The sequence below is a fragment of the Callithrix jacchus genome, chromosome 2, assembly GCF_049354715.1.
Source record: "Callithrix jacchus isolate 240 chromosome 2, calJac240_pri, whole genome shotgun sequence".
NCBI classification, from domain to species: Eukaryota; Metazoa; Chordata; class Mammalia; order Primates; family Cebidae; genus Callithrix; species Callithrix jacchus.
The window spans coordinates 202,360,816-202,431,484 of NC_133503.1; the positions used below are offsets into that span (position 1 = coordinate 202,360,816).

General features: G+C 49.7%; 2 protein-coding genes across 3 annotated transcripts; one reads left to right on the forward strand and one right to left on the reverse strand.

Annotated features, from left to right (window-relative positions):
* Positions 1-21,976: 21,976 nt before the first annotated feature.
* IRX1 (iroquois homeobox 1) lies at positions 21,977-27,506 on the reverse strand. Of its 2 annotated transcripts, none has more exons than XM_035291798.3 (4): positions 26,968-27,506; positions 23,113-24,148; positions 22,701-22,762; positions 21,977-22,395 (listed from the first exon to the last, which is right to left on the reverse strand). In XM_035291798.3, the coding sequence occupies exons 1-4, from the start codon at positions 27,241-27,243 to the stop codon at positions 22,051-22,053; spliced, it is 1,719 nt and encodes a 572-aa protein (XP_035147689.1). In that variant the 5' UTR covers positions 27,244-27,506; the 3' UTR covers positions 21,977-22,050. The 2 variants fall into 2 exon arrangements, with proteins under 2 accessions (XP_035147689.1, XP_035147690.1); XM_035291799.3 differs by having other exon boundaries at positions 22,690-22,762.
* Positions 27,399-33,434, forward strand: LOC144581662 (uncharacterized). Its single transcript, XM_078365998.1, has 5 exons — positions 27,399-27,535; positions 27,648-27,805; positions 27,963-28,233; positions 28,295-30,614; positions 31,440-33,434. Exons 1-4 carry the CDS (start codon positions 27,399-27,401, stop codon positions 29,082-29,084), a joined length of 1,356 nt encoding a protein of 451 aa, XP_078222124.1. The 3' UTR covers positions 29,085-30,614; positions 31,440-33,434.
* The last annotated feature ends 37,235 nt before the right edge of the window (positions 33,435-70,669 follow it).

A 70,669-nucleotide genomic window follows, 5' to 3' on the forward strand; every position in this document is an offset into this window, starting at 1 on the left:
TACATTGGTTATCAAATTATAACATCAAAGATTGAAATTAAAATGTGGGTGAGTGATCGCTGGACATGAATATGACACTTCATGAGGAAAAATGGAGTCCTGGGGTATTCACAAAAGAAGGGGAAAGCAGTGGCAAAGGATGCCCATTGGAGCGGCCGGAGCCCTCGGCTCTGCCTTTCAACCCTCCAGCCTCAGGCACTGGAGCAACGTCAGGATGTGCTCATCAGCAAAACAGAGTTCACTCCCAGGCCTCTGCTGGTGCACGGCTCCAGTACTGAAATCCATCTGACCCCACTCCTCCTCCTGTGCCTGGAGGAAAATGGCACTCAGCCCTGGCATCGCACGTCCCCTCTTCATGACACTTTCTGAAGAAAAGCAAGAGGTCCTCTGTGTCATTCTGCAGGTAGGAAGACAGAGGCCCAGAGACACTGTGAGCTGCAGAAGACGCTCTTGTGTGACTGCTGGGCCTGGGGCTGGAGCCCCGGCCTTTCTCCACACACAGTCATGAAGGAAGGAGCATGCCCAGGTGGGGATACCCAGCTTCTCCACTCTGGCTCTGCTGACACTGGGGCTGGATAATTCTCTGCTGCAGAAGGGGAGGGTGTCCCATGCATTCCAGGATGCAAAGCAGTGTCCCTGCACTCTCTACCCACAAAACGGCAGCAGCGCTCACTGTCAGCACCCATCCATGTCTGCAGAGAAATGTCCTCAGGGCAGGGAGAAAACCACTAGGCTAATGAATAGAGCAGAGGGGAAAGCAACTTGTCACCACATGCATGCAAAGAAACTCATGGTCAATATCAACTGAAGAGGCCCACGTCAAATCCAAACTATTGTTTGCTGGGGAACTACTGAGGCTCCTCCAGAAATGGCCCCTGAGATTCAGGCTGCGCAGTTTAGACCCGACACAAACTGTTGTCAAGCTGTCTCCCCTTCCCTTACTCTGTCACCTGGAAGCCACCACCCCAGCTTAAGCTCTTGTCCCACAAGGCCACGTGCCCTGGCTGCCTGCTCTCCCACCGTGAGCTTCCCGCCACTCTCAGTGTGAACCCCTTGAAGCCAGAGGCACCCTTGCTCTCCTCACAGCCTGGGATAAAGCGGGAATTGATCCTGCTTCTATGAGCCGCACAGCATCGAGCCAGTGCTTTCTCTGAACTGATTCTAAAGCACATCGGCTCTTGTGAACTCCTCGGTGGTCAACGAGACAAAACTTTGGTTGAGAAGAAAATGTGAGAGAAGGAGCTAAGCCCAGAGAGCCTTGAAAAGGAAGGAAGGCTGGGAAATGGAAAGGAAGCTTTTTCCTTCCAGCACAGTCAGCTGTTCAGGCCTGTGCTTTGGAAAACCTGCCATGTGGCCTGCAGCAGGCGGGCTGTGGTGGTCTTGGTGCAGCGTGGGGCCTCCCTGGCAGGCCCAGGTTAGTTTCACAGACAGCTGGTGGTTAGCAGAGGCCACAGGGTGTGCTGGGTGAAGGGCTGCTCTCTCTCCTCTTTCTCATCTGGACGGAGCTGCGGGTTCGTGCCATGGAGAAATGGCCTCCAAGGCTTAAATTCCTTCATCTGCTGACACTTCCTCTGACTTTCAGAAAACTGATGGTTGGTGGGATCATCTTGCCCTCTTGGATGGCAGTGAATAGATAGGTACAAGTGATTACATGTGAGCTTCGTTATCTCCTTTGCTTCTCTGGCTCAGAGACAGGTGAACACCACGCAGCTTCACCACGTGAATCACGGTATGGCTGCCACCGGGGCTGGGCAGCTCTCTGAAAGGCCAGGTCCCTTCAGGACTGGGAGAGGGTTCTGGAAGCTGCCTCCAGCCTAGTTCTTTTTGGCCTTTTCTCAAGTTCCTCTTCAGTCCCTATCCAGAAAACAGCATGTCAGGACACATTCATTTCGACTTGGTGGCACTTTGTTTGATTCACTTCGCAGCTGCAAGGAAAGCTGGAGCTTTCTCATGATTCATTCCAAGGCTCGTAGCAAGAGGATGAAACAGCTGAGGATCCCCTGGAATCTGGGGGCCTTTGATTCTCCACAACCTAAACTTCCTTATGGGAGATGACCCTGAGGCTTGGATCTCCCTGCAGCCACTCCAGGCTGACGCCGGATGTGGGTGACTGAAGGACTGTGCTGCCCTCTGGGTCATGGGCTGCTCCCCCAAGTTTGTTCCCCTCATTTTACTTTAGCTCCCAGTGCCCACTGTCACAAGGGTGCTTGTCCTCCATGCTAGAGAGACAACAGCCTAGGAGATATGAATTTGGCTTAACGTGGAACATTCCTTCTCTGACTGAGACACTTCTCAACTCGGGAGTGTGCTGATACCTGGAAGCCTCACCGTGAAGCCCCAAGGACACTCCTGAGACTGAGAAGCCCTTCATCCCTGGAAGCCACCCAGAGCTGCTGAGTGGCTGTCACCTGAAGTGATGGGCTGGTGTGCTCCCGGCCTGCAGAATGAGGGGACATCTGGGAGACAGAGGCACAGAAAAGACGCATTCTTGGAAGTCCCCACGGGAACTCTGGAGGAAATGTTGGAAATACTGGGTTTTATACTGCGGTTTAGTTCTTGTCCCTGATGAGAGAGAAGTTGGTATCTGGGAGGCTTAGAGGTCTAGAGTTTGGGTTCTTTCAGTATTCCCGGGTGAGAGGGATTTGGTTTGTCACTGACATGTGCTTCCTTGTCATAAACCACAGTTTTCATCATGAGTTTATACATTCTTAAACTTCATCCTTATGGTCAAAGGGTGTATGTTAAACAGTCAAAAAAACTTGGCGTGGTAGAACCATGTGCCTGCCTGCAAAGAAAACTACTTGAGTTTGGTGATGTGATTTTCCTGTCACTTCCATTTATGGGAAAGACCAACCATCTATCTGAGTTAGGAAATGTCTTATTTTCTATTTGCTAGGGTGCATAATTAAAAATAAACTCCTGAGTCTTTAATATTTATTCATGTTCTGTTATGGGAACACACATCTTGGACAGATCACGAAAGATGAGACAGAAATAAATAGCTGTACTCATTCTGTAGTGACCTGAATTTATCATCAGATGTAAAAATCATGACATGCAATGTTGGTAGAGGGATAAAAGTCGGACCGCATGCTGAAAGGTATTAGCGGCAGATGTGATCGTCGGAGGGACCATGGCATTTCCTCTGAATGGGAGGATATGTTCCTCCGACTTGAATGTCAGCAGGATGAGCAATGAAAGTGTGCTTTGCTCACTAGCCTTCGCATGCTCTCCATACCGGCAGCTACCGTTCACTGGTATCTTTAAAATCAAACACTATCCTGTCCCCTGGACAGACACGGCCTCAGTGCTGCTTTTGAGCTGGGCTATACAGTCGGCCGTTCATAAATACCCATAAAAATAAGCGCCACGGACACATGCTTTGCCTTTTGACTTAATGCAACCCTACACCTACCCACACAAACATGCCCACACATACACATACAGCCCTGGCTTTCTCCGTGGCTTGCTCGGGTGCTCAGCCCAAGGACGTGTTCTCTTAGCACCGACACCCCTCACATAGCTCTACCCCCTAGACACCCATTAATTGACTGCAAATACAACTTTATTGCAAAATGACTGCAGCTTTATTAAGCATCTGGATTTACAGGCAATAACATAATCGATATAACATTAATATAGCACATAATTAAATAAGATTCCTACCAGGTCCTGCCTGGATCCTGAAATATAGAGAAGTTAATTGTTTTCATGGATGGCATTAACTAGAGGGATGTGAAACCACACTTGGAGGAACACAGTCCACAGTTGTTCTTTTTTTTCAGTCAAGCATTCCATCTGATACAAATAGGAAATGATCCCACAAATGCACAGGCATGCAGTATCACAGTAATCCCTCAAGACCCCCTTTCTCCCAGCCGGTGGGCGACAGTGTCACTCAGTTGACTGATACTCTCATGAGGACCTGAGGGGTGAAAGGCAAGCGCAAATTGTATTTTATTTGTTTCCCCACCAGCAGAAACAGGGAAACCCACGGCAGGCTCTTGGAAAGTGACCACAGGATGCACCATGTCTGCTGGAAAATGGAGGAGCTCAGCCCTCCTGGAATGAAGTCAGCCAGCACTGTCCCTAAAGGGGTGTGTGCAGATTTCAAATTCAGGGAAATCCCTGTAGAATGTTCTTGCAAAGGGTCCAGAAAGCAAAATTCTGGGAGAAGGAGGGCTGTTCCCTGGGAGAAGGAAGGCTGTTCCCTGGGAGAAGGAAGCCTGTTCCCTGGGAGAAGGAAGGCTGTTCCCTGGGAGAAGGAAGGCTGTTCCCTGGGAGAAGGAAGGCTGTTCACTGGGAGAAGGAAGCCTGTTCCCTGGGAGAAGGAAGGCTGTTCCCTGGGAGAAGGAAGGCTGTTCCCTGGGAGAAGGAAGGCTGCTCACTGGGAGAAGGAAGGCTGTTCCCTGGGAGAAGGAAGGCTGTTCCCTGGGAGAAGGAAGGCTGTTCACTGGGAGAAGGAAGCCTGTTCCCTGGGAGAAGGAAGGCTGTTCCCTGGGAGAAGGAAGGCTGTTCCCTGGGAGAAGGAAGGCTGTTCCCTGGGAGAAGGAAGGCTGTTCCCTGGGAGAAGGAAGCCTGTTCCCTGGGAGAAGGAAGGCTGTTCCCTGGGAGAAGGAAGGCTGTTCCCTGGGAGAAGGAAGGTTGTTCAATGGGAGAAGGAAGCCTGTTCCCTGGGAGAAGGAAGGCTGTTCCCTGGGAGAAGGAAGGCTGTTCCCTGGGAGAAGGAAGGCTGTTCCCTGGGAGAAGGAAGGCTGTTCCCTGGGAGAAGGAAGGCTGTTCCCTGGGAGAAGGAAGGCTGTTCACTGGGAGAAGGAAGCCTGTTCCCTGGGAGAAGGAAGGCTGTTCCCTGGGAGAAGGAAGGCTGTTCCCTGGGAGAAGGAATCCTGTTCCCTGGGAGAAGGAAGGCTGTTCCCTGGGAGAAGGAAGGCTGTTCACTGGGAGAAGGAAGGCTGTTCACTGGGAGAAGGAAGGCTGTTCACTGGGAGAAGGAAGGCTGTTCCCTGGGAGAAGGAAGGCTGTTCACTGGGAGAAGGAAGGCTGTTCACTGGGAGAAGGAAGGCTGTTCACTGGGAGAAGGAAGGCTGTTCCCTGGGAGAAGGAAGGCTGTTCCCTGGGAGAAGGAATCCTGTTTCCTGGGAGAAGGAAGGCTGTTCCCTGGGAGAAGGAAGGCTGTTCCCTGGGAGAAGGAAGGCTGTTCCCTGGGAGAAGGAATCCTGTTCCCTGGGAGAAGGAAGGCTGTTCCCTGGGAGAAGGAAGGCTGTTCCCTGGGAGAAGGAAGGCTGTTCCCTGGGAGAAGGAAGGCTGTTCCCTGGGAGAAGGAAGGCTGTTCCCTGGGAGAAGGAAGGCTGTTCCCTGGGAGAAGGAATCCTGTTTCCTGGGAGAAGGAAGGCTGTTCCCTGGGAGAAGGAAGGCTGTTCCCTGGGAGAAGGAAGGCTGTTCCCTGGGAGAAGGAAGGCTGTTCACTGGGAGAAGGAAGGCTGTTCCCTGGGAGAAGGAAGGCTGTTCCCTGGGAGAAGGAAGGCTGTTCACTGGGAGAAGGAAGGCTGTTCACTGGGAGAAGGAAGCCTGTTCCCTGGGAGAAGGAAGGCTGTTCCCTGGGAGAAGGAAGGCTGTTCACTGGGAGAAGGAAGGCTGTTCCCTGGGAGAAGGAAGGCTGTTCACTGGGAGAAGGAAGGCTGTTCACTGGGAGAAGGAAGGCTGTTCACTGGGAGAAGAAAGGCTGTTCAATGGGAGAAGGAAGGCTGTTCCCTGGGAGAAGGAAGGCTGTTCCCTGGGAGAAGGAAGGCTGTTCCCTGGGAGAAGGAAGGCTGTTCCCTGGGAGAAGGAAGGCTGTTCCCTGGGAGAAGGAAGGCTGTTCACTGGGAGAAGGAAGCCTGTTCCCTGGGAGAAGGAAGGCTGTTCACTGGGAGAAGGAAGGTTGTTCACTGGGAGAAGGAAGGCTGTTCCCTGGGAGAAGGAAGGCTGTTCCCTGGGAGAAGGAAGGCTGTTCACTGGGAGAAGGAAGGCTGTTCACTGGGAGAAGGAAAGCTGTTCACTAGGAACATTGCACATGTCTGTGACACATGGAGGGTTTGAAAGGCAAGCATTGTACACAGTGAAGAGTCTGCGTCATCAACACCACACAGTCCAACCCCCTACTGCACTTTGCCCCACAGAGCTTCCTACCTGTGCCCTCCGTAATTTCAGAAACTTAAACACTAGAGGCTTACCTGTCCCATTCCCCTTCATTACCACCTACCACTGCCAACATTAAGTTTTCAATTTAAATAAACAACTAATGTTGATGTAGCTCTTGAACATAAGGGTGTACAAAACCATCCTCAAGCCATTTGGCGTCGTATGCAATTCAATGAGATGAGGAAAAGGTGTCACCATTAGCAACTCTTTACAGACGTGCCATTTTGTATATGGCACTGGTCGGGGAACCTGCAGAAAGGCCTCCACCCTTAAGCAGGTCCCAGTCTCTGAAAGAAAGCAGAACAGCCAGGCACAGGGCTCACGTTGCAAAGAGAACCCTTCAGATGCACTCAGGTATGGGGCCCAGTAGTGATACAGATGCAAAGCCATTGCTATTCATCAAATAAGTTTCAACAGGTCCTTGTCAGATCCCTCTGGTGAGAAAGTCCCGGGGTCCAGATGATGCAGGAAGACAAAGCTGTTCTTTGCAAAGGGTCCGAAGACGGAGTTGTCAGGATCTGGAGGGATGTGAGGTTAGACAGCATCATGACTACACCCCGGGTCAGGCCAGGAGACACGGGGAGGCTCCGAGGAGGAGGAGACACCATGCAGCCACTCTGGCCCAGTCTCAACATCAGTGAGGACCACCTGCTGGGGCATGCGTGTGTTCTTAGGGATGGAGTCAAGGAATGGAGGCTGAGCCCGGGAAAAGGGAGGCAGGTGGATCTGTGGAATCTGGCATGAGCCTGCCAAGCCCCAGAGATCTGAAGGCCAGTGCTGAAGCCCCTCCTGCTCACATCTCCCCAACACCCTCTGCCCGCCCTCACTGGCCACCTTTCTCAGGTGGCCTGAAGACCTTTGGAATGTGCCGACATGGAGTGACCTCCTCACACATGCTATCTTGTGTGCACGCTGGCCCCAAGTGCCCTTACTAGCATATTCCTTTTTCTCTCCACTCGCAGACAGATCTGTGGGTACTTAGCAACTTCCCTCAACCTGGTGGGATTCATTTTCCTACTAGCAAATGAGCTGTGCGCACCCACAGGGTCCGTGAGGTTGTAACAGTGAGACACAGAAATTCAGGATAGGAGCGCTTCCCGGAGTCAACACGTGAGGTTCACAGGCTTCCATCATCTGCGCTGGTGTCTAATTGAATGAAATTAGCCACGCTCATCTTTGTGTCTCCCCTGCCCTTCCCACACCACCTCCAACACACACATGCCACACACGTGCACAAACATTATGTGCACATGTCACTTACCACTCAGAACCACTGCAAGATCCCTCACATCACAGACAAAACCTGACCACGCGACGGTGGATGCCACATCCACGGTCATTGCACCGTAAGTCTCCAGAGCGATCTGGGGCAGCCTCCTTCTTCTCCACGCCAGGCTTTCTGCACCTCGCTGCCCCCACAGAGCCTTGTCACCAGGAGGGCACTCTGAGATGCCCTTCCTGGGGCGTGGGGAGCTATGGAAACTTCGCGGTAGAGACACAGAGATAGATACAAACAGGTGAAGGACACTGGCTCCTCTGCTGTTTGCCTCCCTACTGCTGAGTGCCATTTCTCCCCAAACCCTGACTCACCTTTGCTTTTCTTCTGCAAGGTCCCCCAAAGGCCGCTGGGTCGTGTGTGTAAATCAGGCTGGAGCTGGACACCTGTTCCTCTAGGTTTGCATTAGAGCATCCAGGACAGAGTTGGTGGCATCCCAGGCCGGGTCCTCAGGTTGGAGGACACACTACAGAGTTACGGTAAAGACACTAGGGAGTGAAAAGGCTCCAAAGTTACCTCGGCAAACAGAAACACACACACAGACACGCAAGCAAATTCAACACTGAAGACCTAGCTGATGCAAAAAGGCTGCTTCCAGCACACATTCCCAGCCGCTGAGAATCAGCAGAAGCCAGAAGCCGTCAGGAAGTCCAGATCACGCCCGAGGAAAAATGCTCTCCACAATAGCGCAGCAAAGACTTTCCATCTTCTGCAATGACTCCTCCTGGGCATCTCTGGAAACTCCTAACACAGTCCGTGTCTGGACGTCTCCTGTTAGAACACTCTTCCTTAGATGAGCTGATTTTCTCCTCGACTTCTATCCATAGCAGTCCTGCTTCCAGCTCTTAGTAACAAGAGGAAGATCTGCTAGCTCCACGTGAGAAACCCTAAAGCAGCCAACAGTGTCATCTTCGCCTTCTCTTTCCCGTGCCGAGGAGACGCTTTCCCAAAGCATCAGCAGAAAATACTCGGTCCCTCTCCTGATTAGAGAGAAGTCACAGAAGCAAAAGGAAAAAAAAGGGGGGAAACGTGAACATGAGACCCAGAATTAGAGCAAATCAAGATGGTCCTCAAATACGACAGGAAATCCCAGTCATAAAGAACTTGGAAAAATGTAATGAACATGTGAGACTGGCCTGTGCACACGCTGTAGGGATTTCCTATGTGTTTGCCTCTCAGCCGTTGAGAGAGCAGGAATCAAAGGTGTGAATGTGAGGCCGCAGGTGCATCTGCCTGTAGAGGACAGCGCAGGCCGGCGTGGCAGCTCATGCCTGCCATCCCAGCACGTTGGAAGGCCAAGGCGGGAGAGTTGCTTGAGTCAAGGAGTTTGAGACAAGCCTGGCAACAAAAGGAAACCCCATGTCTGTAAGAAAAAAATGAAAAATTAACTGGGCATGGTGGTGTGCACCTGTGGTCTCAGCTACTCGGGAAGCTGAAGCCGGAAGATTGGGGCAGCAATGAGCTGAGATTGTGCCACTGCACTGCAGCCTAGCGGACAGTGAGTCCCTTTCAAGGAAAGAAGGAAGAAAAGAAAAGAAAAGAAAAGAAAAGAAAAGAAAGAAAGAAAGAAAGAAAGAAAGAAAGAAAGAAAGAAAGAAAGAAGAAAGAAGGAAAGAAAGAAAGAAAGAAAGAGAGAGAGAAGGAAAGAAGGAAAGAAAGAAAGAGAAAGAGAGAGAGAGAGAAAGGAAGGAAGGAAGGGAAACAAAGAAAGGGAAAGGGAAAGGAAAGGAAAACAAAAGCAAAGAAAAGAAAAAGTAAGAGCAGCTGTGTGGTCATTGGGAGTTGACCTTTATTTCTAAAGATTCATCACTAGCCACTGAAAACTCCGTTAAATAGAGTGTTTGTGTCTCCAGGGACGTCACAACAATAGATTTCTCTCTCTCTCTCTCTCTCTCTCTCTCTCTCTCTCAGAGGAGGAAGGAAGTTAGCATTCATGGACAGCCTAAAATTTGCTCAGCATCTTACTTGAGAGGAATTATAAATGTCATATGATTTTAAATGTGCGTTGCTAGAAAAGGTTAAAAATTAGTTCTCCAATTTCACAGATAAAGAAACCAAGGGGAAGGGAGGACTGAGGCCCTGGACTGCCCGTGCTCTGGGCAAAGCCTGGGCTGTTTTCTGGAGGCTCATGAGCCCTGAGCCCTGTAGGCAGAGCATCCTGTGAGGCCCACTCCACATTCAGTCCTCAAAGTCAAATGCCTCCCATTCACCTGCCCATGGAGGCAGGAGGTGGCTCAGCCCTCTGTGGGGGCACACAGAGCCCTGGCTGCTCTCCAGTGTGGGACTGTCCCCTGAAGGGCTCACTGTGACATTCGGGTGAACTGAGAAATGTGCACACTGGCAGCCCTCAGCGTGCCACGGCGCTGCGGGTCTCCTCTTCCATCCCATACACACCGGGCGGGGGCTGGCAACACAGGACTGGCCAGGATCTTTCCTGTCAGTGGAAGCAGACCTGGAGAAGCAGGAACACGGAGCCCACTGCAAGTTCCGAGAACCATGGCCACCTGTCTTACGTGGAACCCAGCTGTCCGTGGCAATGGAGAACAGGGGCTTTCTTCCTACAAGAAGAAGGTTGCTAAGGACGTGTGGGCCTGTTTTATTCTGGTGTGAAAAGACATCACTAAGAAAAGAAAGAGTACTGCCTATTGACTGGAGAAAATGACAACCCAATTTTCAAAGGAAACTGCTGGGGACTCAGCCCCGTCCCCAGGGGTTAGTGAAGCAGTGGCAGGGCCTGGGGCTACAGAGGGCCACGGTGGGGGCGGGGCAGGGGGCACTACCTCACTGGAAAAACGCTGTCCACAATACCATGGCAGTTGTCTTCCATCTTCTCGAATGACTCTTCCTTGGGTTATTTCCCATGGCAGGGGAGCTCCCGCAGCCCCTCAAGGCTCAGAAAGACAGCCACACTGTCATGCATCAGGCAGGGCTGGCAGGAGCCCCAGGTCCTCCCAGGCCAGTAGTGGAGTGGGGTGGGGTGGTGTTACGTTCAGAGGTGTTAGACCTCGAGCTTCCATGGTGACTTCGGTGCTCCAGTCCCACCAGCCCAAAAATTACGTGAATAAAAACTCCAGCCTCAACAGATCCATTACTCCATGTTCACTACAAAGAACGCCTGGCACCCCACAATTGCTCCCTTGAGGTTCAGAAATTTTGATCATCCTAAGTCATGACTAAGATCCATTCTCCTCCATCTGCGGGCATACGTGTGTTGGTTGACACTCGGGGGAAGCCATTTCAAAGTCATTTCTTTAGGGCTGGGAGAGAGGCTTTAGCTTTCTAAAATATGAACTGCTTTTACATAACACATGCCCAGCACTGATTTCTGACTCATAGAAATTAAAATGTCATCAGTAAAACTCATCCATCAGAGGAAATTCCAGAGAACTTCCCTGTATCTGAGCCCTTTGGGAGGTGGAAAGTAGGGGGTGAGAACAAGGGCTCACTCTCATTCCCAGCTAAGAGTCACAAGCTGTGACCTGCACTGATGATCTCCGGACTCTCCCTCCAGCATCGACACCTTCCCGCCGTGGATAAGCCACTTCAACTTCGGGACTCCACAGCACTTGGCAGCCAAGAGGCTGCAGTTGGTATGCAAGGCCAGGGACGAGGACTTTGAGCAACTCTGGGAAGATACACCCTTCTGCTGCCAAAAGGGAAAAGAGATTGCAGAATGATTGTTTGAGCCTCAGAGGAATTCCTCCACATCAAAAGCTGTCCAGAATGAACAGTTGACTCGGGTAATTATAAATATATCCGAAACATATGCAATGAATTTAGCTCCTTAAAATTATGCATGGGTGTACCCAACTGCACAGCGTTTGAACACCTCAAACTTTCTAAAAATACTTGGGGTTCAAAGTAAGCTTCTAAGAAAATCAAAACCATATGTTTCTATTTCATTTAAACTTACCTTATCAAAATGTTTGCTTTTAACAGATATTTGAATGCCCAAAAAGTTTGGAAGGAATTTCTTTTTCTTTTCCTTTCTTTCTTTCTTTTTTTTTTGAGACGAGTCTTGGTCTTTCACCCAGGCTAGAATACCAAGTGGTGTGATCTTGGCTTTCTGCAACCTACACAGAAACATGGCATCTTATAAAATAATATTTAAATAAAGGCATGAGTTACAACATGGAAAGTCAGAAAACCATGCAGAGAGTTTAGATATTTTGCGGACAGCCCTGGCCCACATCTATGTATTTCTTTACAATCCTCTTGAGTTGATTAGAAGAGATTTCTGTTGTTATTTGTTGTTGAGATGGAGTCTCCTTCTGTCACCCAGACTGGAGTGCAGTGGGGCGATCTCGGCTCACTGCAACCTCCATCTCCCAAGTTCAAGGGATTCTCTGGCATCAACTTCCCAAGCAGCTGAGATTACTGGCATGCACCACCATGCCCTGCTACTTTTTGTATTTTTAGTAGAGATGGCATTTCACCTTGTTGCCCAGGCTGATCTCAAACTCCTGAGCTCCAGTGATCTGCCCACCTCAGCCTCCCAAAGTGCTGGGCTTACAGGCGTGAGCCATGGCACCCAACCACCTTAATAAAGTTAGAAAAAACTTCCTTCTTGGAAGTAAGGAGTATTTTCCAAGAGAGTGAACAGTCTATGTAGATTAGGCTGGTTTCAAACTTGGCTAAGACATTTTTCCTATCTTTATTTTTATGTGTGGGTGGCAGAGGGAGGAGCGTGAGGAGGAAAGCGAATGTCTTGGGTTTAGTGACGTTTTGCTTTTGTTCCCTGGAAAGTTCTCCTGGGTTTGGTGTTCCTTGTCCTTACTTGGAGGCCACCTGGGGTCGGACCTCAGGTCTCATGACAACACTGTCGTACTCGACAAGATTTTCTTCTTCCTCGGTACTTCTTTATTTTTATTACTGCAATGATCATTCCTTTCACTGAGGACTTTCTATCAAGCATCCACAGCCTCGTTCACCAAATGCAAGGCTCTCACTCATGCTGTCCATTTCACTGTATTGTGGGCAACTGCCATCTACTTTTGGAATTAGCGACTGCGTGAATAGTAAAAAGGAAAATGTGCATGAGCAAAGGTTAGTTATATCACAGATAATCAGCAACCCTCCATGACAGGGGAGACCCTCAGAGTGGACTGTGCCTAGAATAGAGAGCCCGCAGTGCTAAGGCTGCAGCTGGCTGACAGATAAATCAGCCACAAATTTCAGTCCAGTCCTAAGCTGGGGATCAGGTAACATTTCACTCTCCCCTTTTTAACTGCTGGGAACTGACGAATGGCACTGATGGCCGGGGACACAGTGGGACATCGTTGAAGCTCTGCTGTCGCCTGGGGTTCTGCATGGCCAGACTGTGTTCATGGTGACCAGACCCCGCCCCTAGGAGCTGGCCGGGGAGCACTGCAGAGAGCTCTCAGAGGTCCCTTCGGTCTGTCGAGCAGAAATAATGCTCACCATTAAAGATTAATTTGTTTGGCTCTGCAATGAGTTAAAACCTTCCCATCCCAATTCAAGTGTCAATAAACCAGTGCAGATGACACTGGACCCTTTTAGTGACTGCTTCTCTGGCAGAAAGTCATTTAAGGCAGCTTAGGGCAGAAGCAAAGTCTACGCCTTCAGCTTCGGAGTGATTGTAAGACTCTGATCTAAAATGCCCACTACTGGGCCCGCTCCATTCCTGCTGGAACAGGAACTCGGGTGGGGGTGGCTGAGGAACATGCATTTTTAACAAGCTTCTCTAACTGTCTCCTCCAGAGGGTCAGCGGTGTCTGGGAGCAGGATACAGAGTAAATCACGCAAGAGGGAGAAACCTGGGTCTAAGCAGTTCCAGGCCTCCTCCCCCACACCCCCACCCTGAGAGCTCTCTCTCTTTCTCTCTCTCCCCACACACACATACACACACACGGACAACTCTCGAACCCACCATGCTGGAGGACGCTCCATTTGAATGCCATGTGGGAGTGCCCACTGGGGCGTCCCCTGGCTTCTCACAAGGTGTCCTCACGCGTCTCCTCCGGGAGCCCTCCCCTATCTGTAGGCTCTGGCAGCTCACATTTACTGGTGATGAGAAAATCCATAATACGGCCAGTTACGGAATTGTAATGGGGACCCCCAGAACTCCTCCATCAGTACATGTCTGTGCACCCTTGTTACCGGCACAAAAATGCCAATGTGTCTTTAGGAGCACTTAAAATCAGGGAAAAATAAAATAAAATAAAGCAATATGGTTTTGAGTATACTAAACCTATTTCCTTTCCTGCACAATTCCATAGGCTTCATTATCATTATCGTCACACTCATCTTTAGTTTTGTTTTCTTTTTTTCACAAACAAGATGCTATCTGAAGTTAAATTTACAAACACCACCCCAGCCCTCTGCTGAGCAAGGAAAGCAGACCGCTGGCCACAAGAGACTTCAAAAGAGAAGGACGAGGAGAGCGATGCCTCTGAAATTCCTCAGAAAAAGAACAAAGGAATATAGGAGCAAAATGTCCACCCTGGGGATGTGATCCTTCCATACAGAATCACCAGCAGCGAGCCGTCCAGCACTGGGAAGAGGACACAGAAGCCACACATTCTAATTCAGGGACTAAGATTAAAAAAAAAAAAATCCTTTAAGTGTTCCAAGTTGGAGGAGCATCCCACAACCTAGTCAGAATTCAGGAGCTGGTCGAGGGGCATGGCAAAAGGGCAGAGACGGAAGCAAGCCTTTGGTATGTACTTACGTCTCAGCCTGGGGAGCAAAGTGGGGGCTCCAGGCTCTGCACGGTGGGGAACACATGACACACACATGAAAATCTTGAAGCGTCCACACCTCAAAGCATCCACAAGGCCAGCCGCCTAGCATCCACCCGTGTTCCCGCTGGGGTGGCCGAGAGGGAAGCCTGAGACCGGTGCTTGTCTGCTGAAGCTTGCAGGGGTCTCAACGGCGGGGGTGGGTGCCGGAGGAATCAGCCACTCTGCTGGGATGTACTTACCGTGAGCAATCTTTCAGCCAGAAACCAAGGGAGACTCCAGCCCTGTGCTTTCCACGGAGAGGTTTCCTTTACAGGCAATACATAAACCCATGGGTTTATGAACAAATACGAGCTGTGTGAAAAAGAAAAGCAAGGCAAAAAGTCTTCCGGAAACTGGAAGCTGCCCTGTACATCCGCCTTTGAAACCCCGTGTTTTCAATTATGCCTGCTGAAGCTGCATGGATGCTAATGTGTTTGCATTGCTGGCTTTCATTTTATTTTTTACAACTCGCTGCAGGACAGCAAAGTCAAAAATATACTATTCTGATCAACAGGACACATCTGTGGTGACTCCACACAGAAGCAATTAATTTCCTGGTGGCATTTTTACACTGGGGGCCTAATGCAGGCCCCCATTATACAAACAAAAACTCCAGACAGCTCCCGCTGCCTGATAAAAAATAAATCAGATTGCAGAGGGCTGTGTGGCCTAGGACTGCTACAGGCTATGACTTGTAATGAGGCATCCCAACACTAATTATGAAGCTTATTAAAGGGAATCGTCGAACTTGTACTAAAGTGCCCGCTGTAATCGCACGAAAGGCGGCAGGCCTCGGAAAAGCAGCCTGCAGTCACCTTGCTCAGCAGAGTGGGCGGAGCAGGCAGAGCCAGGGCGCGGATCAAATCACACCAACAGTCTAACTGTGTCTGGCAAATTGGTCAAGATAAATTGGATAGAGGGCAGGTGAGAATCACAGCAGCTTGGTGATGATTCACACATCAAAATATCCCCGACTCATGAACATCTGGCAGGGAAGGGTCCGGGGCACCGTCAGGGGCGCACATCACCAACGCGATCTTCTTCTTATTAAGCTTATTTTGAATCTTCTCTAAGGTTGCAAAAGCGATATTTCAATGTACTCTTTCAGAAGGGAAGGGAAAAAAAGATTAATAAAGATGTTAGGAAGCTGAACTGCTGTGAGATTTGTTTAATTATTCCCCACAGGACTGCCCCCGCAATCTGCTGACATTTAGCCCCGACCTTGCAAATCCTCAGTAAATATTAATATATCAACTCAAACAGGGACCGTTGTTTTATTGGTTCACGGAGCTCGGAGAGATTCGCCACAGCAGTGAAAAATAATGTGCAGAACTGAAGAAGACCGGCTTCTTTGATTTCACCTTCTGCTGCACACATGAGCTGGGAGCATCAACAAAATGGAAATGCTGTTACTTTGCACAGCTGTAGAGTGACACTTCAGATGCCTTCGCTTCCCTTTGTACAGGCTGCTGGGATAATCCCAAAACCACAGTGGCAAGAGATTAGAAAGGAGGCAGAAGCAGAGACAGAGAGAGGAGAAATCACACTTTATTATCTGGAAGAGTGGAAATTTTAATAATGCGCAAGACCCGCCCTCCAATCTGATCAGCTTTGCCAGAATAGTGGGCCCCGGATGGGAGTCAGGAAGGGAAACGCCGCCCTGGCAGCCCGGGTTCCAGCCCCTCCTTCCACATCAACCCTAGCTGCCCTCCCTGATCCAGGGCCACACAACCCCACATGCAAATCTGAGAACAGAAATGGCCTGCTTTGGTTGAGAGTTTGCTAAAAGAAATAAAGAGAGAAAAAATACTGGTTGGTTTTTAATGTTGCCACGTGTTTGTGTGGGAGGAGGAGAGGGTGGTGGTGGTGGAGGGATTTTTGGAGGGCTGGTTTGTTTGTTTGTTTTTTGGTACCTCAAACTTAGATGTCTCTTATTGATGTATCTTCCCATAAACACTCTGAAATTCCCAATGGTTGTATGCTTGCTGTGGACCAGGGACGCCTCCAAATTCTTGGGTGTAAGACAAGGGACTTCGAGTCCACATTTGGCTTTCAGATGTACTGTGCCGCAGAGTTTAATGCGTGATTAATTTTATTCAAAAAAATGTTAATCACTTCATTGTGAGATATTTTTAACATTCACTGCAGAGAGCACCTTTTTAAATTTCTCTTGTCCACCATCTCACAGATGTATTTAATATTTGCAGTCATTGCTGCATCTCTGGCAATTAAGCATACGTTTAAAATTCAGTAACAAGCAAAGCTACAGCAGCGACAAATAGCAAACAGAAGACAGAGAAACACACATACGCACACAGGGACGCGCACACCAGCTCGGGATGAAAGTGACCAGCTCGGGGTCCTGCAGGCTGTCACCAGCTATCAGGGCGTCTGCGGCCTCCGTGACCGTCCAGACAGATCACAAATAGGCGCGCAGAAACCGAGCTGGCTTCCTCCCTCATCGAAAGGGCTGTTTCCAAGTGGAATCAGAATTTAAAATGAAAGCCCTTCAGTTTGGACGATGTCGCTGGCCTTGGCGTCATTCCCACCACTGCGTTCTGCCTGAGCGTGGGGTGCGGCTCAGCGCCTCGGGTGCGGCGGGAGGAGAGTGGCCTGAGCTGAGTGCCCGGGCTTTCCCCGCCCACACCCACCTCTGCCATTGTGTCCCCGCACCCAGCCACGGCGCTCAGGACTCAGGATAAACGGATTAGGGGATCAGAGACACCCGCTGCATCTTCAGAAGCCAAAGGGCAGGCGCGGAGAGGGCGGGCACCCTGGTGCCCCGCCCTATGGGGAGAAGGGGCACTGACTGCTAGGCCTCTGCCCCCATCGCCTGACCCCCCCTCACTACCCGGAAAGGGCCAGGGCCTGCTTTTCCTCGCGGAGGGGCGCTGAGTCCCGGCGGGGAGCTGGGCCAGCAGGAGCTGACTCTGGAGTGTGCCCTCCTCCCAAGCACTCCACAGCCTGGGATCCTGCAGCGAGGCCGACCCTCCTGGGGGTGCCTGCTGCCTGGCTTGCCACCCAGTGCGCAGCTCCCTCCCGAGTTCAAGGCCACCTTTGGCCTCTCCTTTAGAGCAATAGGTGGCTCCTGAAGCCTCCTCAGTCCAAGGCCATGTAGTGACTTCTGGGGGACTAAGGAAGACTCCTTCTCCATGAGAAACATGAAAGATTCTGTTGTGCCACTCCATTGGTATATTGATATATATTAACACATTTTCTTCGACCCAAAAGGTACCGTTTTGTTGTTGTTGTTGTTTTCTTTTGTTTTGGGGGGAAAAATCATTTTCCTGGGCCACTGAAAGTATCCGGGGTGCCCAGGGCCTGCAGTGCTGAAGTCAGCGGGCGGGACTGCCTTGGCATCTGGCCCCCAGGAGCTCACCCTAACCGGTCTGTTTTCAGGCTTCTCGTTCTGGGGCCTGGGAAGGGGGTCTGTGTCCAGCCACCAGTCGCAGGTCACAAAACGCGGCTTGCAGTCCCAGTGGGCCTTGGCAGGCCTCTCAGCTCAGAAGCCCTCACTGGAGCCGCTGGCTTGGTGGGGAGGCTGGTGAAGACCTGGGAAGCTCTGCCTCTCCGGTAGCCACCCCTATTGCTCTGGGGATTTCCATGCACAGAGGTGGGCAGCCAGGGTGAAGAAAGGTCGGGCGGGCAAGGCGGTCAGGGACCCTGAATTGGGAAAGCTCCTTCCACACATCTACACATTCCCCACACACTCTGGCTCAAGGTACCCTTAAATATGGGTGGGCTTCTTAGTTCCCCCAGAATGTGCCCCCTCCACTGTTGACTCTGCCCTGTCTGCTGTTCCCCAACCTGGACTTACTGCCCAAGACCACCCCACATTCCCTCCCACTTGGTGCCACATGCAGGCTTGGTGGCCAGCGAGATGGCAGGAACCTCCGTGGGGACAGACAAGTCTCCAGGCACTGGGAACATGCCCAGTGTCCAGCTCCCCAGAGCCTCCCTTTCCCGAGGTCTCAGAGCCTGGCTGACTCCTATGGTGCGTTGGGTCCTGTGGCGTGGCTGCCTTGCAGAGGCAGTGGCAGTGGCCACTGACACAGGAGGCTCCTCTGGCCTTGCAAGTTCTCTCTCCCAGGGTCCCGGAAGCCTCGCCCCTCCGTGGGGCCGGTGCTCCCCTCAGCCTTCCCAGCCTTTGGGGCGACCTTCCCAAGGCTCTGCTACCTTCCCTTTTTCTCCTCTGACCTCCACCTTGCAGTCCCCACCAACAAATGGGGCCCTGTGGTTTTGAGAAGTGAGTTCAGTGGCCCACTCTCCCCAAGCTGAATTCCACAAACCCCATCTCTTCTTGCCTTCCCCAACCCCCCCCTTCCAGATCCTGCCTCCATGAAAGGACAGATGTACTGACATCTGGGCTGGGGGTTAGGATGGTTAAGGATAGTGTCTGGGAGAGGATGGAATTAGGATCCTCCTCTCAGGGAAGAGTCCAAATGCAGAGAGGACAGGGCCTGCCTGAATCCTCCACCTGTGGAGGCCCAAGGCTAGTGCCTGTCCCGGGTACCCCGGGTTCTGTGGCCCACCTTGTCCCCTCTCTGTTCTGCCTCCCTCCCTCTCTTCAGCTTCCTTGTTCTCCGGCAGAGTCCCATCTACAAGGACGACTGGAACTTTATAGGGCATGATTCATCAGTCGTGCACCCCTCAGAGTCGAGGCGCTATTACATTAATCAGTGTCAGACCACTAAAACCGAGATATGAATATGAATTCTCCATATTGCAGGCGAGATAAATGTGCTGGTGAATATAATTGATCGGACAGTGGGCAGGACGGTGGGAGCAGGAGATTTCAGAGACTCCAGGTCAACCTTTGGGCTGGGGCTGCCTGGGCTGTAACACAGAAAGCAGAGGCCCTGGACCAGATTTTTGTCTTGTTCCGCCCACCACCACCTCCAGAAAAAGCCCAATATAACCAGTAATCCTCTGTTGGGGACACAGGGAACCTTTCTACAGGAAACCTGTTTCTAATGAAGAGGGGGGAGACCTATGTCTAGAAATGAGTGCTGTGGACAATCTCCCTTTAGTCTGTTCAGGGACCAGCCTCCTCCCTGCTGGCCACAGAGCAGCTGCCACCTCTGAAATCACCCTGGCACTGCTGAGGTAGGGAGCCCTTTCCGCAGGCAGAAATCTCCTCCAGACCTAATGGCTTTGCTTTTAGAAGCAAAGGAGGTTTGTGGATTTTCTATGTCCACTTGAAACTGTTCAGGAGCTGAAACGTCAGGCCTGTGGGGTGCTCCTGTGGGACCCTGCACACCTGATGGCGGCCATGGCCAGAAAGGTGTAAGCAAATAGTGCACAAAAGACAAAAATGCCTTCAACGCTCCATTACACATTCATTTCCAGCTTTCCACAGCAGAAAAATAAATCCAAGGCTGGTGATCTGATTTCTGTGCATAGAAAACCTAGCTCTCAGGAAGGTTCATAGACCATTCATGACTCCCAGGCCATTCGGCTCAGTAGCCAGGACTCCCAAGGATGAGCAAGTGCTGGCAGAGCTACCTCACAGCAGCAGTTCCTGGGGAGAAGGGGATGGTCCAAATGTCTTGCATTGGAAAAAGAATCAGGACAGACTGGAAATGGGTGTGCACAGCGGAAGATGCCAATACAGACCACCCTGTCTGTCTGATTCAGGGAAATAAAGAGCTGAGCTTGCCCAGGGCAGAGAGAGCTACCTGGCCCACTGAATCTCACCTGCTGTTTCCAGCAGTCACCAAGAAGGCACCTCCCAGCACATTCTGGTTGCTTGAGTCTGTGTGGCTGGGGACGCAATTCCTCATCAGAGGCGCAGGACATACCAGTCCAGCCTCTCTAGAGACGCGCTCTGGCTAAGGACTCAAGCATTCGGGCCCAGCAGTCAGAGTAGGCTCGAGGGCCTTATTCCAGAACCTTTGGAACCTTGAGCCCAGGGCTCTGATGATCCAGGAAGCGCTCGGGTGGCGGGCAGGTGAGAAACACCTCCCTGATTTAGCATGGCCGGCACTGGATAATGAGAGCATCCACATAGAGCCCACTGAGCACGCCCTCCCTCCAAATGCCAGTAGCCTCTCCAGTAGGCCCGGCATCCCCCCAAAATACACACAAAGAACAGTGGGTGCGTCCCTGAAACACAAAGCGGTCCCCACAACTACAAATCCAGGCTCGTGCCCAAGGAGCCCCAAGGCCCAGCGCCCCCAGATTTGCGCCACACCCCAGGAGCCAGATCGGCGCTGGTCAAAGCCCCATTCCGCTTTCGGACCATAGAGGGCGCCTGGAGCACGTCCATTCAGACTGCGGAGCCGCTCCCCGGGGCCCGGCCCTAGTCCGGAGGCCCGCGGTCCACTCCTACCCGGCCCCGCTCCTCCGGCGCATCCCACCCCGCCCATTCCCCGCTCTCGGAAGCGCTCCGCGAGTCCTCCGCCCACTTGCCCTACGCGGTGCCCTTCCGGTCTCCTCTTCGCCGCTTCTTCTCCAGCCCCGGGGCAGGGAGGGGACCTTCCACTCTACTGGGACCGCGAATGGGGTTGGGGGCTGGAGATGGATGCAGGCGTCTGGGCGGGTAGGAGTGGTGGAGCCGCTCCTCCTTGTCCCGACGCGAGCCTCGCTCTTTCCTGGAACCACTGAAAAGATCCCCGCGCCTCGACTTTTCCCCTCGCTTCAGTCGCTCAGAGTCCCCACGCGCAGCACTGGCGCCAGCGGGTCTCACGCAGGCCGGGAAGGGCGGGTCGCAGGCTAGGGTGGGAGCGGAGGATGGTCCCTCTGACCTCCGAACTCGGCCCGGTCTCCACTAGACCGTTTTTTCCAGCAGCCCATGTCCTCGATGACAGTTTTGGAAATGTTTGCTTGCTCAGTTTTCACGCATTCAACACAGGGTCGTCTGCGCCCTGAAGGCCCCTGAGCCGTGTCCTCCCGAGGGTGCCAGCTGCGGCGCTTGGCGCGCGTTCTGCCGCCCGAGGCCAGCCCCGCGGCGCCTGTTTCCCAACAACGCTCCCAGCTCCTCCCCACTGCCCGGTCGCGGCCATCCAGGCGGGCAGTTTGCTCCGAAATCCCGCGGTGCGCGCTTGGGAGAGCAAAGGACGCAGTCTGCGGAGCCCCAGTCTTAAGGGACATCCCCGGGAGACCAAAGCCCCCTCTTCGTTTTCGCTTCCCACCGCAGCCTGGGTCCCTTGTTCATGCCTCACACCGCAGACAACCTCCGCCGGCTCCTCTGGGGAGTTTTAAAGGGCCTTCCAATTCTCCGCATAAAAACACATGGAAAGCAATACTTCGCACCCATTATTTTCACTCAACCCAGCAAACGACCAGGCGCCACGATGCGCCGTTGTGAGAACTAGTTATAACCTGATTTCGAGTCCGAAGTTCTCTGGGATCGCAAATAAAAATTCTTTTTCCTCCATTTTTACCGAATTTACTAAATCTCTGTAAAATTGCCTAAAATTGAACTTATTTATGTCTTCAGAAAAGTATGTCTCAGAAAAATGTTTGTGTAAGCTTCGGAAAGAACTGAACTGCCATCAAGAAACTGCCCTAGTGACAATATTTAAAAATTCAACAACAACCTCAAACAACCAAGAGATGTTTAAAGCACGGGTGTCTCTGGTGGAAACAGTCTCCAAAGCCCCCTGTGAGAAGCCCATCTGCCCCAGCCACAATCCCTCGGGCACCGCCCAGGGTTCCAGGATCCCTGTAACCCGCAACACACACACACACACACATCTCTCTCTTTCTTTCTGTCACACACTCACACATACACTCACACAAACACGCTGGCCAGGCACAGCAGCAGGGAGGGGCATCATTTCATTTAGTTTATTAGACAAAAATATATGATTTAGACAAGTTCGCTGACGCGCTATTTACAATCTGAAATCACTCTATATACAGAAAGGGGGGGAAGAGACACAAGCACGTGGGGGCATTTACCGAACCCGACCATCGCAGCCACCCGAGCCGCCGGCAGAGGCCTGGCCGCCTGGACGCGAGCTCGGGATCGAACAAGCCCCTTTCTGCAGAAAGCGATGGATGGGAGTCCTTGACGTCGTTGTCATATTTGTTCTTTACACCAGTCTGAAATATTTGTCTTAATTCCTCCCACATTCCCTCCCTCCCCAACTCCTCCCCCCTCCCCCCCCGCAAAAGTAAAAGAAGACCCTTAATCAGGCTGACGGGAGGGCTGCTAGGATCCGCGGCGTTCCCTCCTGCGGGGCCAACGAGCTGCAGGGGAAACACAGCGAGACAAGAAGACAGGAGCACCGTGAGTTGGGGGCGCGGGGCCGGGCGTCGCCGGTTCCTGCAGCGGAGCCCGGGGGGCGGAGTCCACAGCCAGCGCGGCTCCCGGCTCGGGAGAAACTGCAGTCTCCTCTGCTAGCCCGGCGCCCGGGGCTGGCGGTGAGCGCTCCTTCTACAACCACTGCGCGACCCCCACCGCCACCCGGCCAGTTCCGCCCGGGTCCCGACCACCCCTCCTCCCCACCGCCTCTCTCCAGAGCAAAAGCAAGCCGCACTCACTTGTCGCGTACCGGCTGAAAGGGCGACTTTAACTGCGGGGCCGGCGAATCCGGCCTGGGGACGAGGTCTCTCTCTGCGAGGGATTGGAAGAGGCAGTTAGGACCGAGGGAGGAGCGGGAGAGGGCCCAGGCCTCCTTTCCACCAACTCCTGCCTGCTGCTCAGGCAGGTTCGCCGAGACTCATCCCCCCCCATCCCCACCGCCACCCCAGAGCAGGCCCGCAGGTGGGGAAAAGCTCTCTTGAGAGAGCCCTTGGGACCTGCCTGCCTTTCTAAACGGAAGCAGGGATTAAGCACAGCCCCGGACTTGGCGGCCACTGCCCGGTACCCTCCCGGCCCAGGATGCACCCCAGGCTACCACACCCTGCCTGGCCTCTGCATTCCCAGCTAGGGGACAAGTGGGCACGGCCCCCCCGGCAGGGTACCTGGGAGCGTGGGGCTGCTGCGGGCCGAGGCCTTGTCTCCGCTGAGCGCCCCGGGGACCACGGCGACTGGCGGCTGCGGCGGTGGAGGTGCAGGAAGGTGAGGGCCGTGGGGCGCGGCATGGGGCGCGCCGACTCCCAGGAAGGGGCGCATGTTGAGCAGCGAGCCCTGGGCGAGGAATGCGCCGTTGGTCCAGTTGGAGAACTTGCCGATGTGGCAGGTGTACAGTCCGTGGCTGGGCAGGAAGGCAGGGTGCTGCAGCGGCGCGCCGGCGGAGGGCCCGTGAGCTCCGGGGTGGCCGGCGGGCGGCGGCGGCGAGGCCTTGGGCGCACCGTCGGGGCTCGTGGCCGTCTCTGCCAGGGACCAGATCTTGGGCTTGCCGTGCGGCGCACCCTGCAGGCCGCCCGCTGCAGCGCCGGGACTCAGCAGGCGGGTGCTGCCGGGCTCGGGGGCCTCCTTGGCCAGGCCCAACGGGGAGTCCTGGGGCTTGAGAACGTCGACGGCGGCCAGCGGCGAGCCTTGGTCCCGGGCAAGGGCCGAAGCGGGTGCGGGCGCGTGCGGAGCCTCGGCCTTGTCCTCGTCGTCCTCGTTGCTCTGGTCGCCATCGTGCTCGTCGATCTTGTCGATGTCGATGCTCTCCAGGTCGATCTCCTCGTCGTCCTCGGTCTTCTCCGGGTCGCCCTCGGTGTCGCTGCCAAAGAGCGCTCCATCTTCCTGGTCCTTGCTGCGCGCTCCCCACGTCACCTTGTTCTCTTTCTTGAGGCGCCGGCGCGCGTTGGCGAACCAGGTGGAGACCTGCGTGAGGGTCATCTTGGTGATGATGGCCAGCATGATCTTCTCCCCCTTGGTGGGGTAGGGGTTCTTGCGGTGCTCGTTGAGCCAGGCCTTGAGCGTGCTGGTGCTCTCGCGCGTGGCGTTTTTGGGTCGCCCGGGGTCCCCGTATTGGAACTGGCCATAGGGGTAATAAGCAGGAGCCGTGTGGGCTGCAAAGGTGGCCGGGTGCACCCCAGGGTTGTCCTTGAGTTCATACTGCGAGCCCTGCAGCCACAGGATACAACCAGCGAGTAGAGAGAAGAGGGAGGTGGAGAGAGAGAGAGAGAGAGAGAGAGAGAGAGAGATATGAGTCCCCAAGCTGGGAAAATGGGAAGCACCCGCTCCTGGGGGCTCCAGGGTCGCCAGGACGCTTTGCGGGGCTCTGCAGTGCCCTGCAGACCTGGAAGTCCCCCGCCCCCTCCCCAGTTCACTGCCCGGGAGAAGGGGAGCCAGGACCCGAGCCGACTTCAGGAATGCCCTTTCACCCACTATGGAGAGCTTTTTTGCCACTCTAGAAAAGTTCCCAAAACGGTGCATCTCCAGAAGAGTACAACAGAAGCCGCGACCCCTGCCAGTTCCCTAGGCGACCCCTGTCCCCGTCACCAACCGCTGGAGAAAACTGCATTTCCAAGTTTATCTTTCACTAGCTAGAGGGAAAAACCTTTCAACTGAGCTGATAAAGCCATTTCTACAAACGTTAAGGGCCCAGAGCCCCAGCCTCCTCCCTGTGACCCTGAGGCGCTAAAAAAAAAAAAAACCCGGGTTTTCTACCAGTCTAAATCCGCCAGCAATTTAAAACGAAAGCACACTCCTTTGCCTTCCAAATTAATCTGCATATAATGGTTCACCCACATTTAAAGGTCTTTAGTGGTGACAGGTAATTTAAAATTTTAATCCCGGCCATTACCTACAATAATAACAAAAACACCATTTAAAAAAAATACAAAAGGAAGGCTTAGCCTGTAAAATATTAACGCCAGCGCTGGGAGCCACCGGCGGCCGAGAGCGAAACCGGTTCAGTTTCTTCGGCCTTCTCAGTTACTCCATCTCTGAAGTTTGACTTTGATCCGGAGGAGCAAACACACACTGTTTGCAGGCGTTTAGAGGTGGTGATTTATTTGCAATCAATATTCTTTTTATCATCAGTAGTAAAACACAGCAAGTCAAATTATCCCATCAGGTTTTTTGGTAAATAACATTTTATCTTTCTAACAACCTCATTAGGCCTCATTATTACCATAAATTGCCCAGACAGACATTCAAATGCAATTTTATCTTTTGACTTCCTAACACCCAATCACAACGGCTTAGAAACCCAGGCCTAGAATCAGGGTTTGGGTTTGCATTCACTCTTTTAAGAACCAGCTGGAGAGCTGGAGGAAACACACACCTTTTGGGTGGAAAGAATTTTTACATTTTCTGTCTCTAGGGAGGAAAATAAAACAACTCAAAACAGCAAGCATCTCCCTTCCCCAGCTCTCCACAAAGGGCGTAGGTCCTCACAGTAAAGCTCTCTCCCTCCCCGGCACACGCAGGCAGGGCTCCCAAATGGCACACAACTGCATTCGCAATTTCTGTAAAAAAAAAAATTCCCTCCCCTATGTAAAAATGGCCGGGTTGCGTTGCTGGCAAAGGGAGCTCCGGACTCTGAGAAAGTTGTAAAGACCAGAGGATTTCTTGGACTAATTAGTTTGATGACTGAGGCCACCGCGGAAAGGTTTCCGCGGCCAGATTTCGTTTCTGTTCAATCGTTGCAAAATGTACTTTGCGCTTTTCTGATTATTTTGGTTGTAATTGTAAAGAAGACATTTCAGCCTCGTCTCCACTGGGAATTCTTTTTGAAAGGACACCTTGTAAATCTCTCATCGCTTCCCGGCCTCCCCGCCGCATGAACAAAATGGGGGCTGATCTTTTTCGATAGTAAGAGACCTGAAAGGCAGCCGGGCCGCTTTCTTTCAAAACTACAAGAAAAGTTACAGGGAAACATGCTCTTTGCTTGTGCACACTTGGCGGGTATTTACTCCTCGCTTCTCCTTCGGGGAGCGGGGAGACATCGGGGGTGCCTGGAATTGCTGTTTCCCGGGGGCAGCGACCCAGGAGGGGGCTGCCTCCCAGGGCCCTGCGCCCGCAGCGCAATTCACCAGAGGTCCGAAGTTTCAACCCGACCTTGCAGTCAGAACAAGGAAAATGGACCCTCTGGACCGGCCACTGTCCCTGCGGAGAATTAAGTGTGCAGCCGCCTCCCCCACCCCCATCTAACACCCACTGGGATGGGAGGCTGAGAGGACACCATTTATTTTAAACCAAGGGACACTGTTTCCTTTAATCCTCCATTATGTAATGCAGGAAGAATAGTGCTTTTCTTTCGGTGCAAATGAAACGAAAACTTTGGCAACTTACAAAAGTAAAACCAAACACCGTTTCAGACACCAAAACATTATTGCAACTTAATTTTTGTTTAATGTCAAATGCGCACACACGCCATGGAGAGACCTCCCCACCCTTTGGACCTCTTTTGTTAAGATTATGTTGATTGACTCTACTAGGCTTTAAAGGGGTCTGTCTGGCAAACTCGATACAACTATCTCGGAGCTGCTATGAGGGAGAAAAAACCAAGTTTTCCAGACTCAATTCGAAAACTGAAGAGGCCGCGCGAGCGGGATCCGCTGCGGGGAAGAGACGTCCTGCCACGCCCGGCCGAGCTGCGGGAACCCTGTGGGCCTGCCCCGGAGCCCTGGCAGAGCCAGGCCAGTTTGCCCCCGACCTCCAGCACCGGCATCGCTCCCAGGGCCTGCTTCTGCAGCCTCTCTGGACTCTCTCGAGACCCGATTCCTGGCCCGGGCCTTCCTTTCCCAGCCGTCCACCGCCAGGCCTCCCCGCCCTCCTGCGTCCCCAGGGGCCGCGGCATCCGCGGCCGGGAACCTGCCGGCGGACCTTTCTGGTTCCTCCGGGCCGCGTCCCCCCATCCTCTCTCCCTCCAGGGGGACCTGCCACCCCTGCCATGGAGCCCGCGAGGCATTGGAGGAGAGGCCGTGGGCACTCACCATCTGCGAGAAGAGGCTGAGGTCCGCGGCGTAGGGCAGGAAGGCGCTGTAGTTGGGCGCGCCGGGGTACGGCCCCGCCGCCGCGTACATGCCCAGCACCGAGGTGACCGCAGCAGCGCCCGCGCCGGCGCCCAGCTCGGCGGCCCCGGGCCGGCCCGACGAGGCGGCGGCCGCCGCCGCCGCGGCTGCAGCCAGCACCCCCGGGCGCTCGCCGCCGTAGGCTCCCGGCCCCGCGGCGCTCAGATACTGCGGGTAGCCCAGCTGCGGGAAGGACATGTCCGCAGACTAGGCGGTCGCGGCCGCGGGCGAGAATTAAAGTCGCGGAGAGGGAGGTGGAGGCCGGCCGGAGGGGGGCCGTGTGTGGGGGGGGTGCCGCGAGGGTCCTAGGGAGGAGTGGGCGGCCGGCCGGGCGCGCTCAGGCGGGCCGGGAGATGGGGGCCGGTCGCGGCTCCTCCTCGGCCCGGTGCTCGCAGGCGCCCGGCTCCCGGCTGCGCCCAGATCCGCGATCGCGCGCCGACTGCGGCGGCCGCCCTCCTCTCGGCGGCGGGGCTTTCAGACACAATTTGAAGTTGATGCTTTGATTGGCATCCCCTTGAGCGCAGGCCCCGCCCATGGCTCCCCTCCCGCCCCCTCCCTGCCTCCCTCCCGCCCTCGCCGGCCGCTCCCGCCCCTCCTGCGAGCACGTGGTGCCCCGCGCCGGCCGGGCCAGCTCCTCCTGCGGTGGGCGCGCGCGTCCGGGCGGCGGGGTGCGGGCCCGGAGGCCGCGGGATCCTTCCCGACCAGCCCCCGCTGCTGTCTGACAACCTGTCGACACGGGTTTACAGCTGTCTGACACCGGGTTTGCATTTTCGCGTCCGAGGTGTAACCCCTTTTCAACAAAAACAACTAGGCGCCGGCTTTTCCACCGGTGGTTTGGGCAGCGGGGAAGGGGCGGGCGGCCTGGGGGTGGTGACAGCGGGCGGTGAGCGGCCTCACTCCGAATCCCGCGCGGCCAGTGCCTGCAGAGGACATCCGGGGCCATAGTGCACCCGGACACTCTGCGCGAACCGCGAAACTGGCGGGCGTGATACCCCGACTCCAGACAAGGGTCCCCGCGGCGCCGACTATAGTACCCGATAGCCTGCCAGTGACCCGCCTCGCCGTCCCGGGGGAAGCTGGGAGCGGCCGGGCTCTGCAGGCTCTTCCAATTGTGCAAACTTTGAGCGAGGGCAAACCCCGCGGAGAAGTCGCCAGCCCGCTGGGGGAGAAGCGGACGCAGTCGGCGGGGTGGGTTCTCCGAGGGAGGGTGGGGAGGAGGAGGCGGGGGAGGGGCTTTTTCTTCACCCAGAAAGCCCCCTGGCAGCCGGAGGGAAACGTCCCCCGCGCCCCAGCGAAGGAGGAAGACTGCGTGGCCTGAACGCCCCTGTTTGTGCCCCCGGCGTGCAGAGGCGAGCAGGAAACTTCTGTGGAGAGCGCGAACCGAATCGGCGCCGCCGCCAGACCCGGAACGGAGCGGCCTCCCAGATCGAAGACCCGCGTCACTCTCCTCCCTCCTTCTCCCCTTTCTACCCTCTTTTCCCTCCTTCTCCCCTCTCCATCCTCAGCCTCGCCGGGCGACGAGACTCGGCCAGTCGCGGCGCCCTAGAGAGGGGTTCGGTGTAGCCGCGGGCCTGGCCGCGCAGCTCCTGGGAGAAGACGCCAAGGGCACCGGCCTCCTAGCCTCCCGGAGCCTGGGACCGCCCTGGCTGGTCACTTCTGATCCCTGTGGCTGGCGAGATCCGGACGGTGCCATGGGGAACCGGGTACCAGTCCCGGCTGCCGGGGCCACTTTACGAACCACCTGGTACGTGGAGCCGGGGCGGGAGTTCACCCGGCTGCCGCTCTCCAGCACACGGGACCCCGCGGGAATTTCAGCAGCGGACTCTGGCGTCGTCCCCGCCGGAGGGCCGGGTGGGAATAGGGATGAAGGCGGCCTTCGGGTCACAGCCGGCATGCTGTTCTGCTGGTGGCCTGAGCCACCCGAATCCTGGACACTGGCCAGCGGTCCCTTGACCCCTGCCTCGCTTCCCTCTGTGCACGGAGCCTCGAGGCCCAGGGACTTCAGCAGCATCAGGAGGGCTCGGGTTTTCCGGGCCTGAGGACACAGACACTGAGACCTCGCCTATAATTAACAACAATAATGCCCGTAATACTAGTAATTACCAATAACCAGCTCCGAATCGGGCTTGATGCCCCAGCTCTGAGTTAGATTTTCTTCCTATTCATGCTGTTTCCCCTCTTAGTTCGTCTCTGCACATTCCAGAACCCGCGTGCTTCCCTTCCTGCTTTTACAGAGATGGCCGGGTGGGTTCGGGCGCTGAGGACTGGTGCCCAGTGGGTTCTTAACGACACAAATCCGAGAAGCCCCTAATTGCGGCTTTTTCCTGTTCCCCAGCCCACCACCCGGCACCTTTTATCCCTAAGATAGATTTCCGATTTCCAACCTCCTCTCCTCTCTACCCAAAACAAACCCATCGGTTGCCGGTGAGTCACTGTGTGAGACGCGGGCCAGCCCCACCCTCCCCTGTCCCGTGCCGCAAACTACAGTGTCACATTTCAGGGTGACAGGGGAGATACGCCCTCTTGTGTGACCTGGAGAATGAGGTGGATGAGTCCAGGGACAGTCTCAGCCTCGGGATTCAGCTACAGCTTGGCTATCTCCTTCCAGCCCGCTACACCACTGCCTACCCCACCGGCAAGTCTGAGGTCTCTGTGCAGCTGCGAGAACTTTGTAGGGAGGCGGGAATAGGGAAGCGAAGGCTTCATCCTGACTCTCAATCAGCCCACTCCTCTGTGCCCCAGCTGCATCACCCACACTGTGGTCACAGCACAAAATAATTGCAAGCTCCTAAGGACACGGAGCTGGTTGTGGAGGACCTGGCTGAGCCCCACCTGGAGGCCCCCTGTGAACCCTGCCTGAGGACTGCACAGATCCTGAGGAAGCGGCCCTAGCAAACCTGGCATCTTGCTCCCCGGGGAACCCTGCAGCAGTGCAGCCGGGCGATTGTGGTCCATTCTCTGCCCAGGGCCAGGGCCTGGGGCTGCACTCCAGGCTCCTGGGCCTAAAACCAATTCTAGGAAGTCCCAGCAGAGTCTGGCAGGTACCGACTCAACTCCTCTCTTCTTTCTTCTTGGTCCATTGCTCAAACACTCACCTAGGATACAAGGAAGCAGGGTAGACAGAGAGAGAGCGGGCAAACTGCCACCAAAGCACCCCATCAGAGACGGGAGGGGCGGGTAGACAGAGAGCGCCCGCAAACTGCCACCAAAGCATCCCATCAGAGACGGGGAGGGGCTCAGCTTCTCCCGGGAGAGTTTCCTCCCACCCTCTCTGCCACTCTTTTTCAGCAGCACAGGTTCCAGTGGGGCCTCAGATGTCCCAGCAAACAGGTCTCAGCTTCTGGAACCCATGGCGCCAATTTGACCGTCCTTTTAAAAATATCACGAGTAAATCTAAACTTTCCCTCAACGAGACCACTCCTGCCTCCGCATGGACTCAGCTTCACTGGCATCTAGGATCATCCCTCTGGTGGCCTAGGGGTGCCAGGCAAAGGCGCTGGACACTGGAGTGGAAGGCTGTGTGACTTCATCTGCTTGGCGGTGGAAACCGAGGACGCCTCAGCTGTGAGGTACTGGATATCTGAGCCAGGAGAGAGCCACTTTACTGGCCCCTCAGCCACTTTCCCTGCCTCAAAAGGGGGTGATGAGGCAGTCCCTGCCGCTGCTCAACCGGCCGCTCCTGGCCTGGCAGGAGCTGGTGGCAGCACCCGGAGGCTGCCCCATGGTCACTGTGTCAGAGACACAGCAGGAGGAGCCGGACAAAGCCAGGTCTAGGGGTCGCTGCGCGGTTGAATAGGAGCTCCTCCAGCTTTGAACCCCGGATCCAGTCTGGAAGTACTTGGGTGTCAGTGCTCCTAGGACCGTAGGCACGTGGCGCAGGAGGCTAGTGAGACGCCGCGAAGCTCGGCAATGGGAGTGAATGGGACCCCCTGGCTGGGAAGCCGGGACCTTCAGCGCGCCCAGGGCTGGGGCAGATGCAGGCCTCTGGGTGCAGTGGCGTGTGGAGAGCGGGCGGGCCTCAGGGAGCATGAGGGGAGCAGGCTGGGGGGTGGGGATTGGGTGGGGAGGAGAGAAAAGGCCCCGAGGAGGCGGGGGAGGGGTGGGCCTTTGTGAAAAACTGCAGTTTAAGCCAAGCTGATGTTTGAGCTGCTGTCAAGGCTTCATGGGAAGTTCACGTGGTAGGTGCTGCTCCTGTTGTCGGTACTATCCTGAGTCCGTTTTCTAAATGGGAGGGATTTGTTACTCCCGGAGAAGATAGGTTCCCTTTTCTCTCTCCCAACCTCAGTGAGGGTTCCACCCGCCCCGCCCCACCCTCCTGGGGCATATTTACATCCGGACAAGATGGAACACACCCAACAGCTTCCTGATTTACTATTGTATTTCTTGGGAAACAGTTCACTGGTCCTGAAGCTCTGCAATCCACGGGTCGCTTCGGAAGAGGAGGCAGCTCCTCGGGACGCATCACTCCAGGGAGGCGTATGGGGGACCAGCCTTTGGCGCCGAGGACCAGGCGTCGCAGACCCACTCCGGGATGCAGCGGGCGACGCGGGGCTGGTCTCCGGCCTTCACAGTGGCCACTCTCATCTCCACAGATGGCCGGGCGCTGCGCTGCGCTGGGCCAGGCTTGGTTGCCAGGGAGTCGGCCTGACCTGGCAGTGCAGCGCGGACCCCAGTCTGGCCCTGCACCCCGACGAGCGCTCAGACTTAGGAGTCTGCTTAAAAACCCACTAGGACTCCGCACCGTCCCTCTGCAGCAGCTGGGAGGCCACCCAGCTCGGTGACAGGGAGGTGACGATCATACAGTCCCCAGAGTCCCCAGCGGCTGAGACAGAGGTGGGTTCCTCTGCGGTGACTCGACGGCTCCCGAGGCTCCGACCCTCCTGTCCAGCCTGCGTTTTCCTGCCAGCCAAGAGGAGATGGATGGCCCCTGGGGAAACTGGCCTAAGGGTTCTTTGCAGTGAGCGCCCTAAGGGCTCAGGGCTACGGGGACCCGGTGGCAAGTGGAGCTGAGTGGGGCAGGCAGAAGGAGTAGCCACGTGCCACTCCAGGAAAACCCCGGAAGGAAACGCCCAGAAGCTAAGGGCTCAGGATGGTCGCACGCTGGGGGCAGTGCCCGGCAAGGCAGCATTTCGGATCCAGAGCCTCAACAGCGTGGGGTGCGCTGCGGGCGGACCCAGTGCGACCCCGGGCCTGGAGCCTGCGGAGCTGGGCCTCAATTCCCCACAGACTCAAGGCAGAGGGAGGGACCGCAGTGGCCCGGCCTGGAGCTCCCCTAGAACGCCGTTCCCAGTGTGGAAGGAAGTGAATTACATGCGTGTGCACACACGTAAATATTTTATAAACTCCCCTTAATTAACCAGATCATTTCCATTATGCCTGAAATATGAAGAGCAGCAGCGGCGTGAGCGTTCTCAGGGCTCATGATTTGATGTCACCAGACGGTTGCTCGGGGGCAGAGGCGCCATCGCCGTGCCAGCTGCACTTGTATTTATTTGTTTTTCTGCCGCGTTCCTGTAGGGCTCCATTATGCAGTTTTTAATTAGTTTGTGTTTGTATTTCACCCGTCCCAAATCAATGCCATCCCGAAGCAAGGCGATGTAAATTCTCACAGTACAGGTGTAGCTGCCTGCTCTGGAACACCGGCAAACGCGTGTCTGACAAATGAAAGCGGGGCCGACTGTCAGCTCTCGGCAGCGGAGAGGCTGGGATCAAAGCAACGGGGACTTCTGCGCCCCGTGAGCGCCGTCGTGGCTGCGGCTCCTAATGGCAATAGAGGGGGCCGGGCTGAGCGCGGCTTGGGGAACAAAGTGACTTTTCATTCTGCTCAAGTCCTCTGGTCTCTCGGCCGGCGCTGGCCTCCCGATTGCCTCCCACTCGGGGCCTGTCGGATGCGGCTGAAACTGCGCTGGCTCCCACCCCGGGGTCCCTGACTGTGTGCACCTGCAGTGCCCCAGCGCCCTGGGATCGCGGTGGCTTCCCGTCAAGTCCCGATAACCCTAACCCACAGCCTGACGCTGAACCTGCTCTAGAATCTCTAGACATGAGGCATCCCCCTCCGGCATTGTGTTTGCATCTGTGCCTTCTTGAAATGACCTCTGTGGAGTGCGTGTATATCTATTCTTCCAGCCAAGGGGAATTCTTTTAAAGCTTTCTCTTTTTTGTCAGGAACAAGAGATTGTTCATCTTTAACTAGGCCACATAGAAATTATGATTCAACAGTGGTGTATATTTAATTAGAGTAATCTCACTTGAATTTAATTACCTAATGAATTATTTGTTTAAAAGGTAGAACGTCTTGTTTGCCAAGTACCATGCAGACCTCTGATAAGAACTTCTGTTACCAGGACGTTACAGTTATAAAGCAGCCATGTGGAAGGGTTCCATTTTAACTCTTTGAGTATGTGACTGTTACTGTACACTCCAGCAAAAACTAAGATGGCGGGTAGAGACCAGGGGGCAGCGGGCATGGCCCTGGGCACACAGAGGTGCTCTCCTGTACTAAGATAGCAGGTGGAGGCCAGAGGGCAGTGGGCATGGCCCTGGGCACACAGAGGTGCTCTCCTGTACTAAGATGGCAGGTGGAGGCCAGAGGGCAGTGGGCATGGCCCTGGGCACACAGAGGTGCTCTCCTGTACTAAGATGGCGGGTGGAGGCCAGAGGGCAGTGGGCATGGCCCTGGGCACACAGAGGTGCTCTCCTGTACTAAGGCGGGTACGGACCAGAGGGCAGTGGGCATGACCCTGCTACACATAGGTGCTCTCCTGTACTAAGATGGCAGGCGGAGGCCAGAGGGCAGTGGGCATGGCCCTGGGCACACAGAGGTGCTCTCCTGTACTAAGATGGCAGGTGGAGGCCAGAGGGCAGTGGGCATGGCCCTGGGCACACAGAGGTGCTCTCCTGTACTAAGGCGGGTACGGACCAGAGGGCAGTGGGCATGACCCTGCTACACATAGGTGCTCTCCTGTACTAAGATGGTGGGTGGAGGCCATAAGGCATGGCTCTGTCAGCACATGTGTCATTTCGTGTTGCTTTCAGTGCGATTTTTCGCTTCTACGGCAAGTCAGTACAGTTCTCTACTAGTGAACTTATTTTATGGAAGTGTTTATGACAAAGTAAGGCAGGCTTCAGGAAGACTCCAGTCAAGCCATGGAGTCCCAAGCACTCCCTGGGTCTCTCCCATCCCAGCTCTTGGTCCCTGAGGCATCCACACTACCGACAAAACGTCTGTCATAGCCGGCTGTGGTGGCACATACCTGCAGTCCCAGCTACTCTGGAGGCTGAGGCAGGAGAACCCGGGAGGCACAGGTTGCAGAGAGCCGAGACTGTGCCCCTGCACTCCAGCCCGGGCCAGAGAGTGAGACTCCTTCTCAAAAAACAAAACAAAAAAAGGAAGTCTGTCGAGGAGGTATCTGTTTGTTTTTTTTTGTTTCGTTTTTGTAACTTACAGCAGTGGAAGGTACCATATCCCAGACTCTGACCTAAACTTAATTCTTAATCTGTGACGCAACCTCATGTCCTCTTGTTTTCCAAAAGCAAGAGCAAATAACTCCAGCCATGCCATCCTTCGAGAGGTCCCAAAGGTAATTCATCTACACACAATGCCAACAGCTGGTGCATCTAATGCAACTTTAAGAATGTTCTATCCCTGCTGCATGATCAAATCCCAGCAGGGAAATTTACATATGGGGTTAGGGAGCGGGTAGAGAGCATTTCATCCTCTTACTGAAAAGAAGAGAGGAAATGAGAACAACTCAAATCAACTTGATTGAATTCCACTGTCATTTTCATTAATATTTCCATGATCAAATAATTTCCTTTAATTGTAAGCTGTGAACTATTGTCACATAAACATCAAATGTTACTGATAGTATTTAATCAAGTAGGAAGTTTAGAAAATGCAACAAGTCGATAAAGGTGATTGTGTTTTTATTTCTTTTTAGAATGCTAGGCTGTTTTCGTAGCTGTGCATTTTGAAACTGGTGTTCTAACAACCAGTGGTGTTAAAATATACTCTCCACGTAATTACATCCAATCATGGTTATCGTAGCATCTCCCGTCCAAAGAGCAGATCTACATGGATGCATACTTACAGCTCATTTATGAATCTACCTCACATATTCTTCCCAATAACAACAGACAGTAATGACCAGAGAGGAAGTGAAATACCAGCTTAGAAAGGATAACACATTTTCTAGATCTGAGCAAATCCAGAGAAGATTTCAGGGTAAAACCCTCAAAAGAATTTATATGTGTGTGATGGAAAAGGGGAAAGTACTAAATGGTATATTTGTGTTTGATGTTTCCAAAAATATTTAAAATTTAGACCAAACAGTGTTCTATCTCCAACGACTTCATACCGGCCCTCAACCCCTTGTGCTATTAAAGATAAATGCCCTCCTACCGCAGATCTCTTTTAAAAGCCATTGACAAATATATGGCCACAAAATGCCCCCCAAGTAGAAAGCACAGCACATTTCAGGATTTTAATGAGCGTGTGCAGTAGCAGATGTCCCAGACCCATGGGTTAAAATCTGTTCATCAGCCTTTAGGGTCACCAGCTCAAGAGCACAGCACAGTGTCTCAAAGCCACACCGACATTAGAAGTTCAAGGACCGTTTCTGGGAGGTTCTGAAGACACTCAGAGTCTACAGCACATTCCAAGACCACTGTTACAGAAAAATCTGGGGTATGAAATGAGTGTAAGGAGGAAAGCTTAAAATACCCCTTGAACCGTGGGTCCCATATCTGTTCTTGCTGACTTGCCTCTTACATAACGGTCACCCAAAGTCATCTCCAGAGCTGTTCCCTAGTTTGGGGTTCTCAGCCAGGGCCCATCCTCTCTTTCGCAGGACATGAAGAAAGACCTCTGGATCTCCCAAACTTAAACAAGCTGTGGGCGTTCTGTGGGAACATGCTTGCTTGTGAAAGACGGAAATAGCATGGGGGTGGAAGAGAAGAGAGGAAGAAGAGGGAATGTTTTCTTCTCCCAGACACACTTACAGTGGAGAATTTTGTCCACAGGACATAGTACAACCTGTCACCACGAGAAGGCGATTGAGGCAAAATCCCCAGATCCAGAAGCTCCCCTTCTTGGCCCTCCGTATTCCTCTAGATGCCCTTCCCAACCCCCTACATTTTAGAGCCACCCTAAAGGTCCTCATGCTAATGGTGGGCTGCCTGGATTGAACTTCAATGCCACCTATTCCCCATTCTGGGGCTCCCGTCACCTCCAGTGAAGATTGATGGGGTGTGTGGTCCTGGGAACAAGGAACAAGCTTGTTTCTCCTGGGAACAAGCTGAGGGTCTGGCAGACTAGTCCAAGATTCTAATATGACCTAGGGTGTGTGTTGATTGACAGGGATAGGTTAGCTAAGTCTCCTGTGAAGAGAACATCTACATTTTAATAAGGGCCATAGAGCAGTCACCCAAAGCTCCTAGGGGAGACCCACACTTTTGCTGGAGGTTTAGGGGAGAAGAGGCTTCCTTCCCAATTGCTCTTTAGGGGAAGGAGCCCTCTGCATCCCCCTTGTCAGTGGTTTCCTTCTCAGATGCTGCTGACGGCAGAGCCCGGTTTGAGAGAGGCCTGCAGAATTCTACTCACTTATATGCTGTGTCTGGAACCGCTGGAGCAACGTCCCAGAGACTTCAATGGCAGACGTTCCTCTTCTTCCAGCTCTGGAGGTTAAAAGTCCAAGACTAGCTGTTGGGAGGGTTGGTTCCTTCTGGGGTCTCTCCCTGGCTTACAGGTGACCCAGTAGCCTCTTCCTGTGTCCTCTCATGGCCACTTCTCCATGCATGGGCATCCCTGGTGGCTTTCCATGTGTCCAAATGTCCTCCTTTTAAAGGGAAACCATTCCAATTGGATTAAAGTCCATTCTAAGGGCTTTGTTACCCCTTGATCACCTCCTTAAAAGCCCTGTCTCCAAACACAAAGGCATGGTGGTGTGCTGAGGGCGAAGGCTTCAACATGAATTTGAGGGTGGGTGGAGCATGGCTCAGCCTGTCATACCACCCATGATCACCTATGGCTGTCCCGCACAGGCAGCACTGGAATTCACTAACTGGACCTATGCTCCTTGCTCACTGCAATATATTCTTTAGCTTTGCAGCAAAAGGTCTTAACAGAAGCTCTAGAGTTTCCCCTCTTCAGTGTTAAATAAAATAAAAATATGTAATATTTAGGAGAATTATATTATGACATACATTAACAATTTCCGATATTGGTTATCAAAGGTTAAAGCTGCCGCCCCGGTGCACTGCACGTGTAAAAAGACCTTTGAGTTTTGTGTGGCTTACATACTCTCTAGACAAGAAAGGCCTTAGGTTTGAAGAAGCACATTTGAGAACATGAATTGATCTGGGCACCAAGCAACTTCTTCTTCCTGGCTGACTCCAGGGTAGTCAGCCAGCAGTAGCATGTCTTCGGAAGCCGAGGAGGCCAGCGTGCTGCCTTTGCTCCGTGCGATAGATGTGTCAATTGCATTCTCTTGATGTCACTGCTACCATGCACATCTCAAAGTTACCAGTTAAGCCCCATTTCCTAGATTTTGCAAAACAGGAATTCTGTATTAGTGCATCATGTGAATATGCTTGGGTCCCAAGGTCGCAGCTTACTGTGTGTGCATTGGGCAAGAGAGAACTGCCATAAAAGCAGAGCTTTGAGTGCCCTTGCGTGTTTTCCCAGCTGCTGTGCCTGGCTGCCGGCAGATACATTGCCACTGTGTCCGTGATAGCAGTGGCGAAGGATCAGTGATCATTTTACAAACTGAGGATGGTGTGACGTTATCTCTAGGGTTGAGTTAAGTGGTTTGTCGAAGGTTGCTCGGGAAGTGTGCAATAAATCCGGGAAGAGAACCTCAGCACTTCCTTCGACAGCCTGCCCACTGGGCCAGGGACCAGCAGACTTGTTGATCTCATGACGTCACCCTTCTCACACCCTCTTCTCCCAGATCCTGGGACAGTCCCCTACTCTCTGTACTCCTAGGGGCAGCTCATCTTGTAACAGGGCCACTGGCACCACACATCTGTTACTAGTGCCTGACTGCTGTTTCCCCCATCCTTCCTTCTTCCTGTCCCTCCTCCCACCTGCCCTTCCTCCTTCCATGCTTCCTCCCTTCCCTCCTCCCGCCTTCCTTTCTCTCATTTTTCTTCTTTTCTCCTGTCCCACCTCCCTCTTTCCTTCCTCCTGCCCTTCCTCCTTCCTCCCTCTTCTCATCCTTCCTCCTCCTTTCTTTCCTCCCATTTCTCTTTCTTCCTTCCTCTTGTCCCGTCTCCCTCCTTCCTTCCTCCTACCCTTCCTCCTTCCTCTCATCCCTCCTCCCTCCTTTCTTTCCTCCTATTTTTCTTTCTGTCTTCTTTCTTTTTCATTCCTCCCATCCCTCCTCCCTTCTTTTTCCTCCTGTTTCTCTTCCTTTCTTCCTCTTGTCCCACCTCTCTCCTTCCTTCCTCCTTTTCACTTTATTCATTGATTCCAGGAAGGCTTTAGGGAACCAGTGTAAGGAATAGAAAGCATCTTGTGCTCTGGGAGAAGCTGAAATCGAATCAATTGAACAGTTGTCTGAGTATCTGTGGTACATGTCTAAATTAGATAATGAGGTGAAACACTTACAGACACCTAATTATTCTATAAGGTAAAAATAAGTGCTAGGAGGGGTACGCCGTCATGACATGTCCATCTCCAAGTTGCCAGCCCCCTCTGCATTTTGCTGCACAATGCCGGGCTCTGCTAAATGCACCTCTCCACAACGGCCTTGCCTTTCCTGCCCAGGTCACTTTCTGCTACTCTCCACATCAGCCTGGCCACCTGACTTCACCAGACAGCGGCTGGTCCAGTGGTCCACGTGGCCAGCACTCCCCAGACAAGACTGTCAGATTCCCTCAGACTGCACCATACCAGCCCGGCCGAGTGGCCGTCTCAGAGGCCTGAGTTTCAGCCCCTGTGCTCCCGCAATCTGTCTGCCTGCTCTCCCTTGCTCCCCCCAGCCCAGGGGTCGTAGCTACTTCCCACATTGCCTCTGCCATAACTTCATGCTGGCTCTTCATCTTTTCCACCATTTTGTTGAAAATTCATCAGAAAGTCTTTGTTTGCTAGGGTCAGGAATGCTAAACCACAGAAACTTACTGTCTGGCAGATCCAGAGGCTGGAGGTCCACGATCAAGGTGCCAGCAGGGTGGGTTCCTCTGAGCGCTCAGAGGGAAGAGCTCAAAGTCGAGCTGTCTGCCAGCTGCTGAGGCTGTGCTGGCCATTTTGGTGTTCCTTCACTTGCAGATGCCTCACCCAATCTGTGCTTCAGCTTCAGATGGAGGCATTTTCCCTGTGGGCTGCCTATCCTCAAATGTCCCTCCTTATGATCGGGGGCCCACCCTACTCCAGTGTGACCTCATTGTAACTACTTACAGGTACAGCAATTCAATTTTCATGTAAACTCTGAGATACTGAGGATGAGGACTCTAACATACCAATTTCAGGGACATGCAATTTACCCCATAATAATTCCTAGTTGAGATTTGTTTTCTCTGTCCAGATAATTCTCAGAGTTTCTGTCTCCTGGCTGGACCCTCAATGATACAGGGGATGTCAACTTCAGGGGTCAAAGGAGGACATGGCTCATGCTGTCAATGAGGAAAAAGTACAGTGACCTGCCGTGTGGACCAGGCTTTGGAAGGTGACATGGATTTTGTTAGAGAATATGAGTTAAGGGTATTCTATGTTCTCAGGAAACATCTCAGGGACCAGTGAGCAGTGGGTGAGGCTGAGGCACAGACTGTATCAAGGATGCAGCCAAGGACGCCAAGGTCTCATTGTAGGGGATTTCAGCAGCATATGAATGAGCCTGGGCTTTATCCTCAGAGCAGGGGGAGTTATCAAAGGTGTCTGTGGAGAAGCAGGACAGGATTTAGTGTGTCAGGATGATTACGAGACTGATCGAGGTCATATCTGCAGGATGGAAACACTATCAGCAAAAATGACTCTGCATTGCTGCTGGTGTTGATGGCACGGTGGGAATAGAGAGCGAGCCTGGAACTGAGAATCGCTTATCCCCACTGTCTGTGTGTGAGGGATGCCTCTGTCCCCTGGCACCAGGCACTTCTGTGGGTAGATGAGAAGGTGGTTGGCTCAGGGGCAGGAAAACATGATCCGGGCCCCACCAATGTTTCTTGGAAGCTGAGGAAGCACATGGGGTGGAAGAGTGGGGGGCGGTGAAAGAAGTTTAACTTGGTAGGACACTGAGAACCATTTCTCCTTGTCCTTTAAACAGAACAGCTCCAGCACTTTGGGAGGCCGAGGCGTGTGGATCACGAGGTCAAGAGATCGAGACCATCCTGGTCAACAAGGTGAAACCCTGTCTCTACTAAAAATACAAAAAATTAGCTGGGCATGGTGGCACGTGCCTGTAATCCCAGCTACTCAGGAGGCTGAGGCAGGAGAATCGCCTGAACCCAGGGGGGCGGAGGTTGCGGTGAGCCGAGATCTCGCCATTGCACTCCAGTCTGGGTAACGAGAGCGAAACTCCGTCTCAAAACAAACAAACAAACAACAAAACAGAACAGCTCCAATTTCCTTGTTCTACATATGGAATTTTCAGATAAGGTTTCATTTGAACAAAGTATTTTTCTTTGCCTAAATGAGAATTTGAAAAGTCGCTGAAGTTTAGGATTGTTAGAGTTCGGATTCTAATATGTTCCACTGATCTGATGGTGCAGCACCTCCAATTGTCTGAAATACAGCACGTCAGCACTCTCCGTCCAAGGGCACACTTGGCGGCCATCTGCACACGCGCAAAGTGTGGGCCCACATCCCTCACCGCAGAAATGTGAAGCATTTGTTTGAGTCTTTATGATATATAAAATGTTAAATTGAACAGAAATCTGCAGTGACAGAAATTAACAAGGAAAATAATAGTTTCCAGTACAGGTAATTACCACTGTTATTACTACTAATACTGATTAAAGTAGTTTATTTGCAAGGCTCTCCTTGGCATCAAAACATTCATGCTGCATCGCTAAGTGTGTGTGTAGTTATCTGAATAGTTTCTTCATGGGGGAGGACAAGTACTACTAAAAAGAAGGAGTGTTATTCTGTGTTATACCACAACACTCATGAGAGTCATGTACAGGAGGAATAATTTGAAATCCCAGGAACAAACAATGCTCCTCTCTCCATGGTTTCCATGCTAACTGCACACATGTACAATCGGAGCACAATAACCCACTGATTATCATCTGCCATACAGCTCAGACTCGACAGCAATGAAGAAGATTTTCTCGATGCCCCTGGAATCTTCACTTGGAAATACACTCTGCCGTGCTCCCAGTAGTCCAGCTGGTTTCATCTGTGTAGAGGAAGGATGGGAAGGTGCTCCTTGCTGCAGTTCCCTACATGATGGCATAGTCTAAAACTTCACTGGCTGGGGGCAGTGCCTCACCCCTGAAATCCCAGCACTTTGGGAGGCCGAGGAAGACGGATCCCCTGAGGTCAGGAGTTTGAGACCAGCCTGACCAACAGGGAGAAACCCCGTCTCTACTAAAAATACAAACACTTAGCCTGGCATGGTGGTGCATGCCTGTAATCCCAGATACTCAGGAGGCGGAGGCAGGAGAATTGCTTGAACCTGGGAGGCAGAGGTTGTAGTGAGCCCAGATTGTGTCATTGCACACCTGGGCAACAAGAGCGAAACTCCATCTACAAAACAAAACAAAACGAACAAACAAACAACCCCCCCTTCTTACAAACATTATTAGGGTTCTCTAAATAAACAGAGCCAATAGCGTGTATGCACACATACATACACACACACACACACACGCACACACACACACACATATATATATATATATATTTGTTATGATGAATTGATTCATGTGATTATGGAGGATAAGAAGTCTCACAATCTACTGGAGACCCAGAACAGGCAATGGTGTCTGTAGTCAGTTTCTGGGTAGCTTGCCCCTAACTGAACTATGTCACTATGTAACCAAGTTATGAAGTGAGTTAAATAAAAGAAGCTGCATTGAAACACTAGCTTTAACATTCTTCCCTCCACGATGACTTTAAGCCTCATCAGAAGGGAAATGATTTTGTAGAACTCTGCGTTTGTGTACGTTTATCTGTCCATGCCTGAGAATATCCATCGTCACAAGGATAAAACCCCTTTTTCTCCTGACTCATTCGCTAATAAGCTGAAACCCTGCAAGTTTGTAACACAAATTTATTTCAAGAATTTGATTATTATTTATGTTCAAAAAATTCTTTTTTGCCCCTTAAATGACATCTTTCCTTTTTTGGTGTTCAGCTAACCTATCAAAAGAAACCCCCCCTTCTTACAAACTGTTTTAGGGTTCTCTAAATAAACAGAGCCAATAGTGCGTATACACACATACACACACATATTTTTATATATATAAAACTTGTTATGATGAATTGATTCATGTGATTATGGAGAATAAGAAGTCTCACAATCTACTGGAGACCCAGAAAAGGCAATGGTGTAATTCTACACTGAGTTTAAAGGTCTGAGAACCAGGAGAGTCCATGGTGCAAGTCCTAGTTCACGGGCAGGAGACGATCTATGTCTCAGTTCCAGCAGGCAGGCAGGAAGCAAAAGGACTGATTGTTTTTCTCTATGGGTTTGCTGTTTCCAGACCCTGAGAGGATTGGATGACACCTGCCTTCTTGGGGCGGCGGGAGCGGGGGCAACAATGCGCACCATTGACTCTCATGATGATCCCCCCTAAAACACGCCTCCAGGCACACGCAGAAGTAACGTTTAATCTGGGCGCCCGTGGCCCAGCAAAGCTGACACGCTAAAGGGAACATCACCCCGCCTGACACTGGAAACGTGCATGTGCGAAAGTTTCCAAGGGCTCCATTCCCATCTGTTCTACTTTCTTGCCCAGACGAATCACCCTCCACCCCTCCCCTCCGCACCTCCCATCACTCACCTGAGTGAACGCTGTGTCCTGCACCCAGGAGCCTGGTTTACTTCCCCTTGTACGCGCTGCCTACGGCCGTTCACTGTGATCTGCCAAGTCTGTCTCAAAAGCATCTTTGAAATCATGTGCATCCATCCCCAGTCCAGGCCTTTAGAATTGTCTATCTGGGTCATTACCGGGACCTCGAGTAATCATTGTTCTTATCACTCTCTTATCCTCTGGTGCACTGGTCATCTGGCCACCAGTATTACTTTTATTTAATTACTCTGCTAAACAGCCTGAGTTTCATCTTCACAAGACGGTGAAGACTTTATCTCCCTACCTCTCACATGTCTTCATCTTCATGGTTTAAATGCATCTAGTGAAGCCTGAGGAATTAGCAACTGTGGATCTTTCTCCTTGTCTCCTAGAAAGTTTATTTTCATGTCATCTGGTGTTTTCTTCAGATGAGAGGCCTGTTCATGGTGAAATGTGTGGTTGGCATCTGCCCAGATCTCTTGTTTATTACTATGTATTGCTTTCACTTTTCCAACCCATAATTCTCAGCCCAGAATTGTCTTCTGCTTTCTAAACCCATCTTGTATTCCTTGGTTTTCAAAATCCGAGTGGGAAGTCCACCTATTGTCCTAGGTTGTGAAACTTCAGAATCCCTCAGAAATCATGTTAAAATTCCTGAACCTTGCTCAGAGATACTCTGATTCATTAGGTGTGGGATTGGTTCCAACATCTGAATTTTAAATAAGCACATGAAGTGATTGGGATTCACGGGACTGAAAGAACACATTCCATGAAATGCGGTGCTCAAAGCACAGTTTGATTCTGCAGCCCAAAGGACCTCATTCCATTCTGCTGCAGACCTCTAAGTCGAGCTTTGGCTCCTGGCCCTGACACCCACCGTTACTGATCCAACCCCTTCTAAGGAGTTCTTCTGTCTCCCTGGTCACTCCTTCTCCATCTCACTTTCCCATAATTTCTTCTTTGCCTACCTTCTAACTTCCATGCTCTCATACATTCTGTTTTTTCCCTCTCCTCAGCCCATGCACCCTCCTCGGAAAATCTTGTTCACACCCTGGGGATCCCAAGATGTGAATAAGTTGTCCATTTCTGTCTTCTTCCCCATCCATTTATTCAAAGGTTACTTATTGGACACCTTTATGTTCCTGGCAGTGGAGCAGCTCTGGAGATAAAGGGTAAATGGAGAACAGGGAAGGATGTGGTCCTGCTCTCCCGGAGATTTCAGGCCCTTTGTGACGGTACAAATAGCACCCCAATGCTTCTTTCCTTGAGCTCCCATTACTGGGATGAGCATACATTCCATTTTGACTGGGACAGTCCCAATGTATGCTTTCGTCCCAACGTCTCTCTGGTTACCATATTTTATTTTTTAGAGTTTCCTGGGTTAGACAATGAATTATATGGTCACCCTACATGGTAGCATTCTTTTACTTAAACGGACCTCATCAACAAACTGGGTTATTGTCACTATCCCCTAAAAGATCTCTCTGCCTTCAATCTGTCCCATTTTCAGGTACCTTCCATTCTACTTCAACGGAGCACTTTGTGCATGATAAACTGACCAAATTATTCAAGATAAGAGTTATCAAGTTGTTCTTGTCTAGAAAGTAAGTCCAACATTCTAAGCAAGACATAAACAATTCCAGATTGTTGGTGTGGATTCTGTCCACTTTTCTGACCTATCTCCAGTCTATTCTAGGGAAGTCCTTTTCCAGCTGGGCTGCCAGCACACAGCTTCTGGCACCTCCTGCCATCCGTGCTCCTCCCTCTTTTCACCTGAAGGTCATGCTGCCCCTCCCAGCCACATGGGCTTTGCCCCTGGCCCACCTTCAGTTACAAGGACCTCCTTCCCCATACCCCACGGAGTTTCTGAGGTAAAATGCTGCCCTCTTGCAGGAGGCCTGGGAACACAAGATGTTTGGCTGCAGCTCGGGTTCTTTCTCTAAACAATGTTTGGCTTGTTTTTTCATGTCAGCGCAGATAGATCTTTACCATGTTTTCTTTCCTTTTCTTTTCTTCTTTTTTTTTTTTTTTTTTTTTTTTCAGATGGAGTCTCACTCTGTCACCAGCAGGCTGGAGTGCAGTGGCACGATCTCGGCTCACTGCAACCTCCACCTCCTGAGTTCAAGCAATTCTCATGCCTCAGCCTCCTACATAGCTAGGATTACAGACATGTGCCACCACACTCAACTAATTTTTATATTTTTACTAGAGATGGTGTTTCACCATGTTGGTAAGGATGGTCAATCTCTTGACCTTGTGATCCGTCTGCCTTGGCCTCCCAAGGTATTTACCATGTTTTAAAAACTGTTGCTTAGGATGGCAGGGCATGAATGTGCCATAGTTTATCTAATTACCTGAATCATAAAGGACATTCAAATGGTTTCTAATTAGGAGTGACTGTGCGTGGTGTTGCAGGAGCTGGCCGTGCACACACCTTTTTGTGTCTCTGGGTGAGAGTCGCTCTAGGGTGTCTGCTTTTAAGGCTTCTGGTTTGGGAGAGTTTTCATATGCCTTCTTCGTGACTGTCCAGGGGTGAGCTCACCTGAGGTCTTGGGGGGATGAACCTCCCGGGGATGGAAGCTCCTACTGTGGGAACCATTGGCCCTGTGGGGCAGAAACTACACTGCAGCACTTCCAATGAGTTGTCCACCCTTCAAGTCTCTCTCACTCCCCTGGGAAAGCCTGGCAATGTGTGAAGGGCACAGGGGCCAAGGGGGAACCTCTGGGAAGCCTCTCCTGGGAAAAAGGGGACAAGCACATGGCATTTTCTGAGGATGGTGGGATTCTTGCTGCTGCCATTGGTCTCCTGGGCTAGCCCCATAGAGATCATAGCTGAACACCAAGGCAACAGGAGTCAGTGTGTGCAATGGACAATCTGCTGCATGTCTAAAGGCCCTGGCCCACAGGCCATTCTGTGCGGGGGCCTCTGTGGGAGGCATAGCTCAAGGGACTGTGCACAGGCAGCATGAAGGAGACTTGGCCAAGGAGGAGTCACTGACATGCCCTCGGGGCCACTGGAGACTGGCTGGTAGGAAGGCAGAGGCTGTGTAGTTTGGAAAGGTGGAGGCTGGGAGACTGTGCCTAACAGAGAGGGGCCATGGACCTGGCACTCAGTGCCCACGATGGACTGAATCAGTATAGTAAGACCCCATCTCTCTCTCTCTTTCTCTCTCTCTCTCTAGATAGATACATAGATAGAGATATAGATTAGATAGATAGATACTAATAAAGAGAGATCTATTTATCTATCATCTATCTATCATGTATCTATCTATCTATCTATCTATCTATCTATCTATCTATCTATCTATCTATCTGTATATAGATAGAAAGAGATGGGCTCTTACTCTGTTGACCAGGTTGGTCTTGAACTCCTGGCCTCAAAGGATTCTCCTATCTCAGCCTCCCAAAGTGCTGAAAATAAAGGCATGAGCCACCATGCCCGCCCTATCAAAGACAATTGTATTTAGTCTCTTCTTGCACTGCTATAAAGAAATATCTGAGACTGGGTAATTTATAATCAAAAAGACGCTTACCTGGCTCATGGTTCCACAGTCTGTAGAGGAAGCATAAGGTTGGCATCTGCCTGGGTTCTGAGAAGCCCTCAGGAAACTTACAGTCATGGCAGAAGGTGAAGGGAATGCAGGCAGGTCACATGACCAGAGCAGGAGTGAGAAGAGTAAGGGGCAGGTGCCACACATGCTTAATCAACCAGATTCCATAATAACTCACTCACTACTACCACAAGAAAGCACCAAGGGGATGACCTAGACCCTTCTTGAGAACTTTGCACCCGTGATGTAATGACCTCCCAGCAGGCCCCACTTCCGACATTGAAGATTATAATTTGGCACAGGGTTTGGGTGGGAACACAAATCCAAACCATATCATCAATGAATGAGAACGCTACTTTTGTTTGCAGAATAGGTGTCCTCCATTTTGCGTCTCTCAGTACCTGTGGAGTGACCAGCAGAGAGGTGTGGAGGAAGTGTTAGTTACCTTGATTACCCGTGGCCACTTGCTTAAAGAGTCAGTTTTGGGGCAAAACAATATGACATCACTAGAGCTGATTTGAGAGCATGCAGTCTTTACCACGTGGCCGCTTGCTTGTTTAATGACTTTGTGCCACAATGTGATTGCATTTCCTTCCAGAATCTTTAGTGAGATTGGAAATGGAATGGGATTGGGGCAAATAAAACACCAAGGATGAAAAATTATGGCTGCAGATACAGCATCCTTTTCACGGAAAGTTGGTGAGGACGCCTGACACCATCGATTTCCTCCCGCTTGTCCCGACTCAAGTTGGCCCTGGCCTCAGCCATGACATAAGACCAGCCATCCAGTCTGGAAATCTCACTACTGAATAAATTAGGTACATCATGGGACATATTCTTTAATGCTAAAACACTGAAGAAGGTGAAGTATGTATTACCTTCGTCCAGATTTCTTTGCGGTTGGCACATATCCTTCTGAGTCTTATTTGAAAATTCATGGAGTCCCATACTCTAGAATTCTTCTTTCAAGATGGATAGTTACCTGATATTTTTATTTCCTCTGCTCACAAAACACCATCAATAAATAAAAAAGCAAAAAGGTGAAATGGTTTCTGTTTCTAGTTCTCCCACTTCCTGTGTTTGACCTTTGGAGTAAGATGATTCTGGAGACACGGGGTCTTTCAGGTGTGTCTAAGGGCAGCGGTACCCAGAGCATATTCAGTAAGTTAGGAGGCCAGACCCAGAGGAGAAGACCTAACCACAACGGGAACCCATGTGGAAAGTCAGCCTGTCGGTAACACCACTAACACCACCAGTAAACAGGAAATGTAGCAGGGCTTTACAAACACTCAAATAATGTGGACTAATTTTTTTTAAATTACCTTTATGTCTGTTGAAAATTTAAAACCTCAATGGCTTCCCACTGTGGGTTTTTTGCCCCAGTTGTGTGTGTAAGTTGTCAAGGGCACACACAGCTTTCCTTAAGCAAATGTTACATAACAGATCAAAAGATTGTCACTGGACAAATATTTATCAAGTGAGGACCACAAGCGTGGCGTAGGCCTGGGCCTTGGATGCAGCATTCAGGATGCTCAGGGGCTCAAGTGTGAAATTGGAACAGCCTGTTCACTGACATTGGGGCTTCCGAATTCCCTGAGATGAGCTCTGGCAGGCAGAGCGCCCTGTATGGAGCAGCTACTTTATGAAAGATTGCCAGAGGTAGGGCTGGTTCTGTGAGCGTCCTTGAGATCCGCCAGCCTTTTGCAGAGCTCCCAGAGCTGTTGTGTGGATGGCCAGGACCTAGCTTGGTCTCTGCCATGGCCAGAGGCCCAGATGTGTCTGCTTATGAGGTCTGGACTGCCTGGTTGAGAGAACCTGTGAGGCCGCTGTGTCCCTGTGCTTCCCACACACAATCAGCAACACCGTGGTGCCAGAGGACGCCGCAGCTCAGGACCCTCAGGGGCAAAGAAGCAAGGGGCTGGGATCCTTGTCCTGCAGCTGCTATCACAAATCAGCACGAGCTACGTGGCCTGGAGGAAGAGGCATCAGCTGTCATGCTTCTGGAGGTCAGAATCTGAAATCATGCTGTCGGCAGGGCGGCACCCTCTCGGGAAGCTCAAGGGGAGGGTCCTTCTCTTCAAGGTTCCAGTGGCTCCCAGTGTCCCTGAACTCGTGGCCTCATCAATATACTTTTTCACCTCCTCGTCCTGTGGCTTTCTTTGTGTATGTCTTTTCTGTTTCTTCCAAGGACACATACTAGATTAAGGGTCATCCAGATAATACATAATAATTTGTTCACATTGAGATTCTCAAGTTAGTTACTTCGAAGAGTCTTTTTCCAAGTGAGGTCACATCCGCAGGTTCCAGGGCTTGGGCTGTGGATGTATCTTTAAGGGCCAGCATTAAATCCACAGCAGGGCTTACCACATGGGCCTTCTAGCGCTTATTGGGTAAGGTCTTTGGCGAACTCACAGTGAATGAGCACATGAAGAGAGGACCTTTTTCCAAGACCCATGCAGACCACAGCCTGAGGAGAGGGGAGAAAGGGAGGGCACCCTGGGTTTCCTCGCGGTGATGTGAAGACGGTCGGAGTGAGGCCCCAGGTGCTTATTTATGGGACACACACTAAAATCATGGCTCTTCCTCAGGAAAGTGGCAGGAGCTCCTGTCAGTCCCACACGACGGGGTGGGACCAGCCCCTGACATCCTGAGCTCCAGGTGTCCGGCAGTTTCTTCCCTCTGCCTCTTCCTAGTGAAACTCCGTGATTTTAGAGTGTGCTCCATAAATGAGCACATCCTCCTATTTTTCCAAATGCTCCATGCATACAGAGACTGGGAGGGACGTTTTCTTTTACCTCTTTGCTCACCTGTTATGATCTTAATGAGCTTAACCCTCTCCCCGCTTTCCTTTCCACACTGGAAATCACCTTTTATCCTTGCAGATCATCCTAGAATTCAGTGTTCAGACTGGGGAACTGAAAGATGCCTTTTGATGTGTCCTTTTAGTCCAGCACTGATTTAATGCTGTCCGAATCACAATGAATCAAATTAAAGACAGCAAAACTGCCAGATTTTAATGGAGTTTAATTAAAGCTACCCTCATTAAAGACAGGAGAGGAAAGCTCCTTCTTCAGTTGCTGTTGCAGCTTAAGAGTTCTCAAAGTTTCTGTAGTTACACTCCACGTTTCTTGATCCAGGAACTCTGAGGTACATTCAAGTAACTTTCAGGCTTCTGCCAAGACAGGTGCTCTGTCATCCATCAGATGTGCTAGACGTCATCCATCAGAGCCCACTGGATGATGGAGGTCTAAACTGATAGCCAGATGCAGTGACATATATTGGCAGACAGGACCAGGATGTCCAGAAGTGAGGTGATTGGCCACCTTCTTCCTGCCGCAGCACAGGTTGACCCAGCGTCCCTGATGAAGCTGCTCCCCAGCTGCCTGTCCCCTCCACCTTTTCTGGGTGGTCCCATCATCAGGGAAGCCCCGCCTGCCTGTGATGCACAGACCATGGCCTCTGTGTTTTCAACCTTCCGGCTTCCTGACTGCAGACGTGCAAGCACCCTCTTTCTGCTTTCCTGAGGCATTGACAACAAGCACCGTGATCAGCCGAGTCTCCAGCACCCAGGACCCTGCACAGATCGTGCTGCTGAGTCAGGGCACCACCACCAGATGAGAGGGGACAGGAAAGGACGCCGTCCCCTGCAGGCAGATTCTGCAGACAGTGTCTGTGTTCCGGGTGCCTACCCAGCTGTCAGCGTCTTTACTCAACAAGGGATGTCCGCAGCCGCCCCAGTGGAACTAGTTCTCCTTCCTGGGCTCTTCACTGAATGTTAGATCTCTATTGCAATGCTGCCAGGTCTGTGCTGTAGTCAGTTTCCAGAAGTGTGATTGTGTCAGTCTGGATTCGTTCATCTATAAGCAATAATATATCGGACTAATTGACTAATCAAGGCTCAAACAGGAAAGTACCTCCACTGCCTGACGTGAGACGCCGGAGGGGTGCAGTTCAGAAGTGGGGGTGGGACCTCTCTGGTGTCCTGTCCTCTCAGACCCTCTTTATTTTCCTTCTCTGCCATCCTCAGATTGTTGGAGTTGCCTCATGGCTTGAAGATAGCTGTCACAGATCCAGACATCACATCCTCACACAAACTCATTCAAACAGGGAGAAAGATGGGCAGAAGAAAAGGGCTTTGCTTATATCTGATAAAACACTCCTTTCTAAGAATCTTCCAGCAGAGCTTGTCCCCAGGGCTGGGTGTGGTGGCCCTGGCTGTGGTCACACATTCCTAGCCTCTTCTGGGAACGTGGTGGGCATCTCTTCTTCACCCATTTGAGGTTGGATGTGGCCACATGATACTTGGAGCACTGAAATGCAAGCTGAGAAGCACTCATCAATTCCAGCAGTAGCTGTTGGGGCTGGTGTACCAGCAGCGGGTACCCTTTCCTCTGCCCTGATGATCTGGAAGCTTGTGTTCAGAGGAGACCTCTACCAGCTGGACACTTGCCTATGAGGGTGAGCAGAGGACCCTGTGCTCTTAGAGGGACACAGGATATGAACCAGAAAGGAACCTTTGCTCTGTGAAGTCACTGTAAGCCCAGGGCTCCTGGTCACTGCAGTGGAGGATATCCCATCCAGACTCATTCTCCCCATATCTGACTCAATACACCAGCCTGCCTTTGAGAAGGGCACAGAGACAGAGTGGGCACCTCAGGGGACTGCCTGACTCTCTTCTCCACAATCACACGCCCAGGGCAGAGACAATGCCTTCTCTTTCTGCCATACTTTGTGCTCAGCATAAATCCTGTGCACCAGTAGGGGGGTGGGGCTTCATATATTGTTTTGGGTTTCTTAAAATTTATTTTTAATTGACAAATAACAGTTGTATAAATGTATGGGTACAATATGATGTTTTTATATCACATTGTATAAATATATTGTAGAGTGATTAAAGCTAATTAACCTATCCATCAGCTTATGTTTTCTGATGAGAACATTTAAAACCTACTCTGTTAGCAGTTTGGAGATATGCAATACATTATTATCAACTCTAGTCACTGTGCTGTGCAATAGATCTCAAAAATGTGCTTTTCTGGCCCAACTGAGGCTTTGCGCCCTTTGCCCACATCTCTTTCCCTCCGCTGGGAGCCACCATTCTACTCTACTTGTATGACGTTGAGGTTTTTAAATTTGACATATTGATGTGATCAGGCAGTATTAATATTTCTACACCCTATTTCCTGCCACATACCTTTGCTGAACATAACTCTAGGTTTTTTCATGCTGTTGCAAACGACAGAGCATCGTTTTAAAGGCTGGGCAGTGCTCCGCTGAGTATAGAGACCACATTTTCTTTATTCATTGATCTGAGGATGGACGCTAGGGTTGATTCCATAACTTAGCTGTTGTGAATAGTCCTGCAATAAACATGGAGGTGCAGACATCTCTCTGACATGCTGATTTCATCACCTTTGGATATGTACGCAGTAGTGCCATGGCTGGATTATGTGACAGTTCTACTTTTAATTTTTTCAGGAACCTCCAGACATTCTTCTATAACGGCAGTAGTAATTTTACCTTCCCTCCAGTGTTGCACAAGGGTTTCCTTTTCCCCACACCCTCACTGACATTTGCTGTCCTTTTCCTTTTTGATAATCAGGTATGAGATCCTAACTTGTGGTTTTCATTTACAAGTCCTTGATAATTATGGATGTTGAACACCTTTTCCTACACCTGTTATTCATTTGTATCATCTTTGAGAAAGTTCTGTTTGGACTTTTGTCCACCTTTCAATTATCTTATCTGTCTGCAATTTAGTTGTTTGAGTTTCTATATCTTTTGGGTCTTAACCAGATGTACAGTTTGCAAAGTGATTCTCCCAGCCGGCAGGTTGTCTCTTCACCCGTTAATTGTTCCCTCAGCTGTGAAACGACTTTCAGTTTGATGTAATCCCTTCGTCTAGTTTTACTTTTGCTGCCTGTGCTTTGAGAGTCATATTCAGAAAATCATTGCCAAGACCTGTATCATGAAGCTTTGCCTCTGTGTTGCGTTCTTCATCTCGCTTTTTTGTTTTTTGGATTTTTTTGAGATGGAAGTTCACTCTTGTTGCCCAGGCTGGGGTGCAATGGTGTGATCTCAGCTCATCACAACCTCTGTCTTCCAGGTTCATGCAGTTCTCCTGCCTCAGTCTCCTGAGTAGCTGGAATTACAGGCATGTGCCACTATATTCAGCTAATTTTTTATTTTTAGTAGAGATGGGGTTTCTCCTTGTTAGTCAGGCTGGTCTCAAACTCCCAACCTCAGGTGATCCTTCTGCCTCGGCTTCCCAAAGTGCTGGGATTACAGGTGTGAGCCACCGTGCTGGATCTGTGTTCTTCTAATAGTTTCACAATTTCAGAATGTATGTGTAAATCTTTCACCCATTTTGAGTTGATTTCTGGATATGGTGTGAGATAGGGGCCCAGTGTCATCTTTGTAAGTACAGATATCAATATCGAGCTTTTACAGTTTAATTAAGATCAGCTTTTTTTTTACTTAACCCATCACTTTGTGTTTTAAGAGAACGAGGAGAAAGGGTGAATATAGAGAAGAAGGAAAGGCAGAAAGCAAGCCAGCAATAACCCTTGCAGAATTTCACACTGACTGAGATGGGCAAGCATGGTGTTACATTCTCCAACAAAGTGAAGAGGTTCTTTCTAATCTCCCCAATTCTAACACCTTGGTTCTCCCCGTGTGATACCTGTTATGGGCAGGCCTGCCTCTGGGGATTAGATGCTTCAATCTGGAAAAACAATGAGACAGTGGGTATAACGTAAGTCAATTCGTTTAAACCAGATTTGCAAGTTTAATATATAAATGAATGCAATCATGAATATGTTTGAGAAATGAAGAATTACCTCCAAAAAAAATCACTACATTTGCTTAAAGATGTACCTATAGTCAGAATTGGCCCCAGTGACAGAAAGAAGCAGTTCTTCAAGGACCAAGATTGAGATTCTGGGTTGTCACCTGAGACCACTGCACACACTAAACATGTCCAGGCAGAGACATGCACTGCAGGCAGTTACTGGTGCACCCTTGTGTTTTCAAATTTTCCCTGATGGTAAGAAAGCATTTCGTTCAAGAGAGATTTTCCAAGGAAGTGTTCTTTAGGTCAGTCCCTACTTTTCACGTATGAGGTATTTTATATTCTATTGTTCTGGGTTTGTTTCATTATTTTGTTTCAGCTTAAGATACAAGACATGCAATGTGGCCCAGTTACCATTCTTGTAGAATCCTGCAGAAACTAGGAGGTAAAACAGACCTTTTGGATGTTAGGATTTCAAGCTGAATTTTGTGGGAATGCATTTGTGTGAATTCTGATGTGAAATCCGTTTCCAAATGGGGACGTGGCAGAGTTCAACCCGCTGCTGGATGTGAGTGGCATGAGAGGAGAGACGCCTAACGGGTTAGGGAAATTGGGGTTCACTTCTGATTGACAGCAGGAAGTTCGCCTATCAGTGGAATGTGCTGAATGATTTGTCATCTATTTATTTATTTTAAAAAGTGGCACCTTCCTTCTTAAATAAATACGGGGAAAATGTGATGTGTGATTTATACTTTATTTTGCTGTTAATTGAGACTTTGGTGGTTTTCTAAAAATATTAGATAATATTTTTGGCAAATGCTGTGACAAAATGAGAATTTCTAAGTGAGACTTGAGGGTCAGTACTTTTCTTGAAAGTTCATTTTTTATCAATTATCTACTTGGAGGGATGTTTACTTTCTGTGGGAAGGAGAGGCTGACGGAGCCAAGACAAGATGGAAGCCTGACAGCACAGAGTTCTGGGCGTGTGACAGGGTAGAGGGCCCGCTTCAGCAGGAGTCACACGCCTTCCTGACATGTGTCTTGGGAGGAGAGGCTGTGCAAGGCAGCTGACGCCTGGGGCAGCATGTCAGTTGGGCATCTTCTCTCCTTCAATTATCCAGCAGCCGATAAAAAAATAAAATAAAATGAAGTTTAAAATTTGACATGATTCACTAAGTTAGTCTTCACAACTTTGCATAGAATTCAAATTCGGAGCGATGCCTGGCCGTCCCGCGGGGTGGAATTAGATTGTGCGCTCTGGGAAGCACATCTATTCTCTCAGCCGCCTGGGCCCATTGCAAGGTGCGGTTGTGGAGAAAGGACCCGCGAGGAGGGCGCTTTGCCCTCCACTTCCTAGAGCCTCCAAACGTGTGCCCGGCTGCAGGGTGGAAGGGGGTCACTTCTCAGAGTCCATCAGCTTCCACCACTGGCTCTCTGTGTTGGATCGTGTGGCAGCTGTCGTGAGTTTAACAGGTAGATGTTCTATGCCATTTCTCCCTCGGAACCAGAGTTTCCTGGGACCTGACTCCTTGCAGAGCTGCACTCAGGCAGGAGAGAAAGAGCATCTGAAAAGAACCCACACATCAAGCCACCAGTGAACTAATTCATTCAGCTGAGAGTGCAGGCGACTGGTACCCGAACGGTTGGAAAGAGTAACTGCTGAGAGCACTCTACTCAGCTCCCTGGCTACCATTTATTAGTTCGAATGCCCATTTTCTGAATGACACACCACTGGACTAAAATGATTAGTGTCATTGATTTTTTTCTATTGGTAAAAATGATTTAGGCACATTTAAGAAGATACAGGATTAAAAGAGAGAAAGGGTTCTTCCACTTAGACGTGGCCCTGCTCATAGCTGCCTTTTCATTAGGCATGCAAATGCCTCTGTCCCTCTCCCTCTCTCCCTCTCCCTCTCTCCCTCTCCCTCTCCCTCTCTCTCTCTCTCTCTCTCTCTCTCTCTCTCTCTCTCTCTCTCTCTCTCTCTCTGACATGTAAACATAAACAAAAACTAAGGGTTATATTTCATGTATTATTTTATATCCAGACTCAATAAAAAGGATATAAGAATTTTCCTGTGTCATTTAACAGCCTTAGAAACACGCCATCCTTTTGGAAAAATAACCCATTTAATGATTGCTCTATTCTTGAACACTGAGTAGGTTTGGAATCTTAATGATGTTTTTAGTAATTGTGCACCTTAATCTTTGTCTGAGTCTTGAATTATTTCTTTAGAAAAGATACCTAGAAATAAAATTTCTGGGACAAGAACATGTACTTTTAAAAAGACTTAACATATGTGGCCAATTGCATGTCTGAAAATTTATATGTAGATGGATGGCTAGACACACAGATAAATCATAGATAGATCATAGAGAGATAAGCACATGTATAGAGAGGCATGTCAATAATTGATAGCTATATGGATGGCTAAATACACAGACAAACCATAGAGAGACCATAGAGAGATAAACACATGGATAGAGAGGCATGTCGATAATTGATAGCTATATGGATGGATAGATGAACGTACAGGTGATACATAGATGGATAGATGATAGATCAATGGATAGACGGATTTATAGATGGATGGGTAGCTGACAGATGGATAAACAGATAATTGATAGATTGATAGGTAGATTGATACACAGATATTAATCTGTCTATAGATGGATGGGTAGATTGATACACAGATATTAGAGGACAGGTTGGTATACGCTCCCTTGGTCTATGAGGGTTCAATTTCTCCACGTGTTCACCAACATTGAGTATTTTAATGGAAAAGAAAGCACATGAATGTTGCAGATGTATGTCTGATAGGTTTAAAAAGTCACTGGTTTCATTAGTGTGTTTCTTTGACTACAAAATATCTCGTTTTTTTTTTTCCCTTTGGTCCAACGGTTTATTCAACGTTCTGAAAACCTACTGTCCAATGTGGTAGCCATTCAGCACATGTGGCTATTAAACTAAAGAGTTGATAAATAAAGTCACATTTTAAATTTTTGTCAATTTGGCTGGGCAAATTTCGCGTGCCCTTAAGCCACACAAGGCTAATGGCTAGGGTGCTGAACTGTGGAGACGGGGAGGATTTCTGCCACTGCAGAATGCCTGTGGGACAGTTTTGCTCCAGGTTCATGCCTGGGCTGGGGGCCGGGATGTCCCTTCTGAACCAAGCAGACTTCAGCCATTGGCAACTGGTTGACTGTCACTGATCCTTCTGGACATCAGTGGCTCTAACCAGCCTGTCAGTGGCCGAAATATTCACATTGCGGTGTTCCGTCCCTGCAGGGATTATCACCCAGGCTTCAGTCCTCAAGGTCGAGGACTGTGTAACACTCAGAGATAAGGAAGTGGGCATCACTGGCAATGCTCCCTCCATCCCAGGCTGATGGACCTTCCCGGGCTCATCTTGCATGATGATAGCTTCAGGAAGTGTTCAGACCTCTCTTTCAAGCTATAACACAGGCCACGCAAATGTGGCAGAAATGTCACACAGCACACCAGTTTTGAAGGTTCCTGAGACTGTTATCAAAAACACTTTGTGATTCTGTTTTCAGTAGGCATGGAGGCATGGCAAAAATAAGTTAGTTGGAAAGGTCACCATATGCTATGATGATACAGTTATTACTGGTGGTTCACTCTTTTCCATATTGGCAGATCATAAGGTTTTCTAGCCCGTTCATCTAGTCCTGGCTGTGCTGGGAGGGTTTCCACCTCACCAGGTAAGGCTGTGAAGCTGGCCTCTATACATGTGCAGGGACCAAACAGCCAAGTGGAAGCTCCTGTCTGGGTCATTTTGCTTGTTTTAAAAAAAGTCTTCATTACAACTTAGCTTTGAGAAGGTAAAGAATAGCTCAAAAATAAACCACCGGATTGGCCTTTAATGAGAAAATGTTCCAGGTCAGCTTCGGAAGATCTTATGGTTTCATATTCCAGTCACCTGTTATGAAACCACCAATGAGCTGTTCATCATTAGACCAGTCCTGGGTTCCCGTTGCATGACTCCCCTCAGTGAGCCACGGTGTGTCCACATCCCCCCTTTTCTGTAGTGCACCGTGCATTTCCTTAGAATGTTCTTCACTGTCCCAAAGCCAACGCGGCCAGGTGGAAGGGACAGCAGATCTTCACATTGTCCCTGGAGGAGCAGGAGGGTACCTGCCCTTCAGAGACGGATGTCCGAAACGCTCAGAGGCAAAGGCATTAAAAAAATGACTGAAGTGTTTATGACTCGATAAAAAGCAAAGGGACTTTGTAATTTTAATGGGAGATCACAGAGTTATTGATCTTAAGTGATTTTTTAGCATCTGTGCTTTTAACAGAATGTATCCCTCTGACCCCCACACCTGTGGGTATGTCCTGGGCCCACGTAAGAGCTAGGCCTGGACAGATGGTGAGAGGTGGAAGTGGCTGTGAGCAGCATGAGGTCACATCACACAAATCTGAGCCCCACCTGGCACCAGGGTGCCATCCACTTGGACCTCTTCCTGCTACGCTGGAGACTCCAAATAAAGCAGAAAATAATATGAAAAATGTTTCCTCAGAGATGTCGGCCTCTCTGGAAGGTTGCTTCCTCTCCTGATGCTAGTGGAAGAACTGTCTGATGCCCCTTCAGTGGAGTGTCTGATGAAGTGGTTAGCAAGGAAGACCCTATTAATTTCTTACAAAGTTCTGGGTCACAGAGGCACACATTTATAGGCTCTTTTCCAACACCTGGCCTCATAGGAGGCCGGTGCCAGGGAAATGAGCAGGTCTGTGTTCAAGCACCATGGACAAGAAGGTGGGAAGTTATGGTTTTAGCCACCCATGCCCCATTTGGCTCCTTGTTACACGAGATCACATGGACAAATGAGCCACACCATTCCTGGTGGTGACCAGCATGCCCTGATCTGCTGGGGGTTTTTCAGATTTTACTGCTGAAAAGTCTGAGTCCCAAGAGATTCCTCCATCCTGGGCCAATCAGGACTGCTGGCCACAGCCAGGATGGCCTCGGTTCTTACTATTTTCCCAAAGGAGTGCCTCCTTTTTTGTTTGGTGGGTTGCAATCAATGCCCACAAGAGCTTTACCACTTACCTCCCGTAAATTAATATTGCTTGCACAGAACTCTAGCTCTGAGTCAGGGGGTGGGGGCTCCATCCAGTGCGAGGTTTTATAAGTCCCAGCACAAGCCCCTGCCTGGGGAAGATGCCAGTGCCCATGTTGGGTTCACTGTGGGGAAGGCGAAGGCTGAGAGGGATCTCTGTGGGCTGAACTCAGGCAAACACCTAGGATACCTGCCTCTGGGCTCTTCCTCTGGCACTGAGGGAGGCTGCAGGTTTGTTTCTAATCAGAGGTTTAAAAGCAGATTCTGCAGCTGCCCAGCAAAGAAGGGAACCAGGAAAGAAGGAGCACTGCATTGCCCAGGGGGAAACTCCCTAATCCCAACCCTGGGCATTTGAGAGGGGATCAGGCGCCTCCTCAGTGTATTTACAAAGAGCCTGAGAACACTCCATCTCCAAGGAAATTTGCGTCTGATTCTTTATGGTTCAGTAAAGGAGAGGAAAGTATTAAATAATTTTATCTGAAATCTGAAGTACCCAGTGAGTAGAATAAATGTTTGGCTTTATTGCTGCTATGTTGAGAGATGTCTTTGATTTCTAGTGCTTGCTAACCTTTTAGTTTTCCTGAGTACAGGTAATTCCATTATAAATTAACAAGGAAAAGCAAACCAACAGTGGGGTTTTAATTACATAAAATTACTTGGTGTGCCAAAGTATTTTACAATTGAGATAATTTGCCTGAAAGTGTTGATATTTAGTGAATAGAATTTATGGTAATTCCTTTATTTTCTCCCAACTGCCTAGTCGTCTTTATAAGAAGGGAGCAGAAGCAGAGTAAGAATTCTAAACTGAACAAAGCTATGCATAAAAGTGCTTAAAATGTATCTGTTTGTCTTTGTTTCAACAGGAATCCAAAACAAAGTTAATCTGATCAACAAGGATCAATAGAAAAGTGAGTGAAGATTCGCATTTCTTTGAAGCTAGTAAAGGCAAGCAAATAATCCTTCCAGACAATGGAGGCCTTTCATTCGCAGGCTCCAACACTGAAAGCCCTTGTGAAGCGGGATTTGCTGGGTTTCAGGTTTTAATTTGAACTGTACAAGCAGGTGCAGGGATGGAGGCAGAACTTCTGTTATTACACTGTTGCCACTCCTGGCAAATGAGATTCCCATCCATCCTGTTTTACACATTTGATAACAGAGATATGGCAAACGCTGGCCTTCTTTTTTACGTGATTTTGCTCCCCAGGTATGTCCCATACCTTGGGACTTTATTTTTCCTAAGAGGGAGAAATGGAAACCAGAAAAGGCAAGTTCAGTGTCAAATGTGAAAAACAAAAATCCATTGAAAAAAATTCTAACTATATAACTATATGGATGGAAACATTCTAGGAGCAACTGGGGTAGAACATGCTCATTTTTAAAATTCATTTATTATTTTATTTTATTTTTGAGACGGAGTTTCACTCGTTACCCAGGCTGAAGTGCAATGGCGTGATCTCGGCTCACCGCAACCTCTGCCTCCTGGGTTCAGGCAATTCTCCTGCCTCAGCCTCCTGAGTAGCTGGGATTACAGGCACGCGCCACTGTGCCCAGCTAATTTTTTGTATTTTTAGTAGAGACGGGGTTTCACCATGTTGACCGGGATGATCTCGATCTCTTGACCTCGTGATCCACCCGCCTCGGCCTCCCAAAGTGCTGGGATTACAGGCTTGAGCCACTGAGCCCGGCTGAACATGCTCATTTATAAAGCAAAGGCTGGCCAGTCACGGTGGCTCAACACCTGTAATCCCAGCACTTTGGGAGGCTGAGGTGGGTGGATCACGAGGTCAAGAGATAGAGACCATCCCGGTCAACATGGTGAAACCCCGTCTCTACCAAAAATACAAAAAATTAGCTGGGCATGGTGGCACGTGCCTGTAATCCCAGCTACTCAGGAGGCTAAGGCAGGAGAATTGCCTGAACCCAGGAGGCAGAGACTGCGGTGAGCCGAGATTGCGCCACTGCACTCTGGCCTGTGTAACAAGAGCGAAACTCCATCTCAAAAAAAAAAAAAAAAATAAAAATAAAATAAAGCAAAGGCCTCTGACTTCACCCCTGGCTACCGCCCAGGTGATCCAGCCCTCAGAGCGGTGCCCCTGCCCTCAACCCAGCCTGCCTCTCCAGCGGACTCTAGAGGAGTAGGGTTGGTTCTTTCACGGCTCTCCTGTCAAGAGTGGGAAAACACACAGTCACCCTCCACTTCTCTCTGTTTCTTTTTGCATCATGGGCAGAATTTGAGAACAACAACGTCAGAAGAAAAAGTCCGCGACAACCACAGAGAATGTATCCATTTCTGTTGGCCAGTCACTGTTCAGGCACGTCACCCTGGATGCTTCCTGGAGGGGCCTTGAGTTTCATTTTATTGGAGTTTGGGGAAGGCAGAGAGGGTGGGGTAAGGAGTGAGAGGTTTCTGTGGGCAGATTCACCCTTGGTGCAGCTGTGCTGGTCTTCACTTTCTTCCCTGGGGGAAATCAGATCCCTTGCAGTGAAGCTTTGCCTGGCAACACTGTACACATATTTTCTATCTGTCTTGAGCACCGTATACTTTCTCATTCTTGTACCCAGGAGTGGCAGATAACAAGTAGAGACACAGCCCCTACATCATTACTTACATGAATAAATAGATAAATGAGAATCTTCTCTTTGAAGTATTCTCCTGAGTATGGGCTGGTCATACTCAGGTATGGTAAGACATGAATACTCTCTGCATTCTAACCATGAAAATATGAATAGAAAAATTGGAAAAGAACATCATCTTCTATCAATGGTGCTTGGAAAATGGGATAGCCACATGCAGAAGAATGAAACTGATTCCTGTCTCTCGCCATATACAAGTCAACTCAAAATGAATAGAAACTCTGAATGTAAGGCCCAAAACTATAAAAAATGTCAGAATAAAATAGAGAATAAACTTTCCTGGACATTGGTTTAGGCAAAGAACTTAGACTAAGACCTCGAAAGCCCAGGCAACAAAACCAAAAATAGGCAAATGAGATTTATTTAACAAAAATGCTTCTGCATAGCAAATGAAATAATCAGTAGAATGAAGAGACACCCCGCAGAATGTGAGAAAATACATGCGAAGCATACATCAGCGAGGGACTAATCTCCAGAGTATGTAAGGAACTGAAACCACTCAACAAGGAAAACAAGCAAAAAAAAAAAAAAAAAAAAAACTCATTAAAAAGTGGGCACAGAAAGAGGCCTCAGAACTAATGCCACACATTTACAACCATCTGATTTTTAACAAAACAAGCAATAGGGAAAGGATCTGACAAAAAGAAGCAATGGGAAAAGGATTCTGTATTTAATAAATGGTGTTGGGAAAACTGGCTAGCCACATGCAGAAAACTGAAATTACATCTTATACAAAAATTAACTCCAGATGAATTAAAGACTTAAATATAAAACCTAAAACCATAAAAAGCCTAGAAGAAAACCTAGGCAATGTCATTCAAGACATAGTCATGGGTAAAAGCTCCTTGACACCAAAAGCAATGGCAACAAAAGCCAAAATTGACAAATGGCATCTAATTAAACTAATGAGCTTCTACACAGCAAAAGAAACTGTCATCAGCATAAACAGTCAACCTACAGAATGGGAGAAAATTTTTGCAATCTAGCAATTTGACAAAGGGCTAATATCCAGAATCTATAAAGAACTTAAACAAATTTACAAGAAAAAACAAACAACCCCATCAAAAAGGGGCCAAAGGATATGAACAGACATTTCTTCAAAGAAGACATTTATGCAGTCAACAAACATGAAAAAAAGCTCATCATCACTGGTCATTAGAGAAATGCAAATCAAAACCACAATGAAATACCATCTCACACTGGTTAGAATGGCGATCATTAAAAAGTCAGAAAACAACAGATGCTGGAGAGGATGTGGAGAAATAGGAACACTTGTACGTGGTTGGTGGGAGTGTAAATTAGTTCAACCATTGTGGAAGACAGTGTGGTGATTCCTCAAAGATCTAGAACCAGAAATTCCATTTGACACCACAATCCTGTTACTGGGTATATACCCAAAGGATTATAAATCATTTTAGTATAAAGACACATGCGCAAGTATGTTTATTGTGGCACTGTTCACAATAGCAAAGACTTGGAACCAACCCAAATGTCCATCAATGATAGACTGGATAAAGAAAATGTGGCACATATACACCGTGAAATACTATGCAGCCATAAAAAAGGATGAGTTTATGTCCTTTGCAGAGACATGGATGAAGCTGGAAACCATCATTCTCAGCAAACTAACAAAAGTACAGAAAACCAAACACTGCATGTTCTCATTCATAAGTGGATATTGAACAATGAGAACACATGGACACAGGGAGGGGAACATCACACACTAGGGCCTGTCAGGGGGTGGTGGGCTAGGGGAGGGATAGTATTAGGAGAAATACCCAATGTAGATGACGGGTTGATGGGTGCAGCAAACCACCACGGCACATGTATACCTATGTAACAAACCCAGAACTTAAAGTATAATTTTTTAAAAAAAGAAAAGAAAAATGAAGGTAAGAAACAGGTTAAAAAAAACAAAGTGGCAAAGTACATGAATATACAGAAGACATACAAGGCCGGGTGTGGTGGCTCACGCCTGTAATCACAGCACTTTGGGAGGCCGAGGTGGGCAGATCACGAGGTCAAGAAATAGAGACCATCTTGGCCAACATGGTGAAACCCCGTCTCCACTAAAAATACAGAAATTAGCTGGACGTGGTGGCGCACGCCTGTAGTCCCAGCTACTTGGGAGGCTGAGGCAGCAGAATTGCCTGAACCCGGGAGGCAGAGATTGCGCCACTGCACTCCAGCCTGGCTCCTGGCAATAGAGCAAGACTCTGTCTCAAAAAAACAACAAAAAAAGAAGGCATACAAGTGATCAATATGTATATGAAAAGAAATGCTCGACATCACTAGTCATCAAAGATGTAAAAATTAAATCCAGAATGAGATCACCCCAGTAAAAATGGCTATTATAAAGAGACCAAAGGAGCAGATGTGGACAAGGATGCAGAGAAAAGGGAACTCTTACATGTCGTGGACGGGAATGTAACCTAGTACAATCTCTATGGAAAACAGTATGGAGATTTCTCAAAAACTAAAAAGAAAATTACCATTCGATCTAGCAATCCTAGTACATGATATTTACCCAAGAAAAAATAAATCAAAGGGATACTGGTACTCGCGTGTTTATTGCAGGGCTATTCACAATAGCGAATATATGGAATCAACCCAAATGGTCATTGCCAGATGAAAGGATAGAGAAAATGTGATATATATTCACAATGGCATACCGTTCACTCAGTATGAAAAAAAATCTTGTCTTTTACAGACATCTGGTTGGGACTGGAGGTGATTATCTTAAGTAAAATAAGCCAGGCACAAAAGACAAATATCGCATGTTTTCACTTACATGTAAGAGCTAAAAACTTTAATCCCATGAAGATAGAGAGTAGGAAGATAGATAGCAGAGACTGGGAAGGGTGAATCAGTGTGTGTTAATCCATATTCACACTGCTATAAAGATATTACCTGAGACTGGGTGATTTATAAAAAAAAGAGGGTTCAGTGAATCACAGTTCCCCATGGCTGGATTGGCCTCAGGAAACTTACAGTCATGGGGAAAGGCAAAGGGAAAGCAAGACTATCTTACATAGCAGTGAGAGAGAGAGAGAGAGAGAGAGAGAGAGAGAGAGAGAGAGAGAGAGAGAGAGAGAGAGAGAGAGCGAGAGAGAGAGCCAGCAGAGGGAAGCACCTACACTTACCAAATAACCAGATCTCCTGAGAACTCATTCACTATTATGAGAACAGCAAGGGGGAATCCATCCCCATAATCCAGTCACCACTCACCAGGTCCCTTTGTCAGCAGTAAGATGTGGGGATTAAAATTTGAGATGAGATTTGGATGAGGACACAGAGCAAAACCATATCATGGCAGGAGAAGGGGAGGTGGAGAAGAGGGTAGCAAAGACATGGAATCAACGTAAATGTCCATCAATCCTAGACTGGATTTAAAACACGTGGTACATATACACCATGGAACACTCTGCAGCCGCTGAAAGAAACAAGATTATGTCCTTTGCAAGGACATGTATGAAGTGAGAAGCCATTCTAATGCAGGCAGAGAAAACAAAATACTGCATGTTCTCACTTATCAGTGGGAGCTGAATGATGAGAACACATGGACACATGTCTGGGAACAAAACACACGGGAGCCTGTTGGAGGGTGGGGGTTGGAGGAGGGAGGGCATCAGGAAGAACAGCTAATAGATACTGGGCCTAATACCTAGGTGGTGACATGATCTGTGCAGCAAGCCCCATGCACATGTTTACCTGTGTAACAAACCTGCACATCATGTACCTCTAAACTTAAATAAGTTGGAAATTTAAAAAATTTATATGAATATTTTAAAAAGTACAAACATATAGTAAGACCGAAGGAATAAACTCAATGTTTGATAGTGGGGGGCTACTATACTTAACAAAAATGTGTTACGCTTGGGTGAGGGACACTCCAAATACCCTGGCTTGGTCACAAAATATTATATACATGTAACAAAATTTCACACGTACCCCATAACTTGTACAAATAAAAAGTACGAATAGGAACAGTGGAGATATGCAGGCTTCCTCTACTTGTGGAAATTATTTCCTTTTAAAATAGTTTGCTACCTCCTCTTTTTCACAATTATCATTTGCTAATTGAGTGAGGCCCCATGCTGAGATCTGGGAATGTGAGAGGGAGCAAGAGGCTGTTCTCAATACAGAAAGCAACAATGCCCAAGCAGGGCCAGAGATGTGGGGAGGGGGGGCAGGAGTGACACTGATGTGAGGTCCCCAGGGTTCAGCTGACTCGGCCTCACTAAGGGCAGCTCAAAAGTGGAGGGTGAGGAGCTGATGTAGTGGCATCACTAACACAGTCATGTCAGTGACTGGGAAAGGTTTTGAGGTTGGAAAGCTACATACAGAAGGACTTTGGAAATGGAGAGAAGTAAGAATTAGCCTGCAGATTCTGTGCTGGGCGGGGCTGAGCCCCACTGTTGTAGGAGTGGAGGCTCTGGGCAGGTGGGATGGGCCTGGCCCTGCAGGATATAGTATCACTCTAAGGAGTTCAACCCACATCCCAAGAGCTGCAGATAGCTCTTAAGACTGCCTCAGCATGGGAGGGAAGTGATACATTTCCAAATAGTCGTTAAGATAGTGACATGAAGGATGGGTTTAGGAGAGGGAGGACTTGAAGCAGGATCTGTTCTGATGGGAGATGCCAAGGAGGCTAAAATTCAAGTTCCTCTTTCCCATGTTGTACCTTTGAACTTGGGCAGATAACTTACTTATATTTTGAATTATAATTTTATTAGGGATGGAAATTTAAAAATAAATTTTCAGTTCTGATAAATGAGAGAGCCACTATATGGGAAGTGGTTAATAGATGCATGTCAAGATGTTGACTTAACATTACTTTTTCTTGTTTTTTCTTCTCCTATTGCTTAGTCTAGTAGGTGGAGAAACATAGCTCTGAAAACTCTCAGGAATATCATGGCTAGAGGTGAGAATCTGAACTAAATAGTATGGATGAGCCAGGTAGGTTAACACCAATTGCCAATGTTATTTTCTGTTTATTTTTTTCTTAACATGACCTTGGAAGGTGCTCACTCTCTAAGCATGGATGAGCCAATGGGAGGTGATTTGTTTTTTGAGGATGACCACGGTGCTACCTAAACAGAAGTGGGGGGGAATGCTGTACTCAAGAACACCAGGACAAGACTGAGCTGCTGGAATAACTGCTGCCAACAACTGTGACAGGGCTTTGCTGTGCAGACCACTCTCTGTTTCCATGTTCCTAATCCTTCCACAGCCCTGCCCGCCACTGTGAGCATGTTTTCCCAGCATGCAGGTGCAGCCCTGCCGGCCACGGTGAGCATGTTTTCCCAGCATGCAGGTGCAGTATCTGCCTGCATTATTTTGCCATTGTGTAGCCTGTTCTGCCCAAATGGTGCAATCACGCCAGGTAGTACCGACTTCTGATGCTTGGAGGTAGTCAAAAGAGAGTGTATCTTGATATTAGAGATAAAACCTGCTCTTAAAATCGTGCTGAAATAATGCCTTTATGAAGCTCTCAATCTCACCTGAAACAGGACAAAGCACTTGTCATAGTTTAACCCTTTTATTTCCCTCAGCATCCTATGAGGTATTTTATTGTCCTTAGTGTAAGAACGAGGAAAGTGATATTCAGGAAGTTGAAAACCTTGTCTAGGAGTCTCATAGCCAATAGGTAGAGAAGGCAGTATTTCAACATGGGGCTTGTCTCCAGAGTCCTCATTTAAATGTCATATTGATAGTGGAAAAGGGAAAAAACATCAAGGTATTTTGTGAGCAGCTCTAAATGGTCGATAGTCCTGAAAATAGCCAGTATATCTATGTTTAAAAATGGAAATGCAGTCTCTCAACATCAGGGTTTTACTATTTAGTGTTTTATCCCACACCTAATGTTTACTGCAAGGCCTTTGTCTCAGTCCCCCATTCTCTCAGTTTGGTGGCTGTGTGGTCCTTTCAAGTTTCCTTAGTATAGGAGCACCGCTGAGTGTGTTGTTACGATAGCACATTTCTGTGAGTTCTTGGTCTATGTTTTTCTGTGGAGGCTTCTGCCCTTCAGGTCTCTTAGCTAAGCAACTAAGTTGGGGCTCAACAAATACATGTTAAATTAGCTCATTAGGTCTCCAGTGGGTAAAGCTGTCTTTACGCAGCGTGGCATGTGTGACTCTTATGCAGAGCTCACCTGCTTGTGCTCCTGCTCAGATTCTGTTTTGCACCTGTGATTTTTAACTGTAGCCGTTAACAATGAACACACTGAGAATGACAAGTCAAGCACTGCACCACTGCTCAGTGTTCGTTCTTTTATTAACCCCACCAAAACTTAAGTGAGAGGTGCCAGCTCCTCAATCTCCGTATCTCCTTTGCACCTTGACTTCCACCATCAGCAACTTGAAGACGACAGTTTTACCTTTCCAGTTTCACTTTTCGGGCTGTTCAAGCTGTTCATACCTGTCTTGGCTCACCTGGCCCAGTCTTCACTTTAGAACAACCTAAACACCTTTTCCCTTGAGGCATTTATCCTTGTCTCAATTGTCATTAGACTATTTCCCTGGGAGTGCCTCTGCAGTGAGTGGTCCCTGCCGCTGTGACCTGGTGAAGGTATCTGTGCCCTCCATGGCCTCGTCTTGTGGCAGCACCTCTGCTGATGTGACGGGCTCTGAATCACAAGCCTTCCTTCTTGTTCCACATGTAGTTATTGGATCTTCTATTAAACCTTTTAGTCTTTCTCTCTTTGCAGTTGCCTCTGCCATTTTGCATTTTCATTTGAGGCTAATCAGCCATTTGTGCTGTGATCTTTCTTTAAATAGGAGCTGCTGTGCAGGACTGAGTGGCTGCCTGACTCATCCACGCAGGCAAGTTTGCTTTCTCGGGTCTCTTGGCGTTTGCATTTCGGCCTCTCTGGGCACTCGATGCAACGTCCCAGTGTCTCTATGGAGTCTCCAGACTGACTTTATATTTTTTAAGTTTTTTTTTTTTTTTTAACTTTTTGACTCAGTGGGCTGTCAAACACTTTCTTTCAAGTTTTAAGTCCATCCTTTTGAAATTCTTTGTTTCCCTATTATCTCCCAGGAAATCCTCAAGGGCTGAAAACATCAAACCTGCTTGTGCAGTGACCACTGATCCTTGTGGGATGGCCTGGGTCTTCCCAAGTCACTTTCTGGGCCAGAGAGCCCGAATGCAGTCTGGAGAGTAAGCTATGCATTAGACTCCTTTGCAAATCCGAATAATGGGTTGTTTTCTTAGTACTCTTGTGAACACGGGGCAGATTCTTTCCAGATTGGCTGAATGTCAGGAAACTGCGTGGAAAGGACTGCAGTGTCTCTGCTCCCTTTTGTCCAGCTGCCACCTCCCTGGCTAAATGAGCTGGAGCCCACCAGACAGCTGGGACTCGTTGTGGTAGACCTTGAAATAGCTCCCAGTTCTAGGAAACTCATGCATGTAAGTAGCCAGCCCTAGTAACTGGAGCATGTTGGACCACGCCGGTAGCTCTGCTGTTGGATGGAGCAGGCATTGTTTCCACAACAAGGGGCTCCATGAGGGCAAGAGGGCTGGTGGTCCCATCTGAGACCCACTGTGGCCCTGACCTTCAAATCAGGGCTGTAGGAGTGGCCAGGAAGCAGCAGCACCTGTGACAGCGGAAGTTCTTCTTTCTGAATCGTAGTTTGCAGTTGGGATGTTCCAAACTTTCTGCTCAGAATAAATGAAAGACTTTTATGCTTCCAAAAAATGTCTTTGTCTCTGCTCTCTCATACTTTAACATGGTGAAGGTCAGCCTGTCACTGTTATCCTTAAGCACAGAATGTGCAAAATATCCCATCTCCCACTGATTTTCACTCTATTCTAAGGTGATATGCCTTGTGGAGAAAGTCAGGGAGTTTAAGTAACACGCGCATCACAGGGCAGTCATGTGAAGAGGGTGACAGTCCTTGGGAACTTAGGGAACTCTGCATCTTTAATAACCTGCCCAGGGTGAGGTTATGGATCTATAGCCCTAAAGATTTTTCATATGAAAAATTATGTTTATTAGAAACAAGTCTTTTGACTCATTTTTTTTTAGTCTCTTTCCCTTTTCACAATGTACAGTATATTACTCCCTATGAAGGAACTTTTAAAGAGTCTCTTTCCCTTTCACAATGTACAGTATATTACTCCCTAAAAATAACTAATTTTAGTAGTTAATTTTAGCCAGAAAAGGCTCCTGGAGCACGTGTGTTGATCCTGTTTGCTAAGCTCACATGCTTCCATACCCATTCAGCCATCAGTGTCTGTGAGCAGAAGAGCCACGGTGGCAGGACATCCCCACAAGCCCTCCTGGTTCCGTTCCAAGTGAGAGTTTTTCCATCGGAATACTGTCAAATTGCATATATAATCATCCAAAGTCTTTTTTTCCCTAACAATGATATCAATTTTTCTGGTCCAAGCTCTGTGGACCTTGCTCCTGGTGGGCAGGGCTGCCTATGTGATTTATAGGATGGAGTGTAAAATGAAATTTCGAGGACCCTTGTTTGGAAATGATTAAAAATTTTATCTGGGCATGGTGGCTCAAGGGAGGCTGAGGCAGGCAGATCAGTTGAGGTCAGGAGTTCAAGACCAGCTTGGCTAATATGGTGAAACCCCGTCTCTACTGAAAATACAAAAAGTAGTGGGGTGTGATGATGTGAACCTGTATTCCCAGCTACTTGGGAGTCAGAGGCAGGAGAATCTCTTGAACCCAGAAGGTGGAGATTGCAGTGAGCTGAGATTGCACCACTCCACTCCAGCCTGGGCAGCAGAACAAGACTCGGTCTCAAAAAAAAAATTATTGAAAATTTCGACATAATGACAGATGGGCATTAAACCAAGCAGGGGACTCTCTGAGTCAGGGGTCATTTTTGACTACAGAGTTGCCCTTCATGTAACTGATCATGGCAGTGAACACCACAGTTTGGGTCATGGCAGGTGGATCCTCTTCAGTCCCCTCCTATTAGTCTCTAAAGTCCCAGCACCAGGGGTGTGTGCCTGTTAATTTCTGACAGGATGATCTAGGTCCTTATACAGGGGTCCACCTGGGCTTTCCTGTGCCCCTCTAAGTCTGAAGCTCAGCCCTGTGGCCTTCACCCCGGTAGTTACAATTAGACTAAATGCCAAATTAGGAAGGCATTCCTAGAATTTTTCAAGCCCTGAGGGAAAACGGTGCTTTCAGTCTTTATAATTTCACTGTGCCTCAGTTACAAGAGCTATCTTTATACACAGACAGTGAAATGAGGCATGCAGAGGTGACCGAATCCCTTCAGAACATGCAGACAAGGAGGAATTTGCTTCAGCTCCATACCAGGTTCCAGTTGCATAAATCAATGTCTCCATGAATTTTGGTTGGCTATATACAAGAAGATTTTACTATCTGGCTTCTGCATCTTGGGGACAGTAGAGTTTTTATGCGTTTCCGATTAAGGAACAGAAAATGGGAACAGATCCCACTAACCCTGCATGCAGTTGCAGCCTTTTCCTGGATATTTTCTCAGTTACTTTCCGCCTCACCTACGTCCCATATTATGGATGAAAACAGAGGCAGATCTGAGTGAGCTGCTGAATACGGCACAGCCTCCCAGAAGATAAAAGTGCCCAGGCCGGTCTTGGAGCTGGCACTGTTCCCGTGATACGGCAC

Coding starts and splice junctions, on each gene's coding strand:
- LOC144581662 (XM_078365998.1), top strand. CDS start 27,399: ATGGGGGCCGGTCGCGGCTCCTCCTCGGCCCGGTGCTCGCAGGCGCCC. Junction 27,806..27,962: donor TTACAGCTGTCTGACACCGG/GTTTGCATTTTC, acceptor CCGCGCGGCCAG/TGCCTGCAGAGGACATCCGG. Junction 28,234..28,294: donor AAGCGGACGCAGTCGGCGGG/GTGGGTTCTCCG, acceptor TTCTTCACCCAG/AAAGCCCCCTGGCAGCCGGA.
- IRX1 (XM_035291798.3), bottom strand. CDS start 27,243: ATGTCCTTCCCGCAGCTGGGCTACCCGCAGTATCTGAGCGCCGCGGGG. Junction 22,763..23,112: donor CAGCAGCCCCACGCTCCCAG/GTACCCTGCCGG, acceptor AATCCCTCGCAG/AGAGAGACCTCGTCCCCAGG. Junction 22,396..22,700: donor TAAAGTCGCCCTTTCAGCCG/GTACGCGACAAG, acceptor TTTCCCCTGCAG/CTCGTTGGCCCCGCAGGAGG.